The sequence below is a fragment of the Salminus brasiliensis genome, chromosome 19 (assembly GCF_030463535.1).
Source record: "Salminus brasiliensis chromosome 19, fSalBra1.hap2, whole genome shotgun sequence".
NCBI lineage: Eukaryota > Metazoa > Chordata > Actinopteri > Characiformes > Bryconidae > Salminus > Salminus brasiliensis.
In genome coordinates, this window is record NC_132896.1 from 12,550,170 (window position 1) to 12,611,398 (window position 61,229).

A 61,229-nucleotide genomic window follows, 5' to 3' on the forward strand; every position below is an offset into this window, starting at 1 on the left:
ATATTTTAGTCTGGTCGATTATATATCTGATTTTAGTCAGATCGATAATATAATTCAATTCAATACGAAAATCTACTCTGTCATTTTAACGGCTTCATATGATAACTACAACGTTTATATGATTTCATATTTAAACATGTTAATCTATCATACATTTACTTTCTGAACCGCTGTTGTAAATAAATGAAAAATATCGTTATGCTACTGAGACATTATAAAGACAATTTTGTGACAACATATACCCCAATATGTCTTACTAATTAAAAACATTGAAAATAACATAATAATAAAAAGCAGAGTATGTGAAATCGCTGTATTGCTGTAATAAAAGCGAGAAACAGTGAGTTATACTAGGACAAATAATAATAATAATAATAATAATAATAATAATCAAATAAGACCTGAATGGCAGACTAGGCTACATCATCAATGGCACGTTTCATTCTTCTCTCTTTTTCCCGCCTTCCTCCTTTCCCCAACGTCCTCTCCGCGAGCGGAATTCATATCGACAGACTGAATAAAACAATTCATTAATCCAACACTGTATCTATGATCAGTCACACCAGAGCTGTGGATGCTCCGCTCTTCACCCAGCCCCTCGCTCACCTTCCTCTCGGGCCGCGTTACACAGTGACGTAGCGGAGGTGCCGCGCGCGCGCGCCTCAGCGCTTTTCCTCCTCACCGTCTCACCGCCCGCCTGATCGGCCGAGGAGGCGCCAGCTCCTCCCGGGGGAGCGCCACAGTCAAGGACTGCAGCGCGCGCTGCACAATACAGTAATTCAATCTGCTCTGAATTCAACCTAATTACAGGAGAAAGCACAACAGGCTTGGAGGGGGGGTCTGTTGAGGGGGGGGGGCGGCTTGACAGGCTCATCAGCATTATCCACATCTTTCACTCACTCACTGACACACACACACACACACACACACACACACTGATACACACAGATGCACGCACACCAGGAGCAGGGGCCAAGCAGTTGCCTCCACAGACACAGAGAGAGGAAATGCCGGGCTAGAGAATGGGTGACATAAGAAGGACGAGAAAAGGAGCAAGACACACACTCACACACACACACACACACACACACACACACACACACACACAGCCTTTCGGACAGTTTTCTGCTCAAAACAGCAAGAACTCTGTGTGTGGAAGATTACTGAAGATGACTAGATTAATGAATTGTAAGGGCTGTTCACATCTGTTGGTAGGTCCTACATTCAATAAGACAACAGCTGGAATTAAAACAGGCCACTGACGAGTGAACTGAAAACTTTCATCTACATTTCTCTCTCTCTCTCTCTCTCTCTCGCTCTCTCTCTCTCTCTCTCTCTCTCTCTCTCTATATATATATATATATATATATATATATATATATAATAGAGTAATAATATGTTAGTAATATTATAGTATTTTTATTAGTATTATATGAGTCATTCTCATACTATTTGTAATGGTATAATAAAATTAATAGTGTTCATATTAATAATATTTAATATTAATGTTTCTACATTTTAATGTAATTTTATAAATGAATGACGTGTCATTAGTTATTAGAAATTTTTTTAATAATATGTAATGAATGCTATTTAAAAATGTATATTAAGGCTACGTTTGATTTGTTAAAAGTATGGGTAACGCTGATACTAGAAATCTTATTAAGTGTATCGCTCTTTTACTACAAATAAATATAGAAGTATTATTATTATTATTATTATTATTATTATTATATTGTGTATAGGCTAACAACTGCAGTTATCGTTCTAATTATAAGTATTATTTTACTAATAATCACTATTAATAATCTAGTTTGTTCATCCTTAATAGACATAATGAAGCCTTTTAAAATCAATAAGCCAAACATTTCAGTTTTTCTGTTTTAAATATATTCATGTCAGTGGTCTCAGCGCCGCAGCTGGGGGGGGGCTCCTTCTCATCTCCACGTGTCCACAGCAGAGTAAACTAGCAGGTGTTTCGGCTATTCCCTCTAACAGCGATGAAGGTTGTGTCTTGAGCGCTTTGCCAAGGAGATTCATTGCAGCTTTTATGCGACGTCCTAATCGACATGTGTCCGTGTCGCCTTTCCTTCAAAGACCTGCATACACCCTCTGATCCACACCGAGAAAACAATGCAGCCGCCCTTCTCAGACTGGGGGCGGAGGGCCACTGAATGACGGCAAGAAAACTGTGACAAATTCCCATTGTCTCTGCTTTGCCCACACTTTATTACACAGACGAGCCTCAGCGCCTGGAGAGAGCGATTTATCACCAGGCTCTCCACCCGCCACCAGCTCGCCAACAATCGGCCTGCGGGCGACCGGCTGAGGGCTTTTAGGGGTGACGGTGAGGGAGAGGGAGAGGTGTGTTGAAAACGTATGGGAAATAACCCAGCTAATATAGTGGGGCGTTCAGCGCTTGTGTTCATTAGGAAAGAGAACCACATAGCTGATCAAAACCCGGATTTTTTGGGGGGTAATGCGTAAGGCACGCATCGTGCAAGCATGTATTGTTAGTGATGTACAAACAGGGCAGTAATTAGTCAGATTTTAGAACAGACTGTTCGGTGCTCGTCGCCTAATGAAATGAAACAAGTTAGGTAGGCGCGAATTGTCAGTTTCAATAATGCGAGTGCTCCTTAGTATTCAAAATAATTGCAACGTAAACGAATTAGTCGATACCATTTGCCTCCCTGAGAAAAAAAAAGGATTGTGTTTAGCATCCACTGATGTCGAAAACATCTCCTGAACGTGGAGCGCACAGTTCTGCTGAAATTGAATTCAAGTCAATAACAGAGCAAGAGAGAGAGACGCGATTAAAATAGGCTCGCGCTTCTTTTCTGCATTTCATTTAGTCAGATAATAATCGTGTTAAAATGCAGCGAGCAGGAGGGAAGTGGCGGCTGAAGCAGTGTTAATAATAATTGTGAAGGGAAATTGGGTGTTCGGTTACGCACAGGCCTGCGTACAGGGGCGCAGCAGGTAAACATACAAACATGGGCCAACACTGGTGACGTGAAAGAGTCACGAGCTTGTGGATGTTTTGTAGACGTACTGGCCCTTAATTGTTAATGGTGGAAAACAGGGAGTAACTCACCCTCTGTGTGATGCAGATGACCTTCCTCTGTAGCTAGATGTTGGTTAGCTGAAGATGCTGTCAAAGTGCAGCAGATTGTTTGTGCAATTGTTTGAAGCAAGTTGGAAAATGAACATCTAGACCCCCAATAATCTAAACTTAACAGGAGAAGGCATGCGTGCAAGAGGCCTGGTCTGGTGGACACAGCGCTGCTGAGGCATAATATGGCCTGGTGATGATAAAAGCCCCCCGCCATCCCTCACCATTCTGTCTTACTGAGGATCCAACATGTTCTCCTCCTATTGAGACACACCGGAACGCTTATTATTGATACAGCCTCGAATTCACAAAATTGATTTTTATGCTTCCCCCTAGCCAGTTTGTGCTGCGGAGAAATATTTTTATTCGCGCGAAAGCTGAAATAAGTGTGTAATAAAACGATGATATATTAAATTCGTTTCCCCCGTGTTGAGCTTTTATTATGCGTCATTTTTCATTTTTATTGAATTGAAAGCGGAGGATCCTCCGCGTTGCTCGAGGCGCAGAAAGGTTAAATTATTTGTGCCAATCAGCGCGTGCATCACTGAAGGCCACTGAGGCTGCGCTGCTGCTTCAGCCCCTCGCTTTTACAGCCCATAGGCCAGTACATAGATCAGCGCAATTCACTTTCATTCGATTTAACCAGAGCTTCACATGACCGAGCTTCACATAAAGGCTTCACATATTTTACTGAACGTGGAGTATCCAAATGATTTTTACAGCAGCTTTCTGTCCCGCTGTCAAACTGAAGCGTATTGATGAAGGTTTGTGTTCGACGTTCCAGCAGGCCACGGCCTTAAATTTGACGTCAGGAAGACGTTTGACTCGAACGTCGCACAAACGCTGATTTTGTTTTTGTTTTTAAATCTAGGTTGACCTTAAAATTGATTTTATTTTCACATCTCCATCTCCAAGAAAGTCAAATCTTCATCAAACACAAACAAAGCGTTGACATCAAGCTCTAACGTTAGACAGACGTTGATTTGGGTTGGAAATCAAAGTCACATATCCGTCAAAACCATAAACATTTTGACAGCAAGCTACAAAGTTAGACAGACGTTGGATTTTGGTTACTCAACACCACCACCTACAACATATCAACGTCTAACAACGTTAGAATTTAAGCTGTGTGGACATTAACATGAGTTTAGCAGAGTTTAAGTAGATGTTGGGTTTTGATCACTACCCATCGCAGCTAAATGTTGCTATTTTACGTAAATACGGCATTGGCATAGGACGTTTGGAAGACGTTGGATTTTGGAGACTTTACATCACAACATAAAAGCAATAAAACATGGTCAACTGTCATCACTATTCTACTTAAAATCGATTGACGATTGACGTTGACATTAAACGTTGTCCTGACGTCTGTAGAAGTTGGTGGCCAGCTAAGGTTATTTTTTATAATTTTATAATAGTATATCTAGTACAAGCGGCCTCCAGCGTTTATCTGAAGCCTGTCCATTCTCATACTAGCATGTGTGTCTCAGCCCACACAGCGAAAGCGATAGCAAGCTCCTTTTTGACTCCCATATCTGAAATAAGTGACTAAAACGGCTATAAAAGACGCAAACGTTTATTTCACCACTCCATGTCGTTTCCCCGGTCCCTTCTCTCCAATTCAAGCCGCTGCTGAATGGAAAACATGCTTGAAAACGACTTTACAAAACGGTAGCGGCCCCTTTAAGAGAAGGGCGCGGGCTGCGGAGCAGTGCGGGAGCCAATGACCGAACGCGCGAGACAGTTTGGGCAGGAGGCGAGTCTCACCTGCAGAAAATCACTTCAGGAGGCGCGAGAACAGGGCAGTGCAGCTTCCCGCAATTAATACACGCGCACGAAAGGCTACAGCTAACAGTTCACTTTAGATAGCCGCGCTAATCTGGCCGTGCCGGAGGGGGCCATGCGCTCTGCTGGTGTGCTGGTGCGCAACAACGGCTCTGGTGTCCAACTTAGCAACTCATCACACGGATTTAACGGTCAGTGAAGCGTCCGGGTTTCCCCCTGCTGTATTCTTTTCTTCCAGGTGCTAACGAGGCTTTGAACCCCGCTCCAGACGACATGCATGAAGGTGGTGGATAACGCAAACTGAAAGGTTCGCCCTGGGTGTTTGTGTCCATAGACGCGCTATGGATTTGCTCTGATTGCTGCTTTTCTAATCCAGTCCAGCCCGATCCGGCAGTTTTCCCTTCAGCGAATGGCTGCGTCAGGCGTTTCGAGGCTTGCGAACATTCCCAGGAAAACTATTTGCTGAAGCTGCGCTTTATACAGAGGGGATTAACTCCAAGACTAAAGGAGAGGAATAATAAGAATTAAACGATTAAAAAAACAACAAAGCTAAACCTCGACTCCTTTGCTTGTTGGTTGTTTTTGTGCGCTGTATGGACAGAGAGCCGCGCGACAATGGAGCACACGGGCATCGAAGAGGTGAACCAAACGCACCAGCAGCACGAGCCCATCAGCTTCGGGATCGATCAGATCCTCAACAACACGGAGCAGCCGAGCAGCTGCATGGTGCCGAGCAGAGCCAGCGAGCCGGACTACCCTCTGTACGCCAACGGCTACAACGGCGTATATAGCCCGGCCTGCTCCATGGCGCCGGGCCTGCCCGGCTCCTACAACGTCAATATGAACATGAACGTGAGCATGAACATGAACGTGAACGTGAGCTCGGGAAACGCGGGGGGAGTTATCCGCGTGCCCGCGCACCGGCCTATGCCCCCTGCGCCCCATCCTCCACCCGCTGGTCACCCAGCCGGTATCGCTGCCGGACTGCCCACAGTGCCCACGGTGCCCAGCATGGGCAGCCCGTCCAGCTTCACTTTCCCTTGGATGGAGAGTAGCAGGAGATTCGCCAAGGACAGACTCACTGGTAAGAGTTCTGTTTTCCTCTCTGTTGGGCGCCCAGAGATCTGATACACGCCATAGATTCACACGTTTGGGGCCACAGACTGCAGATAAAAGTGAAGGGACTGTTTCATCATCACAAATAGGCAAAATAAAGGCATGACCTCATAACATTTTAAACAGTAATACAGTAATAACGCAAAGCGCAAAGAGTATTGTCAAAAGCTACAGCAACAACAACTACTACACTAATGATACCACTACTACTACTACTAATAATAATAATAAAACAATAATAAGATATGCAAAAATGATGCAATGATGCAAAAACACGTGTGCACGTTTTAGGACAATTACACAAAAAATAATAATAATGATAATAAAACAATGATTATGACAATAACAATGATATATATGATATATATAAATGGAAAATGAACTGACGGCAACAGCAATAATAATCAAGAAAATACAAATTACAAAAAAAAAACAATAATAATAAAATCGTGTATTTTTCATCATCATACTCCTAAATTGTAAATAATATTTCTGAACGCATTTTCTTAAAAAAAATACATTTACACAATCTCATTGCCCTCCTAGCTGTGAGCTCTGTAGAGATACAATTCACAGTTTTATATATAAGTTAACCAGTTTTATATATAAACATGTTGTTCTTTTTTATTGACCAGTAGCTTTGCTCCACCTTGGTGAAATGTTCATATAGCTCTGATGTTCATGCAACCTACTGGATCTTGGTCCAAAAAAACCCAAAAAAACAAAAACTGAGCCCCTTTTTCCTTGTCAGTTTTACCTGATTATCTGCGTCGTGGTTGATGAGCTGTAGCCTGAAGCTGTCATACCGTATTTCACTCTGTCTGAGTCAGGTCTGCTGTGCTGCAGATTATCTGCAAATTTGTTTAAATAATGTTATGCACACTGATCAAACTGACCAGCCGGTACGCTGTACGATAAAAGCTGATTGCACTGGAGACAAATAAGCTTCCCCAGCAATGTCTTTCACAGTAAGGATAAAAAATGTGAAGAAACATTAAATATTCAAAAATTCATCAGAAAGAGCCAGAACCTGTACAGTGTGACTCAGATAATATTTTAGGAGATGTTTGGTGTAATTTGGTGTAAAGGAGATGTAATTATTATTATTATTTATACTAATAATCATAATAATACGTATTATTATTATTATTATTATTATCATTATAAATCTGACCTGTCATATTAATTTACAGTTATTTTGATGAAACTAATATTTCATTACACGTCATATAGATTCCATTACAGGTCATAAATATATGATCTATATTATTAATGGATCTAAAAGTTGCGTAGCAGCGTGTTGACGAATATTTTCGTATTCATTTAAACGCGCATTAATCTGGAGCCCTGGAGCCCTCGTCGAGTCATGTAGGCAGAGAAATAACACAATAATAAACGAGATGCATTGGTTGTTTTAAATTATACAAACGAATAAATATTCGAATAAATATGAGTTCATAAAATAAGCAGGAGAATCACGCAGAGCTGAAGACAGGGCTTTAGAGCAGTAGCTTTTTATTTGGTCTCTCCATTTGGGCAGCAGGGCTTCACTACAGCAATGACGTCACCCATATGAGGAAGAACATGAAGAGCAATATGGATTTGTCCACATTAAATATTCACAAAGCCGCTCTATTCTCATCAATTATTCAAATGAGAGAATGATATGTCAACTGGAAAAGCTCTTTTGTAAATATGCTTATCAATTTTACTCATAGTCACTTTGGGCCACTCGTTTAATATGTTTTATCTTTGCCGTGTGTTTGAACGGCTCTGTAGTTGCGCAATGGCAGCTCGGTGTTTTTGTCTTCTCGACTACTGAGCAGGGTTGTGAGCATCTGTTCTCTACGTGGGTTTCCTCGAGTGATTTTATTTGGAATGCTTCATTTTAGGCGTATTTCTCATGAAAACCAACATTGCTGGTACGTTTGGGTGCATCTCGCCTAGCTTTCCTTAGAGAGTGCACAAACACTAGGCCTATCCGTTCAAAACGCAGTTACATCCACACTATATTCCCAAAAAGGGAAACTGGAAGACAGCGACTGTTTGTTTCTGCTGCAAATTGGCGATTTTATTAACGCGCCACTTGGATCAGACTGAATCTTTTCTCTCTCCCTTCCAAACAGTCTCCAATTAAACTACACCTAGAGGGTGTTTTTTCCGGACGCCTGAACTTGGTAGGACATATTTTCCCCAGCAGTGTGTTCTCCATCTGCTCCAGTCTCGCGTCTGCATTTCCCATCAGGTGTTAGGGTAAAGGCCTGCAGTGTAAGACCTCATATTCACCACAGTCCAGCCGTCTTAGCCCAGTCTACGGGGGCTGAAACGCAACACCACTCGCCTTTTTTTGTTAATTGACTCCCCGGCAGTTTGCGAGTTTATTAAGACACAGAAATGCATAAACAGATCCGTCCCTTTCCACTCAATAAACCGAGGTGGTCTCAAACGCACAGTGACCTTTATTCCTTCAGCCGTCATTTGGTAGCTACGTGTTAATAGGCTAGCTCATGAGATGAGCTCTAAACATCTTTCAAATAGAATCAGCACGAAGATGCGCATCGCCAGGGGGGCAGGCACTGCGCTTTACACGGTCGCCACCTGCCATCGCGGTTCTTCACGTATTTGACGGATGCCGTTTACATCAGCTTAAAAAAAAATGAATAAAATAAAAAATAACCACTTTTTGGTGATTTAGCGAAGTTTGCTGCTTTACAGATGACCCTCTGGCTCAGAAGGCCGCAGCTCTGGAGAATGGAGGCGATATTTGTAAGCGGATAGCGCCGGGGAGGGAGAAATGGTGTGTGGGGGGTGAAATTGTATGTGGACGGCGCTCCATCCGAAACGACAATAATCATCTTCAGCAGCCATAAATACAAATGCTGGTGAAGGGGGAGCAGGCCGTGTAGTCATGGTGACACCGTCTGTAAAAGCGGAAACGCTGTGCGCTCGCGGACGTTTTATGCCTTTTCTTTCTCTGACAATTATTTTATTTGATTCGATGTTTCAATTCCCCAGTCTGGAGGAACATTTAAAAGCGCATTCTGTTTTGCCTCACCGAGCATAAATAGCGATAAATGCCCATGTTATATTTCAATATCTTCCTCCATTGGATCCATTATATGTATATTTATTAGATTGCTACCAAGGTAATATTCGCAGCGGGGAAGGCAGCCACTGTCGTGTGAAGGTGGTATCACGTATAAATGATTTTATTGCTGTCCGCATATTCTCCGAGGCAGAGGCTGATTTTTTGATGTGCCCACGCTAAATTCTATTACAGCGACATGTGATTTAGAAATGTCCCTGCTGGCTCGGGTGGGAAGGGGTCGTGTTTTATCTTTTTTTTTTTTTTTTTTTTTTTTGATTCCTTTGTGTTTATTTGGGGGCAAGTAAGGGCTTCTCGTTGATTTATTAGCTTAAAGTTTTGATCGCTCCGGATACAATAAAAAAAAAATTAATCTAATGCGTTTTTTTTGCAAATATGAATTCGAGTTTTATATTTAAATTCAGGGATTTTTTTTTAAATATTAAGATAATGATCAGGCTACGACTTGTATTTTGAGTTGTTGCTGATCAGACTATTTTGGCTGTTTTCTGCACGGCCTATCATTTGAGTAATAAAATATAATCAAATGATGTCCTGCTTTGCGTCATAGGATTTGAACGTATATATTTATTGCTAGGAATGATTTTTAGAGTGGGAAGGCATTCACTTCCAGAGACACTTCCGTTTTTATTTTACTGTTTATCACAATATTTCTATGCCTTTTCCCTTGCTGTTATTTTCTGTTCAGTTTTAGCTTCTCTTACTCATCATTTGAGTCCTCCTGTAGTGCAATAAGACATTAGCCTCGTATCAGATTGATTATGTCATGACCTTGACAGCCTGTCACTCAAGCTCAGAGCTGTAATTAAATGCAATCAGGCGCAATTACGCACAGGAATGAAGAGACTGTGTCTTTAATCACATCACAAGCCTGTTGGCTTGTTTTTTTCACTAAGGTGGACAATGAGTTAATGAGGACACTGTAATGTCCTGATGGGAGTGAAAGCGCAGTCAAGGCGCACAGGCCTTCCAAGGAAAGCTGAGTTTAAAGAAAGAATATCGGTGCAAATATTTAATACTTTTCTTTGAATTTAGGTTGCACAATTGCAGAGCCAGACTGAAATAGTGGACGCCCGACTCAGTTTCTTCATATAAGCAAAACAGATCCAGTGTCTGCCCTCTTGTCTTTCCTATTTTGACCGGTGTGAACATGTGAAAGGTCCCCTTTGAGTTCCACAGGCCACCTAAAGCAGCTTGCACACAGAACTTGTGTTACACAGGAGCGTGTCTGAATGTAGAGGAACCATCAGTGTCTCCATGAAAAGACATTTACAGAAGTCTGACACGGTATTATTTGTACTCCGGCTTGCCAGTGGGACCAACTCAGACACTCTATCTCTGCCCACATGGACAACTCACAGTTTCAGGTCAGCTGGACTCAGATTACTAAACCTTGAGGGTTGTTTCAGGATGAAGGTCATTCTCTTGTTTTGACCTGAAGATGGCCTATTTTTTCATTTTCATGGTACATCTGGATATGTTGGTTAGACATATTAAATGGACTTGATCATTAGCTTCCTATTGCAGTCCTAGCAGGCTTTTCTGCAGATGCTTTAGTGTGTAGTTGGCTTCTGATGCCACGTTTAACACCGGATGCAAATGCTGTAAATCTGCTTTCCTTATTTAACATTTCCTTTAGCATTATGTGGGTATATAGGAAGCGATGCATTAAAAACACTCATTTGACTAATTTGAATTAATGGTAGGGGATATTTTACTTTAAATGCTGTATCATTACATTACACACTGATTTGAATTATACATTTTGTGGGAGAACATGCATTATTAGAGTAAGCACTACAGAGGCTATGACTACATATATATATATATATATATTTATGTGTGTGTGTGTGTGTGTGTGTTTATTGAGACTCATTAAAAGTGAGACTTTATCATTTAGGTTGGTATATAGTCATTCTACTGCATTCTGCTTGTGACTGTCACAGAAAAACTTTGTATTATCGTTTTACATTGACTTCTGCTGAAAGCTCAGAAGGTTTTTTCCTTCATTTGTTGGTTTGGAGTTTTTTTTTTTTTTTGCATGACAGCAATGATATACTCAAATTAAAGACCAGTAAAATGTTCTTGGCTTGGACTTATAGACTGATGTAAAATCCTTTAATTTGTATTGAAACACAAATTAAAGTGTGTGAAAGAGTGTGAAGGAATTCTTCACATTCTTCTCATTGTATAAACAGAAATGCTAAAAGAATTCACAATGGCATTATTTAATCAATGGCTTCAAAGAACCATATATTTATACTATACCAATTATACAATACAAATAATTATAATTACTTACTTGCTTTTTTCATAATTTAACATATTTAAATAAAACAAAAATGTGGCGTAATAAATTAAACAAAATTCAGGCCACAAATTCTAAATGACAATTTATTCAATTTATTATTTCCTGTCAATTTGTTCATCAACCTTCAGTTAGAAAATCCACAATGTGTCAGTTGAACAGAGATGCTCAATCATTTAAGGGTATTAAAATAGAATTTATCCTGCTTTTGCTTTTGTTGGAATTTTGCTGGAGGGGACTTCTCGTACATTTGGCATTAGGCATGATGCCAATAGGTTCATGTTTATGTAATCCATGTAAGAGTCCTGTTCTATTGGCAGTACTTCTCTACAGGGCTTCTCTGTGTGTGCATTTGCACATCTGTTTCAGCAATGAGTGCAACCTAAAGCAGCCGAGTGCATTTATTAGAAGAGGTATCCACAAACATTTAGAAATGTGTGTGTGTGTGTGTGTTTGATGTGCTATCACTTTCAAATAGGTTGACATCAAGATCAGTAAACATGGACATGGAAAAGCTAATAATGAATATCTGCTCAGAAGTAGCTAACAGTGAAGTACAGATAGCAGCCATCAAACAGCACAATGTGTTAGCAGCATTAGGATGTTCTTAACACAAGACAGGACCAGTTACACAAGCTAACGAAAGCACTATGATCCTTCTCCAAACTACTGCTTTCATTTATATATTATCCCAGTCAGTTGGTATTCGATTGCGAATGTCTGTGTAGCAAAATAGGCTTGATGAATATGTCTTAGGATAAAAAAACCAACAAAACAAAACAAAAAAAAAAAAAACTGAATTGATATAAGGGACTAATTAGCACAGAAATGAGGCGCTATTTAAAAAAAATAAAATTAGTATCTGTTCAAAAGTGAAATTTAGAATGAATAAAGTTCTGTCTGAGCAGTACATATTTATTTACTCTGAAAAACACTGATATTAGAATACATACAAATTACATTCATACAAAAAGTAGTGATTTTACATCACAGTGTTTATTATTAAACATTTCCAAAGCTCTCCTCATGGGAGTCTTATTATAAATAAGACTCCCATGAGGAGAGCTTTGGAAATGTTTAATAATAAACACTGTGATGTAAAATCACTACTTTTTGTATGAATGTAATTTGTATTATGTCTAGTATTATATAGTATATAGTATAGTTGTATAGTATTATAGTACTATTTCTAGTATTATATCGTATATAGTATAGTTATATAGTATTATATAGTATATAGTATAGTTATATAGTATTGTAGTACTATTTCTAGTATTATATAGTATATAGTATAGTTATATAGTATTATATAGTATATAGTATAGTTGTATAGTATTATAGTACTATGTCTTGTATTATATAGTATATAGTATAGTTGTATAGTATTATAGTACTATGTCTAGTATTATATAGTATATAGTATAGTTGTATAGTATTATAGTACTATTTCTAGTATTATATAGTATATAGTATAGTTATATAGTATTATAGTACAATGTCTAGTATTATATAGTATATAGTATAGTTATATAGTATTATATAGTATATAGTATAGTTATATAGTATTATATAGTATATAGTATAGTTGTATAGTATTATAGTACTATGTCTAGTATTATATAGTATATAGTATAGTTGTATAGTATTATAGTACTATTTCTAGTATTATTTATAGTTACCATCCAACACCTGGTTTGATAAATCAGCGCTTAATGATGTAATGAAGTTGGTGGGACGTCCGCTGCCTTCTCAATGAGAAATCCCTCCTGCTTTTAACTTTATTTCTGTTTACTTGCCTTTGTTCTAATGTGAAAGCAAAAGCTCTTACAGTTTTAAAAGATGCGTCAGGGTGGTTTAACAGTCCTATGAAAACCACCTTAAAGCATAAACACCTTCAACAGTAGCGCAGTAGAGCAGTAGAGCGCACCGATGCTGGTATAGTCATGCATACATTCAGTCTGAAAGAGGTCAGTGGTCACTTACAGTGTCCGTCTTGTCTTTGCAGCCGCGCTCTCTCCGTTCTCGGTCACGAGGCGGATCGGTCACCCGTACCAGAACCGCACTCCCCCCAAGCGGAAAAAGCCGCGCACCTCCTTCAGCCGCGTGCAGATCTGCGAGCTGGAGAAGCGCTTCCACCGGCAGAAGTATCTGGCGTCCGCGGAGAGAGCCACGCTCGCCAAAGCGCTGAAGATGACGGACGCGCAGGTCAAGACCTGGTTCCAGAACAGGAGGACAAAATGGAGGTTCGTTTCTCGTCGTTTTTTCAGCCCAGTGTTGTTGGGTTTTTTGTTTGTTTGTTTGTTTGTTTATTTTCTGTGAGCAGAAATCACAATAAAATAAACAGTAGGTGTAGCAGATTTCCTTATTACTGTAGATATGCTGTAGACAGTAGGCAATGGGCTGCAGACTGTATGTGTGTTTACATACATTTAAATAAAGGTACAGGTTCATTACATGAAAAAATAATTAAAACGTCTAATTAAACGTCTTTGGAAATGCTAACGCTGTAAATGTGAATAATTGTACAATCATTCCCTTATTTAGGCTCTAATGTATTTCAGGTGTGTTGTGTGTATTCATATTTATTAGACAAGTAGTGCTTTTTTGACTATAAATATTCTAAATAAACAGTTATTTTTGTATTATTATTATATATGTATATTTGGTTTAAACCATGTATCTCAGCAGTAAGAGTGTTTTGTGAGTGTTTTATCTCTTAAAATAGCAGATCACATTAGAACAGATGCAGGTAAATATAAATACAGTAAAAGGTAAGGGGAATTTCTCATGATGAAGAAAGTAGTGAACTAGTGCAAAGGTCCCAGATTATATATTAAATAAATATTATATATATATATAATATTTAAAAAAGAAAAATAAATAAATTGGCTAGATGATCTAGAAATATAAATGGCAAAACATTAATGGTTACACAGATTTGAGTTTTTTGATGAAGTCACATTGTCATAGGGTTACTGTGGACCTATGGAAAACTGTAAGGTTGGTCTCTTGGGTGATGTCATGCTCTAGCTACAGCTAGAAATGCTGAATTAAGGGTTAGAAGTTAGCATTGAGTATGAAGTAAATAAAGTACTTCTAAACAGGGATTAGTGACTGAATGCCTTTAAGCACTCCTTGTGCTTTTCGCATCATATTCCACCGATATTGTACCTCAAAGATCACTTATATTAGTAATAAGTTTATGTGACTGAACTACATCTTCACTACATTACTGAATAAGCTGTCAAACTTGTGCGAATAGAAGTGCTACAGAGTTTATGCACATTCGGACCTCTGGACATTTGGACCTCATTTGGCACCTCATTTCACTCCATAGGGCAATAACAGTGCTCTTCATGTACAGTCTTTTTATTTTTTCACAAATAGGTCGCCATTTCAGTACCGTTGGATTATATAAACAGCAATAGTGGTAGACAGTGGTAAGCAGTGGTAGGTAGTGACCACTGCATAGCAGACAAAGACACTGTAAAACACTGCCTGATGTTTTGGAGACCAGTCGTCTAGTCATCACATAGTGGCTCAGATTCTCATACTTGACCATTTCCCCTGCTTTTAACACACATCACCTTCAAGAACTGACTGTTTACTTGCTGCCCAATATATCCACCCATGGCTGATATGCCACAGATGCCACTGTACATAAAGATAATACGGTTTTCACTGGTGCTAATGTTATTGCTGATAGGTGTATAGTTCAAGGTACAGAGAGTTCTGCCATCTAAAGAAACCCTTAACATGCGCAGTGAATTAGATTCAAGTGAAACACTTTCAAAATCACCAAACTGCTTTAAAATTTTACCTGACGCATGGAAACAGGGTTGCAGGACACAAATATAGCCCCGTCATGAGAACAATAAAGGAGCAGAGCTTTTAGACTGTGGACATTTGTTAAAATTTGGGAACTATCAGATTGATCTCCTGTTGGCAGTAAACGTTTGTATTTTTGCACCCTGCCTAGTAACTCAGCTGAGAGCGAGATTCATTTAGGAGGGCGTTCTGTGCCTCCTGGTAAAACAACACTTTGGTTCTGCTTAGCTCTGCTAAAAATGTTTTCCTTCATTTTCGTTGGACACCAATTTCCTTGACCAAGCAGAAGTGCCGCAGCTTTTAAAAGCCTGTGTCGAAACTTGCTTTCTAGTGCATTATGGAGCCCATAGGTCTGAATAATTGAGTGCATGTCCATCCTTTCTCTTTAATCCAATATACCTGTTGCTGGTGGCTCTTTTAGAACAAATGAGTGCGCAATCTAATTAAGGGCAGGCTTACTTGCCTCAGTTTTTTATCAACGAGCTGCAGCGGGCAGGAGACTTGCTGCTGAAGTTGATGTATTTATAATGAAGCTGAGTCATGGCCTTTAAGGGATTTAAATTGATTACGGTCATTTTGATGTGTCAACTCAATGACATCTCCTTTTTTACATCGTTAAGCCATGATCAGGATGAGGTGCTGGCTTCTTGAAATTAGCAGGCTACATTTTTTGAATTTGAACAAAAATAATTGGTTGTTGGGTTGTTGTGAATGAATAATATCTTGTATTTATTTATTTATTTATGCATTCAAGGACTGTTAATGCATGTAAGCCACAATATGGTGCACATGGCAATATGCTGAATGAACCAGGCAAAACACTTATATCAGCATTTCTAGCTTCAGCTAGAGCATGATATCACCCAAGAGACAAACTTTCAGATTGTCTTGTTTTCCAGTCTGATCCTGGGTAACCGTATAACAATGTGACATCATCACTATGTGACACTATTTACATTTTTCTGTGTCTTTTTATATTATAAAATATAAAATATTTATATATTTTACACCATATCATACACCATAATAATAGTGTATGAAATGAATATGAATAATAGCGTGATAATAGTGGACATGTACATTATTTTAAAGCATATATATTTTAATAGTTAGGTTTCCCATTAAATGCTATTAAGATAATGACAAATACAAATACAAAGACTGTAGGTAATTCCTAATTATATTCATAGTAATTAAAGTGCAAATACATGTATATAAATGAAATAAATCACTTTTTAATTTAATTTTTATTTAATTTAAATTGAATTAAAAAAGAATTTGTATTATTTTTACTCTATTTGAATGAAAGTCTTACATTATCTTATATTATTATTATTATTACATCTGCATATTTGACAAGAGAACTACAACCGTCTATCTTCTCACCAAGAAATGGTTGGGACCTTGCGACCCAAACACACACACAAAACTGGTGAAGGTTTCCCATGATATAACAGCCATGTTCTCTTAAATCCTTGAGAACTGTGTCACATTAAGTTAAGCTATTACTGCAAGGACATTGCTAAACTACCAAGCAATACTAGTTACTACTAAGCAATTACTTTTGTTAGTTTTTGGAATATTTGCTTAGCAAAAATGGTGAGAATAATGCTTGTATTTAGGCACCGTATGGGCAACCAGCCTGCCTTCAAACGAGTAGCGTGCAATCACATTACAGTGATGCAGTTAGCTATAATGGGTGCATAATGAGCTCTGGCGTGGCATAAAAGCTAAAAAGCTGGCATGGACGTTACCGTGTGTTAGAGCAGCAAAGCCAACTGTCTCTGACCGTGACTCAAAATTTACATGACTCAAAAGACTAATTCATGACACGAATGGCGTTTTACAGCACGTCATGTTTTTCTACTGTAGCCTCTCCCAGCAGGTAGGTTCTGGGAGGAAAGTCAAGTTACCTCTGTAGTACTTTTAGCTGATCGTGATCAGCAGTGTTGGCAGCGTACTCTTGATCCTGAGCATGTTTTCAGTGGTAATTTCCTTCTGCATAGGGGGTCTGGCACAGACAAATTTCTAATGATAATGTGCCTATAAAAACAACGATATATGAATATCAGAGGGCACAGACTGTGCCTTCAGTACTTGTACAAACAGGATCTAAAACAAGCAAACAACCAAAAAAAAAAAAAAAGGATTTCATGCAACACGGTTCGTTGCAAATGCTTTCAGCGCACACCTTCCATTGACTGTTCAGTTCACTGTGGTGAAATGCAGATTGCCAAATACTCCACGCATGGCTACGCCTTTGTAAAATTGAGAAATCATTGACTAGTATATTAGTATATAAGGTTTAGTAATTTAAGTGCTTAATGTGAAATTTTAGGTGTTGATGGTCCATACTATTAATTACAGCCATTATTGCAGCAAAGGTCATTAATAAAAGCAAAGTTGCAGAAAGTCATCAAGCAGCTCATTACGTTTAGATCTTGGGTTCACTCCTAAACAAGGTATCACAAAAGGTTCGGAGTGGTGCCATAGAAGAATTTGTTAGTGTGAAGAACATCTGCATTCCAGGAAGAACGATCTACGATTAGTGTAGAACCTTCACATTCTTAAAACCTTTACCTTTCAGTCAAATCTTTCAGACACGTTCTTCTCATCTATCTCATCTTCTTTCTTCTCCAGGAGACAGACAGCTGAGGAGCGAGAGGCGGAGAGGCAGCAGGCCAACCGTTTAATGCTTCAGCTCCAGCAGGAGGCTTTCCAGAAGACGCTGAGCCAACCCCTCCAGCCGGACCCTCTCTGCCTCCACAACTCGTCCCTCTACGCCCTGCAAAACTTACAGCCCTGGGCAGAGGACAACAAGGTGACCTCCGTCACCTCTGTCGCATCCGTGGTCTGACCCACGCCTGCCATTTGTGTTTGTTAATGAGAAAGGAAAAAAAAAAGGATTTTATAATCAGGGTTTAATAGGATTATGGGACGCCATTTAGGGGAGCATTTTGGGTGGATCTCAGACACACTCATTTGGACTGGTTTCAAGAGCCTGTAATTCTAAGCCATAAGTTAAACCTATTTATTTTGCCAAGCTCTAGGAGAGATCCCACTTCACGCAGTCCTGATCTTTGTGTTTTTATATCTAAAATATTATATATGGAAAGAATTTAGTCATTTACAGGCTTTATTTTCTATGAGGGTGTGGATTCAGCTTCCTCTTTGTAATGAGATAACACTGTCTGGGAAGAATTGTGGGGGAGTGACAGATCAGTGACAGATGAGTACGTTGTGCATTTCTTCATTCCCAAATGGACTGTAATGGAAAAAAGAGGCTAAACAAAACAAACACACTACTTTTGCTGATGAATCTTGTTGTTCCCACCTGAATCCGGTCATTTGTTCCATCCCTTACCCTCCGTTTTCGCTCCTCTTCCTTCAGCTGCCTGTCTAACAGAGGGCGGGACCGCGTTGTCCCTTCCGACCCGAAACCCCGCGGAGCTGTATGATGAATTTCACCAATCAAGACGGCTGTTTGTCTACGTGCCGCGTGGCATCGACGAGACCCACGCAGCCACTGACTCGTTTGTTCTTGTTGTTTTTGCTTTGAACTCTGTACGATGTGTTTGTGATGCATGTTGACCGCGGCTCCTGCGCGTACACAGGGACTGAAGACTAGTCGGTTTTGTCCAGCTGGAGTCTTTCCTCCTCACCTGAACTTTGCAAGCAATTGCGGACGCGCTCCCTATGTATTCCTTCATGACATTTAAAGTCCTTTTATATTAAACATGATTGTGACTTCTAACAAAAGGCTGTTCTGTTGAATCCTATTTTTCAGCCCCCTGTCTAATCTGCCAAATACCAATGAAAAACACACACAATAATAACCGAAAGCAACGGCACACCTAATTCCATTTCTGTTGTCAATGTCATTGTTTGTAGTTGTAGGAGACTCTGATTGTCTGGGTGTTTTGTTTCACATCCAGACACTGAAGGCGTGTAAACAAGTGTTATCACCACTCTTAAAAAGAAAGAAAGCGAGAGAGAGAGAGAGAGAGAGAGAGAGAGAGAAAGACTTGAGTCAAAACAAAAAATGTTCTCTCTGGATGCCGCAGCACAGCACTATCGGGGTTAATCTCCAGTGCAGGGGTGTAGACGCATGGCCCTGTTCTCTGCACTAAATGAGCCTTCACACTCCTCAGTACACATGGCTGCCTCTCCCAGGAAATGCTGAAGAAGTAAACTGATTAGAGCAGTGTGTGTTGTGCAGCCCCTGGCCCCACCACAGAATCCACAGCAGCATAAATCATGGGCCGCTGTTTGAGTTGGAAAACATGCTAGTTTTAATGCGAATCTTGACAGCAACCAGCCAGTTCCCTGGTTCTCCCTCTTAATCCGAACACTACAGCCCCTTAAACTCGAGTCTTATTCTTAAGGGTTATAATACAGTACCTACTATAAAGTATTTAGTACTTAATAGTAACACTAATGAGGTCTGCACAGTTGTATGCAGCCGTTCAAACAAGATGTTCTGTAGATTTTCTGAGTAAAAATAAGCAAACATCTTTGAAAGGCTTAAATATGGAATCTTAAAGATTTTCTCTGCACATTTAAGGACATTTTTACTGTTTATTTTCTGAATGTAACATTTTGCAACAAAATAAGAGACATTGCCCAATATGACAAATGCAAAAAGGTAACAATTGTTAAAAGCAAATAAACAGAAATTGTCCATTAAAACATGTAGAAGTGTGCACACTTATTTTCACTTGGAAAATCAACTAAACATGTAATTTGACCAGTCCGGCTCAAACGTTTACACATGACAAGATTATTTATTTTTTATTTTTTTTATTTTTTTTGTTTGTTTTTTTCTTTTAGGGCAAGATGTATCACCAGAATACCATGATATACTAACTATGACTACAACTGAAGTAAATCAATCCCATAGTACATTACAAAAGCTCCAATGACAAGGGATTTGTTGCCGAATCACTTTAATGGAAGTGTCAAATAGTGTCCTTGATGATTTTGACAGCATTGGATAAAAGTGAGCTCAGCACTTTCTGTCCTACACAAAAACACAGAAGAGTGTTGAAGTGCTGTTGAGGTGCTGAAAACTGTGTTTTTTTTAATGGCTGCTTAGTGCATCAGACCCCTGTCACAACAGTGCTCCGCACTTTCACAAAGAGAAACAGGGCTCTTTGTAGAACTGCATTCGCTGTTGTTGTAAAGTTTTCTGTTACACCAGGGTTCGGTGTCAGGACGTCTAGCATGTCAAAAACAATATAAGCTCTCCTAATTCTCATTCTGAGGAAGTCTATTTCTGTACTGTGCGTGCACACAGTGATATACATGGGTTCAACTGTGAAGCTGAATGCAAAGCAGCTGTCTGTCTCACTTTAGCTCCATCCGAGCTCCAGTTTGGTTTCCTCAGATGTGACGGTGTCTCGCCTGGTTTAGATCCTGTCAGTATGGGCCGGTTGCCCCGGTGACGCCTCCTTCACCCCTATTTCCTCTGCCAGCCCTTGAACGGCTTTCATCTTGCTATCTCTGCCGCCACGTCGACGTGACTTGGCTCCTTTTTACTAAAATTCCTCTCGCCCACTGTTTTCAAAACCTGGTATTGTGTTTGGCTACAGGTGCTATGAACGTCTCCATCTCTTTTTTTTTCCTTCACAGTGTACCTGAGGGCCTCCACATTTTCCCATAAAATGTCACCACACAAGAAGCTGAAGGTTTAGAGTAAGCCTGTATCGCACTTCCTATCTCGCTTTATGTTTGCAGACAGACTTCTGCATTTATCAGCCGGTGAGAGTAAATCAGTCCAACCTGTGGCGCTCCTCCTAATGGGTTTACGTGAGGTGGCTTTTATCAGGCGTTTAACAGAACGTAGCCTTGTTGATTTCCATGATCTAGAAAGGCAAACAGACACTGGAAGAAGGTAAAGGCTCTGCGCACAGACTTAATCAGACAAGGCTGGCATGGGTCAATGAGCATGACTTAAGGTCACAGTTGTATGCAAAATATGTTCCGTCCTTTAAACAACATGCTTTGTTGATTTTAAGTAAATCAACAAAACAGAAAAAGTAAAAGTTTAACCCCTTCAACACTAAAGCTTGTTATTCATCCAATCTTCAGCTATATCTATTGTATAATATTGATTAATCGCCATATTACAGATTGCATGTTGTTGCTGTCCAATGAAATACACATATCTCCAAAATGATGACTTTACAGGAGAAGGCAAAAATGTTCATGCAAAATAAGAGTTTTTTCCAAGTAATTAGGAGCATTTCTATTAATCTATTCACCCAGATTTATTTACACAGTGTACAGAGCAGCTACAGGGTTCAAACTAAAGAGAACAAAAAACTGAAAAAGGAGATACATGTATTTCTTTGGACAGCAGCAATATGTACAGATGTATGCAAAAGTTTGAATGCCGCGGTTTTGAAAAATCATTATTCAAAAGTACATTTCCTGCACATTTTAGAGTAAAAAAAGTTATTATATTAAATATCCACTCACCAAGCACTTTATTGGGGAAACCAATTTACCTACTCCATCCTGCAATGATCTAATCAGCCAATCGCGTGGCAGTAGTGCTATGCTTAAAATAATGCAGATCCAGTCCATCAACTTCAGGTAACGTTCACATCAACCATCAGGATGAGGATCATTTTAATCTCTGTGATTTTGAGCATGAAATGATTGCCGATGCCAGATGGGCAAGCTTCAGTGTTTGTAACTGATAATCTCCTGGGATTTCCACAAACAGCAATCTATAGAGCAGTGTTTCTCAACCCTGGTCCTGAAGACACCCTGCCCTGCACATTTTAGTGCTTTCTCTGCTCCCAACACACCTGATTCAACTAATCAGCTCAGTTGCAGGTGGGGTGTTAAAGCAGGGAGTCCATTCAAATGTGCAGGGCAGGGTGCCTTCAGCACCAGAGTTGAGAAACACTGCTCTGGATGGTGCCATAAAGACGCCTTGTTGGTGAGAGAGATCAGAGGAGAATGGGCAGACTGGTTCGAGTTGATAGAAACTCGACAGTAACTACTACAATTGTTGTGTCAGGTTCCATTTCTGTCAGTCCAGAACAGAAAGCTGAGGCTGCAGTGGAAACAGGCTTATTAAAAATGGACAGGTGAAGGCTGGAGAAATGTAGCTTGGTCTAATGATTCTCAATTTCTGCAGATGGTAGGGTCCAGTCATCTCTTGAAAGACCACTCATCACTCAATCTGAAGCCAATTTGAGTACTGTTGCTGATCATGTGCATCTCTTCTTGGCCACAATTTGTCCATCTTCTAATGGCTACTTCCACCACAGTAAGACACCATCTCACAAAGCAAAGATCGTCTCAAACTGGTTTCATAAACAGAGGACCTGAATCCAATAGAACACTTTGGAATAACGTAGATTGGGAAATTTAAAGCATTAAATTGGTCTTAAAAATTCTGCGGGTTGTTTTGAGAAAACAGTTTTTCACTTTTTCTACACAATTGGATTCTGGCAGTTTCCTTGGAACAATAGAAACAGACCAATTTTTTAAAAATATTTTGGAACATATGAGAATTTTTTGTGACAGTAACACCATAAATATGCACCAATCATCCTCAAACATCAAAACCACCTGCCTAATATTGAGCGGGACTGAGTAGGTCCCGCTTGTGCCGCCACCAGTCGAGGCATGGACTCTACAAGGCCTCTGAAGGCTCCTGGTGGTATCTGACACCAAGACGTCAGCAGCAGATCCTTTAAGTCCTGTAAGTTGTGAGGTGGGGCCTGCATGGATCGCATAAATGAGCCTTAGATGCCCATATGACCTTCTCGCCAGTTCACAGATTGTCCTTTTTTTGGAACACATTTGATAGGTACTGACCACTGCATGTCAGAAACACCCTACAAGACCTGCCCTGTGTGGCACTGTAGATAATTAATGATAATCAATCAATTCTTTTTTTTTTTTTTACTTTAACTGAACTAATGTTATGGCTGATGACTATGAATGTTCAGATCATGGGCTAGAGAGATACACAGAATTCTTGAGATTACATCACTTTACATTAATTCATATTCAACCTGTTGTAGTAGCGGAGAACTGACTTCCCTATTGAATACTGTCATCTTGATTGCACCATGCGATACAGGGAGTCCAACTAAATGTATCATAAAATTAAAAATAAAAACATATTTTCCTTTCATAGCTGCACCTACAAACTTGGGTCCAAAATTATGTTTTGATGTCTGTGTCTGATCCAGTCACAGATAATCAATCTCATGTGAAGAGACGTCTGAAGAGATTTGGATCTCTATTGTGTGTGTTTTTTGTCAGACAGAGATACAACCAAATATGTGACGTGAAAGCAACAAGAGCCTGAGCAAACAGGAAGGCAAACATTTGATGTGTTATTACGGTAAATGCCACATCATCATCATCATCATCATCATCATTAATGTCATCATCACATTTCGTTTTTTTAACTGATCAAACCATATGAATAAAACGTTTAAAATTCACATTAGAAATTATATATTTAAAAAGAACACGTAAACAAAATAAATGCATTTAAATAAATTAATCTATTAAATAAATAAAAAAAAGAATTGCTCTTTATACAACAGTTAGTTTATCTGCTGGACGTGAAGGGGTTAACTGACTACCTTCATTCACTACATGGACAGGCGAGTACAAGTTCATTCACACATACAAACACAACGACACTCATTTCCATTAATTCACGCAGGGCTGTTCTGTTGTGTGTGGCGCTACACCTGCACAAACAGGTCTCAGTCCTCCAGCAGGTCATGCATGGCGAGCTCTTCGCGTGTATCACAGTTCCGACATGTCTGTGCGCTGCGGCTGATAGCGGTTACTCACCTTTGCTCTCTGGTTTGATCTCAAGGTTGGTATTTATTTTTATCACCAGCGCCAGCATGAAAACACAAGACGAACCGAGGGAAAAAAGGCACTTGCCAAAGTCTATGTTACCTGATTTCCCCCTTAAAAGCTGCACATGAACGACAGAACAGCTCCAAAAAAAAAAAAAAAAAATAAGAATAATACAAAAATGTGTGTATTTATATATATATTACTGGACACGTGTAAAATGATGCTACAGGACGACAGACAGTCCGCGCTTTTGTTATGGTGCTGATCGGGGTGGAGAATCTGACCCAGCATTCACACTTTACTTACGCCATCTAGTGGACAGACATAATACAACTCTCTCTCTCTCTCTCTCTCTCTCTCTCTCTCTCTCTCTCTCTCTCTCTCTCTCTCTCTCTCTCACACACACACACACCAATAACATATAAAATATATGGGGAAGCAAATAAATATATATGAGCAAGCTACGTTTCTGAATTGTAACTCGGGGTGCCGTTAAACATGTAAAACCTGACTTCTTGGTGATTAACATTAACGTTTTAGTAAAATTAGAACAATGCTCTCAATGCTTGAGATTTCAATTCATTTCTAATGTTATTAATGCACACCTAGGCTCACTTAGGCTTGCGTTTATCTGTTTATTTATTTTAATTAATTAAGTATTTTTCTTAATAACATAATCCAAGAAAATAGAAGAAAATGTGGGGGCAGTCCATCCTCGTCTTTCTCGAAAAAAAGCGCTATTCTATTGGACGATAGCTCATCAATAACTCTCGTCCTGCCAGCTGATTGGTTCGCGTGCCCGTCCATTACGATGTCACGACTGACGATTTCCGAGTCATCGTTTGTGGCGCAAAAATGGCAGAGGACAGCATCCCAGATCCTTGCAGACCTCAGATGTTTTTATTCGGTGAGCTCGCCACAGGAGATTTCGTGTTGCATAATCATATAAATGACCCAAAGGGTAGCTGGAGAGGAAACCCCACAGTGCAGGGCACAGGGAACTCGCTAGCAAGCTAGCTAGTTAGCTTGCAGGTAGCGATAGCTAGCTAGCTAGCTGTGTCTTTGTGTTTTAATCCAATTATTTAACATAAGCGTGCATGCACTTTCAACACGCGTGTTTCACGTCTTTACTAGCAGTGTCTAACGCTATATTACTGCAGTCAAAGTATAGCATACACATAGGTAGCTAGCTGACTTTGGTTATGTTACTCTTACTGTTATTGTGGCATTGTAACTCAGACCTGCAGCCAGGATCTCGTGACAGTGCTAATGTATACGTTTCTGTCGTATTTCCCCCTGTTTTACAGGGTGTGTGCTGAAGTCTGATAAAAAGGAACATAAAGTCGAGGTAGACGACGATGAAGCTGACCACCAGCTGTCACTAAAAGCGGTATGACCAGTGTTCAGATTGTCACAAATCTGCATGCTGCACCGAATGTTACACTACTCTGTGTTTGCAATGATTTGGGTGCAATCCAAATCCATCTGAGATCATGCAGCAGAGCTCCTGCATGTTATAAGGTCCAAGTTGTGTGTGTGACATCTTTTCTGTTGCTTACATGTTATCTCAGGTGTGCCTGGGAGCAGAAGCAGAGGATAAGTTCCATACTGTGGAGATAGAGGGAGTGACCTATGATGGCAAGACAACCAAAATCCCGCTTGCTGTACTGAAGCCTTCTATTCTACCTTCTGTAAGTGCTTTATTCTGCAATTAGTGACAAATGGATACCTATTGGATAAAACATCATAGATTTAGACTATACAGACAGTTATATAGTATTACATAGTATTGTAGATATATATAGTCTATACAAGTTAGATGTGGTCTTTTCTGCTTGTCAACAAGCATTAAGCCTTGAATACTTTATTGTTTACTGTATTTGCTAGACAGTCACTGGGCTAGTAAGTGGCCTTCTGTTGGCAGTTTAGATTATAAGGTGATTTTTTTTTTACTCTATAAATAAAAATACATTTATTGTAGTCTTACAAAAATAACTGAACAGTCGTCTTCTGGATGAGTACAGGTCATTCTATAGAATAAGTAAATATCTTATTTTTGTCATTAAGTCCAGTTTGTTTTGAAAGCTCAAAAGTAAGAACAGCCATAACAGCCTTGTATGTCTTTAAAATAATCATAATTAAAGTATAAGACAAACGTGGATTACTATTTCCGATACTTTAGGCGTGTTTTAGTGGAAAGTGGCAACCTGACTGTTTTTGTTGTGTAACAATATTTAACTCGTTAACTTATAAATGTCAGTTTTGATGCTTTATTACATTCATATTACACTGTTATGATTGCCCTTTGCAAGAAATACCATTTCTGTTATTGCATAGCCATGTCTGCTTGTTGAGATGTGTGGGGGGGTTTTATAGTTCTGGAAGAATGTGCCTCATAAAAATTCCTGCTTTGCTGAAGCTGGTCGAGTCTTGATTGACAGATTGTTTCAGGGCTGGGCCAGGACACTGTTGCATCATTGGGACAAGGAGCAAAATCTCTCCTTGACGTCATTAATCGCACCCCTATTCAACATCTATGGAAAATATGACTGATTCCATAAGTGGAAGGAATGTAATGCTCAATGGCGCTGTGCTAACAAAGCAGGCTTTACATTGCACACTTGTCTGTTTGTGCGGACGGGTGAGAGCGTCGTTAGTACACAGAGCCTTTGTGTATGGGACAGAAATTTTGTCTTTAGCTTATTGCACAAAATATGACCTTTCATGGTTTTTTTTTTCCTTCCTTGGCCTGGTTCATGCGAAGTGAGAGCATGGAACATGGACCGTCTCATGCTGTGGGCCAACACATCTCTTGGACGGGCTTTAGAAGAAGAATCAAAAGCTGAATGTAATAAACCTAAATTACAAGCTTCTGTTACTTCTGTCCAACCCTTTCTCAGGAAACAGTTAGTTCCTTTCTGTTTAAAAACAGATATGATGTGCTGATTTTGGACGACTGCACTGGGTGTCTTGCCATTTAATGTAATTACACAGCTGTCATTTAAACATTAAACAGAACATCCTCACATGCCATCAGCTGTTTACATCCGGTTGCTATGGACGCAAATACGGATACTTGAGGCTGCGGAATGTTCATTCATAATCTGGCTGCGCCTCGAAATTCCAGGATTGTGCAACAATGTTCCGAGGAGAAGTTTGTTTAGCTTTAAGCCTATCTGAGAATTACGGGTATGTAATGTTCAGAATGCACCGTGCCCAAGCGTTTTTGCTAGTGAATCCCTCAGGTATGTAAAATTGAAAACCATGAAAGCATGAAAGCAGCAGATGATTTTGGTGTTCGGTGATGTTATAAGCCTTTGCTGGACAGTTGGATTAAGTGATCTTGTCTTTGTACTAAAAACTATTTAGGGCTTATTCTGAGACACCATGTTTGTTGTAAGTTTATATAGATAAGATTCTTATGGAAGATCCTTTACGTAAACATCCTCTAAATCCACAGCTGCAAATGTACCAAAGCTGAATAACTTGTTTAAATGATCCCACATGTGTCTCAAAAAGGATTCTGTGGTATGAAGCTGATAATCCCTTAACTCTCCATCTTGGATAAGCATGTATTTATGTTCTAGTTGAATAATGATATCCCTGTTTTGTGTGTTCTCTAGTTAAGTTTAGGAGGTTTTGAAGTCACTCCTCCAGTCTCGTTCCGCTTGCAGTCCGGAGCTGGCCCAGTCTACATAAGCGGACAACATTTTGTTAGTAAGTTCTTGTCTCTCCCAAGATAACTTCCCAAGCGTGGTAAGCTGTTGTTCAAGGCATTTTGTATGAGTCCATATACACGATCAGATCTCTTTTTAATGTATGTGTTTAGGTGTGAAAGAGTCTGATGATGAGGATGAAGAGGAGGAGAACAACACATCACCAGTGAAGAGACCGTCCAGCTTGGCCCCAGGGAAAGTACCACAGGTAAGCAAATTTGAGCTAGATGTTGGGATGTTTTTGGTACCTGGACTTACCCTGGAGTTTTTGTAACTAAGCACAATATTAATATCAGTATTTGTTAAACACAGCAAAATGTTTTATAAACCTGTACACTATATAGACAATATAGTATAATATATAGTATTGAGGGACCTGCTTATTTACTGTTTCTTCTGAAATCAAGGTTATTTAAAAAAATGTTGGAAGAACTGTTTCTACTGCCCAGATCATCCCCAACTCATCCCAAAAATATTGGATGGAGCACCATCGTTCCAGAGAGCACAGTTTCGCTTCTCCACAGCTTAATGCATCTTGTAGCCCACGCCTGGCATTTGACATGGTGCCAATAGGTTCATGTTTATCTCCTCCAGACAGTCCTATTCTAATGGCATTACTTCTCTATGGGGAACAAGCTGTGTGTGTGCATTTGCACATCTGTGTCAACTGTGGGTGCAACTTAAAGTAGCTAAATGCATTCAATAGAAGGGGTATGTGGAAATAATGTATATGTATAGAAAAGCATTTTATTAGATCAGTACTCAGCATGTTCATGAATCTCAGGAGTGTCTGCTATATTTTCTGTAAACAAATCACAAGTGTTCATTCAGCCTGAATAATCAGCTTATTAAAAGACAAATGACACTGAATAAGACACACAGTGTCATTGATGTGGGTCCCCAAAACTGTTAAAGTTACTAACAGCACTCCCTTGTGGACAGTCTTGCTCAATGTGGCCAGTGTAAATGCTAGGCGTTTCGCCTCTAAAACAGTTTAATAGAGTACAGTAGCATAGAGGTATGGAAGAGAAATGAAAAACTGTGAAATTTAGATCTGGTAGTGGAGTTTTAATCTTAGGGCTTATTATTGAGTAATTACTATAAATCTACAACACTTGATTCAGTTAACTGATAGAAAAGATTCATTAACTGCTATATTTGATTCAGTATCTGCTAGAAATAATTAAGTAACTGCAAAAACGAGTCAGTGACTACTCTAAATGATTCAGTATCTACTAAAAATGATTAAGCAACACTCATTAATGATTCAGTCACTTATGTATTTTGAAGGCAAGGAATGGAATGGGCCCACAAACCGTTAGGATTTAAAAGGTGAACGATGGAATAATTACATCGGAATTAAATGTGACCTAAAGCCATCCTCTTCTTTATCATCCTCTTTCAATTATTAGCAGGAAAATAATGCATACTTTTTTGAAGGTGTTTGCTACTCTTATTTCAATGATGCAGTGTTGGTCCGACGTTGGATACTTTATTTTTTCCAGAAAAAACTCAAAATGGACTCAGATGAGGATGAAGATGATGACGACGAGGAAGATGACAGTGAAGACGATGAGGATGACGATGACGAGTGAGACTTTCTTTTTTTCTCTTAAATTGTCTGTAAGAAATGTTGAAAGACATCTTACCTGCTCAGAAAACACAAGGAATTGTAGGTAATGCAATTTTAATGCATGTATTGCTTTATGATTTACTGTATGTTTGCTGTCTTGATAGATGCTCTGTTTTGTGCGTTTTAGGGACAACGAAGATGAAAAAGCTGTTGCAGAGAGCCCAATGAAATCCCCAAAGAAAGTAAGTGTTTTAAACACTTGTCAGGAAAAGGGGGGAGGGGTACTGCTTATACTCTGCTTTACTGTGAGAAAAAGGAGTATTGTGAGTGGCCAGTAGGTGCCAGTATCTGCGTTGGACCAGAGAGAAGAAGAGAAAGTGGTTGAAAGAGAGTGTTAGAATGGAGTTTGGGGAAAAAGACTCATTCTTACCATTTCAACACGCCCATTATAAACTCATAATCGTTCCATTAACGCACTATGTTTGATCCGTACGCCCATTTGATTGCTCTCATTGCAGTGTCCAGCGTAGTAAGTCATGCCTGTCAAACTGCAGACCTTGAAACTTTTTTATTTCTTCCCCTGCCTGTTCATATAATCTATGAGATGATGAACTATGTTTAATATTTGTCTATATAAAGTTGACTTAACTTTACAGCCACTTGGACAATCTTCAGAGCTGTGTGTTTAGTGGAATGGCATACTTTTAATGCAGCCCCTGCACCCATCTGTTTTTTGAGCCATAAGTATTCTGTCTGCATAACAACTGCTGTACTCTGTAATCTGGCTAAATGCCTGCTGGCCAGCCAGACGCATGAAGCAGGTATCTGCACTTTATACTGTAAAAAAGCAAGTCGCCCAGCACGGTCTGAGACCACTCAACACCCTTTCTTGTCTTCTCTTCTCATCTCTCACGCTCTCGCTCTGTCCATTCCCTCTTCTCTGTTCATTCCTTCTTGTCACCTGGGCTCTTTCAGCACCTGGCCTTTGTGTTTAGACAATGTGTTAATGTCATGTCTAGGAGGTGGGATTGTGTGGCCTAAATATGGTCCAGACTTTGCAGAGTGCCTTTTGAAAAAGCCGCATGTTTTGTTGTTTTAAATGTATACATGTTCCTAATAGGACTGGGCGATATGGTGAAAATACGAAAATCATAATATTTAAAAACATTTTCACGATACGCAATAGTTATTACGTGTAGCGACTGATTTTTAAAAACTACTATTCAGATACTTTTCCATACTAAATAGTGTTTTTATTCAACATCCTCTGCACTTTATCCAGTTAATACAGTCTAATTACACTGTCAGTGATGAAACCTGCTGTTGAATAGTGTTTAAAAAGCACTTATATTATCCTCAGTATGCTCAGAGTAGAATATTATGTATCACGATAACAAAATTTATAACAATACGATAAAATATCGTCATATTGCCCAGCTCTAGTTTCTGTGGCTTTCTTAGCAAATTTAAGTTTGGGAAAACTTACGTTGTTGGTAGCCTCCACAATATTTCCTAAATTGACATTTTTTACACTGTAGAAACCGGAAGCTGAAAACTGAAAACTTAACTGTCTTCTTCTAGATCTTTAGACAATTGCTTAGAGGAGCCCATGGTTGCTGTGTGTTAGCACAAGGTTTGAAGAGTCTAAATTTACATGTGCTTAGGGCCTATGTGAATGTGAGACAGAAAAGGGGTTAAAGGGGGGTATGTTCTGTAAAGTTGTTGAAATTGTTTTTGTGTGTGTATGCGTGTGTGTGCAAGAAGATCAAAGGCTTGGAAGTGCATACCTGCTTTGTGAGTTTTCACTCCTGCCCTGAGGGGGGGATGACAGCTGAACACTGCTGTCACACACTCATTTAACACATTCTTTCTCTTATTTCGTTCTGATCCCTCCATCTCTAATCCGTCTTTCTCTCCACTTCTCTCTCCTCATTTCTCTCTCTTAATTTTGGCTTCTTCCTTTTACTCACTTGTTCTTGTCTGTTAAATACTCTCTCTCTCTCTCTATCTCTCTCTCTTTCACACTCTCTCTCACTTCATCGTCCTCCACAGGGCTGAGGAGTGACGGTATTGTATAGGGCCCTCCAGGCCATGACTCGACAGGCTACACACTCCACAAATTACCGAACACTTTTATCACTCCTCACTGACAACCTCCCTAAAAAGATCATAAGAGAGTGTTCAGTTACACAGATAAAGCATGAGTCAATCAGAGCCACAGGAAATTAGGGCCTCTGTCACAAGCACTGTCCGACAGGCAACAAGCAGGGCCGCTGAGGGCTTTTTTGTTTCTGGCGCAGGGGCTGCAGCTAACGATTATATGTGTAATGGATTGATCTGTTGACTGTTTGATTGTTCTCGAATCAGTTTTGCCTTCTTTAGTTTCCTCTTGTTTTGCTCTTCACAGCACTGGTATATGGTACATTGAAAAGAAGACGTATTGCCTACCGTGTTCCCTGTGGTGTATTACAGTCTGTCTGTGAAAGACCACATGGCTTATTTGAACATTACAGAGCAGGATTCTTAATTGAATACATTGTCCTTTTATCGCAATCAATGTACTGGCGACCAATCAGCTTTGTAACCCCATCTAATGCAGATTTACCTTATATAGTCCTGGAAGGTTATGATGCACTCTCTCTTTCTTCCCAGGTCACAGAGAAAACCAAGAGTGCGGATAAACAGAATGGTTCTCCAGGGAAAAAAGACAGCAAATCTGAGAAGCCTCACAGCCAGGTTGGTGAACTAAAGCCAGTCGTATATATATATATATATATATAGTAGTATATATTTGTTGGAGTATCTTTTATTTTTTATTTTATTTAACCCCCCCCCCCCTCTTTTTAACATTATACTTTACTCTCCTGCTTTATTTAACGTTAAGGAGCTGCATGAATGTTCCCAGTTTAAAGTGACAAAAGTATAGCAATTTGTAAAGTATAGTTACAAATATTTTTAGCTCCATAAACATTATTTTTAACTCATTGAATACACTAAACGTTGATTATATTTTATAGTTCTATATATCCATTATATATTATATATTTTATATTTATAATCAAGATCAGGGTTTTCTTTTAAATATACAAAAACTGCATATATAGTTATGTTTTATTATTTTCTAGATTTATTTATTTAGTTTTATTCAGTTTTGGTCTAATTTAATTTAGATTTTTCCCTTTGAAGCCCCTATTGTCACTATTGGGTGAAATCGACCAGAACAGGTCAATGTATGTAAATTAAATTAGTAATTTTCACTGTTTTCAATGTTCATTACACTAAACCCACCAAAACAGGTTTCTTGCTCCAAAAAATATTTTTCCTATATTTTTAATATTTATTATTTTCCTGTATTTCTTTTTTACTTTGAAATGGCTCTGTTCGCCCTGTGATATAACATAAAGGTTAAAATATATGTATATAAAATATGTATATATTTTTAATGATCAAACTTGTTAAGAGTTTCGAAGGTAAGCTTCTAAAATGATCCGTTTAAATAGTTAAATTACTAGAAATTATGTCTAATTTAATAGAATTAGACATGTAGAGTGATTCTGTTTTTGATTCTACATTTTGCTTTTTATCTGTGACATTAACACATTGTTTTATCTGAGTTTTTAGAATTTCATTTAAGAACATTCATGAATTTTAAAATTGGACAAGATGTCTGAGGTCTTATGCTGCACTTGTTCACCAGTGTCTGTTAATGTTTAGTCTAAAGCACCAAAAGCAGTGGCTAAATCAGACTAGCAATGGTCCCTTTGAAAATAATAATGAATACAGCAATTTAAAGCTCAAACTGATTAGCGAACATCAAGCCAAATCTTTCTTAGACACAAAGGTCCCAAATCCACAGAGCTGTTATTTATAGTCTTTTGGTGATAGCGGGTCCAAAATACCTTAGTACACTTAATCAGGAGTACTAAACAGAAACTGGCTTGACATTTTAAGCACAAAGAGCGTTCAGTGCATGGAAAAGGCTGAAGCTATCCCGTACTGTTTTCCCAGGCGAGGAAATCGCAAAGCGTTCTAAAGAGCTGCTGGTGGCTTGGATCCCAAAACATCCAATTTAAAGGGTCGTTTGCGGCCCGCTCTTAAAAACCAACTCGTCTGCAAGCCCCAGAGCTCTGGCAGAGTGACTGACTGTCTGGATCTAAAGTGTGTGTGTGTGTGTGTGTGTGTATATATATATATATATATATATATATATATATATATATATAACATGCTAGACTTCATCTTCATTTAGGTGCAGGTACGAACTGGTGTGAGACAACTTTACATCGAATTGTGATATTGCTAAGTTTTAATGGATACACAGAGCAGATGCTCACTTTAATAAAGACCCTGACATTCTTTTGGAAGCTGTGATGAGATCTGAAAAGGTGCCTTAATGACCTTCAAGCTTTTTGTGTTAAACAAGCCAAAGCTGTTAAATTACCCTGGTCACCAATGACCTGAAATGGGCAGTTAATTTGAGATGAAAAGAGAACAAACAAACGAAACAAAGACTACACATTTTTCTCAAAGATGAACAGATTTTTTTACCTGTGGAAATCACCCCCTCAGGACAGACTTGGCCTCTATTTAACTGCATTTGGACCCCCTTTACATCTTATGTGTGTACATGCGTGCACACAGCCATACATACACACCAGCCAGCTCCTCTTCCTTAACTAATCTGGCTTTGTATTGCTCTTGGTGTCAGTTCACTTGACCTAACGAAAAAAAGGCCAACTTAGCACCTTATTAGCTTAAGAGATGCTTGTCGTGAGGAGTGCTAATTACCTGGTACAGCCTGGGGCAGTCTATGTGTCTTTAAGTGTATGCACACTCATGTGTACTTACATGTTCAATGTTTGGTTAACTATATTGTAATTCTGTGTCTTGATGTAGGATAGTTTTTTTTTCTTTTTTCTTTTTTTAAACTCCAAAGATTAGAAACTTCATCCACATCTGAACCTCTGCTATGCACACACACACTTAGACACCCCCCTATTTCCGGTGGGCCACTCCTCTGCCATTAGTCCTCATTAGCGCTTGGTGTTTGATGTTGCTGCAGGCCCTAAGGAGAACGGAAACGAAGTGCTCTGTGATTATAGCGCGACAGACGACCTTTTCCCTAACACTCAACACCCTCTGCTGCACGACCTATCAGACCACTGAGCTGGATAGTTGTTTAGAGCACTGCAGGACAGCTACATGAGGTTCCACAAATAATGCAGGTGCTTTATTTAAGCATAACGTGCAGTCTCACCGGTTCGGACATGCACTTCAGTACAAGAGCCTGTGGAACACATTTGATCAAAGATCTGAAGCATCATGCTTGGTTTACAGGGCCTCTTTCCAAGTGGAACTGGGTTTGAGTTAGGAGAGAGTGATGCATAGCAGATGATGCATGATGTCTCTGTTTCTAAACAGGTGGGAGGCTTGAGAAATGCATATCATCTGCTGTCTGGTGATTGCAACACTTCTGGCTAATTTAAATCAGGAATCTCTGCAACTGGCAGGCCAGATGTGAAATGGTTTAATGGACAGCAGTCAGCACCCCTGCTAAAAAAACAAACAAAAAACAGTGCTTAGGATTAGCATGTAACCTATTAGTAATACCTTTATTAAAAACACCTGCTAAAAAAACAAACAAAAAACAGTGCTTAGGATTAGCATGTAACCTATTAGTAATACCTTTATTAAAAACAAACAACTTTGGGCTCCCTTCATCAAAGTTAAGTAGTTAAGTGAGTAAAAAATTGACCTAAAAAGGCTAATATTTTTAGCAAAATTACTTTTATTATTATAATTGCATTTTTTTATTTCTGTCTTATTCAGTTTGTCTTCTGTATGTTCAGTATCTATTAACGTGGCATGTACCACAGCTTGCAAATGCTTTACAGAGTCTAAATTCTTGTTTGGGGGGTTTTCAACTGTTCTTCCTGGCAAAAGCCTTCAATTTCTGAGGGATTCTTTGGCGGACTTGTGTGCACTGCTCTTTTAAAATCTATCTACGGATTATCAATGATGTTTAGGCTCAGAGGATTGTGAGGGCCATGGCAAAACCTGCAGCTTGTGCCTCTTTGATGTAGTTCATTGTAAATTTTGAGCTGAGTTTAGGATCATCAGCATTATTCTGCTGTAGAAGCCACCCGCTTTTTTTATTTTCAGCTTTTTCAAAGATGCTTGCAAAATTTACTGGTGTTTAATGGAATCCATTCTTTTTAATTTCCTTAATTTACTTAAAAGCTATTACTGTTAACTACTATTAACTTTTATTAAATAAAATAACTTTCAGTAGTTACTAGCGAGCTGTAAAGAATAGCTTCTCCTCCAAGGTTTTTTAAATTTATGACCTCCTGTGGCCGTGCTTGGCCCTTTAGATTTCTTCAAACATGGAGCATTGCAATATCTGCCTTGCTTGAACTAAGAAAACCTCCCTCGTTGCTGTCGTTCATTTTCTCTTGACCTCACTGTTTTTTGGATTGGCGTAAAGAGATTCCGATTGGCGAAGGAATTTCGATCACGTTGCTGCATATCGGATAGGTATTGGATTTTAGTACAAAGTATGAAATTGGCCCAAATCTTTAAAAAAAATCAACATTTCTTGCCATGCACACTTCCATACAGATAACATATCTGTGTCACATATGTTGAACAATACCAGATTTTGGTCGCTTTTACCTGCTGTGTAAACGTTGCCTAAGTTAACAACTAGCAGAGCTCAAGCTGCAGCTACTTGTATAACAGACATTCACTGGAAACATATAAGGCAGGCTTTATCAAGATGCCCTTTGGTTTAGCTTTACTAATGAAGTAAATTGTCCACTGCTCTGTAACTCTTTCCTACAATGCACACAGGCACAGAATCGTAGGGTTGGTTGAATCGGGTGATTTGGGTAGTCCGTGTTACTGATTGCTGGGTTTAAAAAATAATCATTGTTTAAGCTCTAAAGTTGTGCTTGCACAAAGTTCTGACTTCCAAAACGCCTACATAAATTGGCATCCAGCGGTGTCAAAGAGGACATACTGACGTGTCTTGGCTGTGTGTGTGTGTGTGTGTGTGTGTGTGTGTGTGTGTGTGTGTGTGTGTGCGCGCGCATCAGCACTGAGAATGGACGATTACATCAAATGGTGGCGTGCTAGTCATTAAGTGTTGTCCCGTGGCATCTGTAATCAGCGTCTGGCGCAGATTAAAAAGCTGGCTGCACTATCTGCCTATCAGCGGTCTCTGGTCCACAGCTGTCCTCTCCCAAGAAAAAAAAAAAAACACACCCAGCTTTATAATGACTACACCACACCGGGCCCATGGCCTATAGCCAGCATTGAGGGAGCATATGTCTGTCTGTCTTTGTGTGTGTGTGTGTGTGTGTGTGTGTGTGTGTGTGTGTGTGTGTGTGTGTGTGCGTGTGCGTGCGTGCGTGCGCGCACATGCATTTGTCCTTTAATTTGATACCTTTTGATCTGTGACACACACGTCAGTCTTTAAAGAGGAAAAAGAGGGCAAGACAATGATGTGGTAGACGTTCCTTCAGGTTTGAGCTTTGCTTCGAAATTGAACGTCGAAGGTTATTATGTTGGTTTAGCAAAGCAAGTGAAGACATTAGGGCTTGAGTTGCTTCCCCGTAATCGATTGTCATGCTCTTTCTCTTCCAATCCCCTCATCTCCCTGTTGGAAAAACAAGACTCTGTCCATCACCCTGCAATCAGAGTGGATTCCAGGCTGTGTAGCATGTATGGACAGGCTATCGCTTGTGTAACACACAGCACTTGTGTGTGTGTGTATGTGTGAACCTTGCCACATGCAGATTGTATGTCTGCTCATGTGCAAGCCGGGCAGTATGTTACATTTGGGATGAATTGTCACATTTTTAGAAATTCTAGCACACAAGCTTGTATTCTAGCAGAATTTAGGAGTAGCCTATAAATAACGAACGCCTTTGTGTGATTGTTTGTTCTGTTGGTCTCTTAATCTCCTTTCACAAATGCATGTTTACCCAGGAATTTTACAGTAATTTAAACAGTAAGGGGCTGTGTGTGAGTTTAATGACTTAGTACAAATCCTGAGAAATTACCGCATGGACATTATGATAAAATAGAGTGAAGTTTAGAAAATTTCTTTAACTTTTTTATTAGAGAGGAACCTAAAAAATGAAGAATGAAATAAAAAGGTTGGAATAAACTTATAAGATTCAGTCAGTTATATTAACCATTGACTACAGTGTCAAAATGTAACACTAAACAGACTGTTTGAATGCTAATAGTGTTCTACAGAAAGCTTTTTGCCAAGAAACACTTGTGCTTCCAATTTAAAAATAAGAGTACATACAATCTATGAGCACAACCCCCTTTTCTTTATTCCTCCTTTAATTAATACAGCAGATTTTTTAGATATTGTCCGACACTGATAACTTAAACAGTCATTTTTAATCATTTAACATGCATTATATACTTTTCATGCAGCTTCTTCATTTTCTGTCTTTTATTTAATTAACACACCACATCTTTGTCAGCAGTTTATTTATCAGTTTAGTTTCACTTAAGCCTTGGGTACACTACACAACTTTTTTTTTTGTAGCAGATTATAAAAAGACCCAACTGAGTTTTTCAGATTTTTATGGCGAATTTAAAAAAAAGGAAAATAGGAATCACCTAATCCACAGAGGTTGGCTTCTTATACGAAAAGTAACATTAAAATGCTAAACAGCTTAAAAATGCCACTTTTGTTTCTCAGTTTTCTGAGGCTGTTGATGGGGCCATTCTAACTAGTATACACTACTAGATTTTGCTCAGAGGTGTTTGAAAAAAATCAAATGTTTGATATGCTTTGACTGGTCCGACATGCGATCGGGAGGCCTTCACACTACTTAGTTCTCTCTCCAACTGTCAACTCTGCCTTGTAATACTGGGAAAAAGTCTCACTATTTCATTATCAATTGAGGCGGCGTTACACACACATAGCAGAACTGCTGAATTTTCAGCTTGGGGTGCACTAGCTGGGTTTGGGACAGCAAAAGTCTAATTTATCAGCATTAAGTAGCTGTTGTTGGACAAATCACTTGTTTTCGCAATATGCTACAAGACTCAGCATACACACATGAACTATTGAGATATTTAGAGTAATCAGGCATCAACTAAACTCAACTAAACCAAAGACTTGACAGCTATGCACCTTTGTTATTAATGCGGCTAGGTGAAGTTTAGTTTCCTGGGGGAAAAAAAAAGTTTTGTAAAGTAAAAGCGTATTTTGATTCTAGAACTTGTGTGTGTGTGTGTGTGTGTGTGGCCACATCTAAGCAAAAGCAATGGGGCATAGCTGGAAAAACATAATTGTGTGATGCTTTTGTTTTTACAGTCCAGTTTGGATTCAGAAAGCCTTTCATGCTGAGGATGTCACGTCCTGTTTACTGAAACTTTAATGTCAAGTTTGAAGGCGTGCATCCCAGTTAAATACCATCCGGGTGTTAAGGTCGCAAAAGCCTGAACGTTCTCTCCTGGGTTATATCTCAGTAAAATACTGTGGTTTGAGTCTGGGACTAAGACTATTTGAGTTGTTTGTAAACCTCAGTTCAAGAGCAATTCAATATTATCAGTATCATGATATACACACATGAACAGAGACACACAGAGCTGTGTTGTATTCTGATCACATCTGAGACACTGCAGTTAGTGGTTTCTCAGTAATGGTAATAGTACCTGAAGCGGAACGATGTGCCCCACTGCTGCTCTCTGTTTCTGTGCTGTTATAGTTGTGATTATATGAGTCTTGACCCCTTTCACACACTGTGGCGTTGGGAAATGAGGATGCCGACACTGGAAAAACAACCCCTTTTATTCCTTCTCTTGGCAAAGAGTCCCTTCCCCACTCTGCTGCTGAACGGTTTGGGCTTGTCCTCTCCTGCTTGGAAGCAATAAAAGGATAATTTGTACCCCGCCATATTTATCAGAAGGTGCTGTCATGTCATTAGTGGAGAATTCGGTGCCCCTTTTTTTTGCTTTAATCCGACTCCAGTTCTCTTGCTTGGGCTGACTGGGCCATTAGTTAATAGAACTGAATGGAGCACGGTGCTGTTAGGCTTAGATTGGGTTCTGTGAAGAATTCCAGGCAGCACCACTTTCCCAGTCTCTGCTAGGAGGTTTTCTCAATAGAAATCTGGAATCAGGTTGTTGTTCATGTTGAGAACAGGACAGATGACTGATCAACAATGTCACATAGAAGTTTTTCTTTTGGCAACGCTGCCTTTTGGTATGTTTTATTTTACAGACTATGCCCTACACTGTAGATTAGGATTAAGTCTTGTCCTAAACTGCACAGCTGAATGGATCCTCAGTTGTAAGCACATTGTAGACAAAGAGTAAACTTTTTAGGCATCTAGGTGATGCTGTATGCGTAAACAAGTGACCCTGCTTGTATTTTCATGAGCACTGTACTGAGATGTAACTTCTTTTTTTTTTTTTTTGCAGGTTCCAGCGAAAGGGAAAGACAAGGCTGCACCAGGGCCTTCTGGAAAATCTCCCGGCAAGCCCAGCATAAGTGAGGTCAAGAACAGACTAGAAACAGCAGCTAAAGAGGTGCGCAAATACACCCATTTATACTTTACTTCCTCTGACTCGGTACTGGCAACGCTCACCTGTAATTAAGACAAGTTAACAATGACTGTTTCCCCTGAAGCTGTTTATTTCCCCTGAAAAAAGTGCTATTCAAAGGTAACTGGTGTTTTTTGCTGATAGTAGTCATCACAAGGTTTTAGATTTAAAATGGTTTTAGTGTGTTACCCTTTTGGCATGAGGTTTTTCACCCTGTAGCTTTTTGAATTGTCAAGATCGCATACAGTTGGTTGATCAGGTTATGTAAAACCTTTTGTTGTTCAGATAGACATGAGAAGCTAAAGCCTTGCTTATTCCAGATAATTTATAACTCCTATTAAAACGTGGCCAATAAAAAAAGTGAGACACAATTCTGGCATTAGTATTAATGGACATTGGTTCTATCACAACAGACAGTGTTCTTTACTTGTGCAACCCCAGGTATGTGACATAAGGGCAGGAGGGCAGATGAGATATATGTGTAAGATGTGGTTTGGTAATTAAAATTTATTAACCACTCACATTACTCATTTCATGATTGTTTCTCTTTACTTAAAATCACTTCCTCACTACCTCAAAATCAAGAGCAGAGAGGGAAAGCACACTCCTCGTGAGTGTGTATTAGCTCGGGGCTAGCATAACTAGCTTGTAAAGCCTGCAACTGGCAGGTTATTCTAAAATATTGCACATGTTTTTTGTCATTCAAATATTTATTGCTCCATGGCTTTTCAGTTCTCATAATAATTTGCAATAAGTAAATGCTCAGTCCAGAGCATTCTTCTGAATTTAAGTGTAAGAAGAAGAATATGGGATTGTCTTAAAAAATAGAATATAGTCCACTGTACTTATCCCACTGTATCCTACCTAAGCTAATGGATTGTGTACAAACTGTATTAAAGAAATGGTTCCAAGTGTTTCCCCTGCCATCCATATGTCTCGCTCGCATGCCTTCAGTCTTTTGAGGCACAGTTATACTCTTCCAATGTCCTAAAGATGATTCTAGCAGCTGTGGTAATGCCTACGATGATGAAAGGATGCATTAGACATTTGTTAGTTTAGTCCTATCCCAACAAAGTCTTGGCGATCGTGGGATAGTACAACCAATTTAACTAAAATCTGCCCAAAACATGCTTTTTCAGGCACTTCTATGACAACTGTAAAGCCTGTCATAGAAACCATACTTCATTACAATATAGTCTGACATCACTAACATGCCCTGCCATGAAATGGGCTGATTTGGATTTGAAGTAAAAAGGTTATCTCTCTATATGTGTTAGCAAACGGAACTAATGCTTCCCATTAGCGCAGGCCAGTCTTGTGCTAATGCTATTCAAATTGCATCATTCCACTGGGCCTGCTTCGGGATTAGCCACCAGTGTGGGCCAGCCAGCTCACTTCCTCAATCAGCCCGCCACACGCTGATCAGCGCTGACCTCCATTGACCACGAAGCACACACGCAGTTGGGCGTTGATGCCCCTGGCCAAATGAGAAGATCTCCAGAGAGGATCAAAGTGATGGTGACGATGACAACTGCACATGTAGATCCTTGTAATCATGGTAATCATCCTTGCCATCACCTTGATCCTCAAGTGTGTGGCTGATTCTTTAGGCATTAGAGAATCCTGATTCTGAAGGACCGTGCTGATTTTATCTACCAGCACTGCGCTACTCTGGAGAATATCAGAACGTGAGCTGATTATTAGAAAACGTGTCCATTCCATCTGGACCTATGTGTATTTTTTTTTTTCTTCCTGTGCTGCTTTCTGTACATCATAACAGTAATAAAGAATGAAGATGTTTGGATTAGGAATACAGCATTAGATGGAATTGAGTTTATGTAAGCGTATGTAGATATAGATGTCTTAGGCTGTTTACGTCAGCAGTCATAGATAAGGGGAACTGAATTAGACCGTAGATATAGCAAGAATATCAGCTCAGTACGGGCAGTCCAGCAGCCCGCATTTGACCCTATTCATCAGCAGAGTGATGACTTGGATGTAATTCAGTGAGACCTCAAAGCTCAGCAGAGGGACAGAGGTGTTGAAAATGAAGCTTTTTTTAAATGTTTCCCCCCACCCCCTAACAGGGAAAGCCATTTCCAAAGACGGAACAGAAGTTTGAGAACTACGCCAGAAGTTCTTTCAAGATCTCAGACAAACAAGTAAGTATCTTCGTCCTCCCAGGTTCTTCTGGTTGGTCTATTCCTAAACATATGTATGCCTCTTGCAGTTTTGACGTCAACAGTTCATCATCTTGGTAAAGAGGTCTGTATTAAAGAAACGACTGAACTCACTCCACTTGAAAGGCCGCGCTGCCTTCTGCGCAAAAGTTGAGTAGGCTCTCAGACAAGAGTGCATCTTGACTTTTTTGCAGCCAGTGGGGCCACGCGCTAAAGAGCGTCTGACAGGGCCCGTTCCTCCCTCTGTCCGTTCTCTTGGTCTGTTCATTTCTCCAGAGCAGTTCAGTGCCTGCGGAGCAGTGGATGAAATATGCCTAAGGCTTCCCCTCTCACAGCACAGAGGGAAGGGAGGAGGGAGCTGCCAAGGCTAACATCTCTATTTGTGATTTAGTGGCCTCTCTCTTTCTCTCTATCTCCCTCTCTCTGTCTGTCTCTCTGTGTCTCTCTATGTTCTCTGTACTTTGTAAAGTGTTTCTTGTGCTCCCTAATGAAGGAACTGGATGGAGGTATGCTGTTGGTACCAGGCACTTCAGCAGCTTCAAGGCCTCTCCGACTTACAGCTAGATCAGAGATAATCAGTATTTGGATGGGCTTTCCCACTTCAGGGGGAAAAAAAATGAAGATGAGTTTCTTTAGTGTAGACTGCTGCACTGCACCAAGCTGGCAGCTAGACATACAGTAAAACCCTCGGAATCTTTGAATCTTGGCATCTTGGCTTTGGCATTTTGAGGGTTAGTTATTACACAAGAGCAATTATAGTTGGAGCCTATGTTTTGTTTTGTTTTCTATTTCTAAATCATTACATAACTAATATGACCCATCTGAAGTGAAGTCTGTACCCCCAACTCTTCAAAAGAGTACAGCCCAACCAATTCACAGTCCCCTGTATATTTGGGACATTAGTTTTGGGACACTTTTTGTTTGTTTCAAACTTACTCATGTACTCAACGTACATGAGATTAAAGTTAGATGTGATGAGAACTGATACTTGATACCTGATACCAAACCAATACCGAAATTCAAAAATTGTGACGGTACTGATTTTCTGTGGAACCTAAACTACCCCACCCGTCATCCATACAGAAGATGTAATTTCTCTGAAACTGTCAGGGGCAGCACAATAACCCTACATGTGTAGGGGGAATAAGTAGGAAGGTAACCATAACAACACCATGTGTGACAGTGACGCTTTTGAGTCGTGATTAGGGATCCATATGCACTCATTGATCATTATTAAGTAAAAAGGACTGGTTTCTGCTCTGTGTCAGTCTAGTACATGGCCAAAATAGTGCATTCATTCATGTGCATTTAATAGAGCCACATGGTGGGCACGCTCTAGGAGCTCTCTGATTGGTGATGCCACGCTCCGAAAACAGGTGGAGGATAAAAGAGGCCCACCTCAGACTTTCTGAATTACACCTGGGTGAACTAGTCTGCTAAATGTGAGTCGCAAAGACTCCAAAGACCATTCACTCGACTTGTACTCCCAAATATGAGGCTTTATCCTCTAAATGTGTGTGATTTGAGTCTTAGTTTGCTGGAACGTTGTCTGTACTTTTAGACGCAAGTTTTAAGCATCAGTACTTTAGTGTCAGTTAGTCAACAGCCCCTGCCTTGGGCTGTTTGATACTGTCTGTATTTGTAACCGAGCTAGCTAAGCAAAGGTTAGCTTAGCGTGTGGGCTGCAGAACCAGCACCGTGCAGCATGACATGGTTTACAAGCCACATAAACGTTGAACCATCTGCAGTACTTGCGCAGCTTCCGCTACTTGTGCTCACTTGGTTATAGTACATACCGCAGTGATATTTTGAGATGGTATGAGTATGAAAAAAGTGGATATTGCCCATCCCTACCATACATCTGTCCAAAAAATCAGAAACACTCTTCATGAACAGAAATCCAGGGGCACCTGTATCTGTAGCATGACCACGATTAAGGTTGGTGATTATTTTCTGGACATGTCATATCAGGCAGTAATGCTACTGGACTATAAGCCTTCTCTGACCCATTAAGCTCTTTAAGATCACTTTTCATTTCCATCTGACTCAAGCAAATACCAGTGTTTAAGTCAAATTAGCATGACTTGTCTCTGTTTAGATCACTGTCCGTTTCTTTTCTTTTTTTTAAATAATGCATATACTGTTGCAGGTGTCTATATGCATATGTAAGTGGTGCACAGGGTACATCTAACAGTATGTTTGTGTATGCATGCACAGGATTTGTACGTTTGTATCTGTGCGTATGCACGTGTTCAAGGAGGGGCACACACTGTGTCAGCTCCATCTATAATGAGGTTCGTGTGATGATGCATTGCGGCCTCAGTGTAACAGAGCATCCATTAGTGCAGCAGAACCATGTCATTCCAAACTCTGAGCAGAGCAGGTGTACTCTCTGATGGAGAACGGGTGGTGTGTGTGTGTGTGTGTGTGTGTGTGTGTGTGTGTGTGTGTGTGTGTGTGTGTGTGTGTGTGTGTGTGTGTGTGTGGAACCAGCTCTGGAAGCACTTTGGTCCAGGCAGCAGGCAGAGATATGAGACATGTCTGTCAGAGAGAGGCACTAGTCATACGTTCTGGTATGTACAAGTCTCGCTTGCCCGCCCTCCTCTCTCGCGCGGCCCCTGTAATCCCCCAGGCGTGCGCTAATGTGGATCTTTTTAGTCAAAACTGAGTCATGCTGCTCTAATTATTAAGCATCTTAATGAGTCGCCACATGAGAGGGACCCATTTCCAGTCCAGCTAACTCATCCTTTCTCTCCCTCTTTTTCTCTTTCTACCCCCTCCCCCCTCTTTCTCTCTCTCTCTCTCTCTCTCTCTCTCTCTCTCACTCCCCTCCTCTCCCCCTTTCTCCCTTTCCCTCTCCATTTCTCTCCTCGCAGGTGATCAAAGACCTTTGGAACTTTGTGCAAACACTGAAAAAGTAATGGCAGCATTTGCAGCTCTCCCTTCCCCTCCCTTTTCGTGTCCCCCCGTGTACCAGAAGACTAAGGATATCCAGTGACTGCCTTCAGCTGTGAATTCTGGCCTCTTCCACTGGAATGGAATCCGTCCACTCTGCTCTGCGCATAATGAGACAGTTTAGGGTAGAAAAACACAGACTAGTGACAGGGAGATCATGATCATCGTTTAACCTGATCTGCAGCAGCTGAAGATTCTCCACAGTGGTGGTCAGCGTGGTAAGACAGCTATAAAGTATTAAGGATAGTTTGAGTTGAAATGTGATACTGTAAAATGCATCGTTTAGGTAGTTCTAGTATAGGCAGTAAATTGAGACTGGCCAGTGTGATCCTGGTTAAATTTGTTTAATTTAGGGAAGAATGTCCAGGTTAGCGTTTCGCACTACAGTACCTGTTTCTGGCCAGCTTGTTTTGGTGTTTTTCTTTTTTTCCCCAGTTTTTTTCTTCTCCAGGTTATGCTCATTTCTGTAAATAGTGCTATTCATTTTAATGTGCAAACATGGCAGCTGAAAGATTGCTGAAGATTCTGTCTGGTCCTGCGCATTCCGTCTGGCTCGAAATGTTCCGTCTGACTGAGGATTCCGTCTGCCTCACAGTAGGCCTTGTAGCTCTGAGGATGCCGTCTGGCTGCGGTTCCATAGCTCCCCTGTCTTTTACACGCTGCAAATTGGAAATGACGGTGAGCTGAGCCTCTCTCATTGCCTAAGAACTGGAGTCATAAAAAAAGTGATCATTTAAAATGGTCCTGTTGCCAGAAGATGACCGTGAAAGATGGTTATTGGCTGAAGTTGCTCCTATAACGCTTTGACTCGCAGCAGTTCTAGCAGCTAATGTGCGTTTTATTTGCCCATTTTCTAGCAATTCTTGTATTTTATTAATGCAATCTGTTTTTGATATTATTGAAACATTTATTTTACTGTCATTTTTCAGCTATACCCAAATTCTTTAATTACATTAACACTACCTTCTTGTTTGTACACTCTTTGTCCATTGGATCAGCTCCGCCTCCCATATAGGAGCGCTTTGTAGTAATCACATAATAACAGACAGGTAGTCCATCTGTTTCTTTGCATACTCTGTTAGCCTCCTTTCACACTGTTCTTCAATGATCAGGGCCCCATAGAACCACTACAGAGCAGGTCTTGTCTGGGTGGTGGGTCATTCTCAGCACGGCAGTGACACTGATTGACATGATATTGGTGTGTTAGTAGTGTGTTGCGCACTGGTACGAGTGGACACAGCAGTGCTGCTAGAGTGTTTGAACACTGCATCCACTCACTGACCCCTCTATTAGATGCTCTTACCTGGTTGGTCCACCTTGTAGATGTACAGTCAGAGACAGAAGTTCTGATCTGTCATGGTGGTCATGCTCTAGTCCTTTATCAGTGGTCACAGGATGTTGCCCACAGGACGCTGTTGGTTGGATATTTATGGTTGGTGGACTGTTCTCAGTCCAGCAGCGACGCTGAGGTGTACTACCTCCAGCAGTATTTGGGAGATGAGGATTCCTACTCTGTGGCGGTCCTGACCAGTGAAGAACATGGTGAAAGGAGGCGAACAACGGACTACAGTCTGTAATTATAGAACTATAAAGCGCTACTGTATGGTACGTGGAGCTAATATAATGGATGACGAGTGTAGAAGTGAGGAGGTGGTGCTTATGTTTTGGCTGATTGGTGTAAAATTGTATTATGTTTTGCTCACCTATGATGTTTCAAAAGGATTTTGAATGTAAATGCTCTTTTGCTTTTAAGTGATTTTAAGAGTTAACAAGTGAAATAGCTTGTACTCCAGTCACGTCCTAAAAAAAGCAACACAGCTGTAGCTTTTGAATCTAACTAATGAGTCAGAGTCAGTGTTTCTAATCGTGGCACTAATAGGGTACATCATTTTTAGTACATTACCTGATGCATTGTTTTTGCTCTCCCAGGTGTGCACATGCTTGCACACAAACAGACCTTAGCATCTGGACAAAACCTTACTGACTGAGTCCAGGTGCATGTTGCCTAAGAGATGGCCTAAGCCAGTTCTGCTGATGACTGACTGCTATCTCTGCCGTGTCAGAGTGAATGCCAGGTCTATGAAACTGATCTCCGATTCATCTACAACAGCCACTCCGAGTTGTCGGTGTAAAACATACATTACGTTGAGTTTTGTGTGGTTTGTTTGGTGTAGTACTGCTTTTACAGTACTAACTACTGTATTGTGCAACAGCTGAACTTGTTCAACATATCCATGCCTGTTTTTTATTAGAAATATATTTCCCTGGAATGAAAGGAATAAAGTGAAACTGACCCAGACTCCGTGCCATACCCTGTCTTCACCATGTGGGCCTTGCACAAAGCAGGTTTTTATGGAGCAGACCCAGCCGCTGCACCACCCTCGGTTTGTCTGCACTGGCACCTGGCTCGCACCACGTGCACCCCACACCGCACAACAGAAACCCTCTTTCAGAATGACGATGATGGATCCAGATTGGGATGAAGATTACTTCCTTAATGTGCTGAAACTCGTTTTACGTACATGTGCCTAAATATACAGTTCATTACTCAAATGAAGCCATGAAAGTGCCATAAATACTGTGCTATACAGCAGCCCGCCTGAGTTATGTTATAGCCGACACATATTTTTATTAAGCAGTTTCTCATGTGCCTTCCTGGGGATTGGTAAACAACCGTGCAACTCTTGTTCATCTGTAGATGTTCTGAAGAAAATTACCTGCCACAATGAGACCATGTCATCTGCTTCCTAAAGGGGGATTCCATTCAGTTTTCAAACTTTATGTAGAATTGAAATGTTGAGATATAAACAGACACTTAACAGACCTTTTTTCCATTCAGTGGTGGTGGTAGGAACCAGTAGTTGCAATATCCACAATGAAAATATTGCCCTTTTGTAAAATGACCACTGACTTAATCTTTGTGTTCTACCTAACCTTATTGCATAGACAAAACTATTGGGACACCTGCTTTTCTCCTGAAACCAGGGGTATTAAAAAAAACAAACAAAAAAAAAACTTGGGCTTGTTGAAGGGAAGATTTTAGATTTTGGAGTTTTTAATTCAACTAAACCCAAGCGTCTCAAAGCAGCTTTTGAGAGATCCGGGTCTGAGCCTCATTTGAGCAAGCCAGAGACCACAGTGGCAAGGAAAAACTCCCCTACGCTGAAAAGTAGAAACATTAGTTTTGAGTGCATTCAGCAACAACTGCGTTAAAGAGGTCAGGATGTTGGATGATCACTACCCCACCTCATCCCCAACTCTCCAGCTCGACCCAAAAGTGTTGGATGGAGCACTGTCATGCCACAGAACACCGTTCCACGGGGGCTTTATACCCCCTCTCGCCCACACCTGGCATTAGGCATTGTGCAAATAAGTTCATGTTTATCTGCTCCAGATAGTCCTATTCTATTGGCAGTACTTCTTTACGGGGACAAGACAAGCTTGCTCCACTATTAATCACTTAAACTGTCTCATTAGGCAAGTATTAGTAATTATTTTCTAGCAGTGTAACTATATGTTACTATTTGTACTGAACCACAATGGAAAGTACGTGGTACGCACAGCCTGTGGCTATGTTGATGAAACCTTTCGAACTGTGGGTCGCAGCTTGGGGACAGTGGGATCAAAAGGTCGCTATTCTATGACTATGTATTGCTTACATTACAATCTTTTTTTTTTTTTTTTTTTGTAATAGCTTTCTGTTATGCAGCTATTAGGGGCCTTATTAAATGCTGTGGAGGTCTGATTCCCATAATTTTTTTTAAAGTGCTGCATTTCATGTCAGTGCACTCAGAGAATATCTTTTGAAAGAATCTGTGGAATTCTTCTTTTAATGAGGAAGGGAATAAGTCATTTGAACCAATGAACCTTAAGTAAGATAACTTGCCTGGCTAATTAGAAGTGCAATACCTCATCTTGGAGTCACCACATGGTGGCGGTAATAGCTTGTAAAGGTTGGTGGGATATGATTTATGCTCTCCCAATGTAGCTTAAGGACGATTAATCACCCTTTACCTGGATGTACCTTCTGCCCCTCTCTAATATGCCTAATGTCCTGTTAACAGGGCCTACACACCCATTTCCTGTATCTCAAAGTACAGGAAGTGAGCCAGGCAGGTGGTGCACTCGTGCGTGTGTGAGGACATGACTCTGTATGAGGCCGCAAGGTGTGTGGAATTTCCCCTCTTTGCTGGGATGGAGGGACTCTATAACAGAGCTCCGGGAAACATCAAAGCTGGTGTAAGTCTGACTCACCTGAAGCTGCAGGTTTGCACTGTGTGGAATGTTGTGAAGTTGTACAGTTTAATTTGACACGTCTGAAAACTGTTGACTGTTGAATGAACTGATATAAAAATATAAAAATAAAAAGTCAGTGGTACTGGCTGCCAATAACAAACGCATATCCTAGATCAGCACCAACACGACTGGCTAAAAGTATGGAAAGATTTGAGGCCCCCAGATGGCTGCTAATACTTCCGTTAGCTAGCTAGTCATATAGTGTCATAAGTCCCTCTTAACAACTTAACCCTGCAAAGTGTGAGGATTCATGCATGCTAAACGCAGTGTACACTGTGCTAATTGATGCTCATAAGCCACATTAGCCTTGGATTCCTTCTTAAACTGCCTCTTCAAATTCTCCACCAGACCACAAAGAACCATTGTCCCACTTCTCTGCTACCCTGACGAAAGAATACGAAGAAGGCTGGGTCACCAGGCTTTGACCCGCTACCTGTCCACAGGCAGTATGTGGCTGAAATGTGAGCTATGTGTAGCAATGAGAGACAGGCTTGAATTCTGGGCACAGAAATGACAAGAAAGCCTGAAAAGACTTTAGTGCATTAGATACAGTTGAGTCCCCCAGATGCTCCTTTTTGGACCCCATTATGAGCCAGTAAGTTGTGTTATTATCCTGTTATTCCATAAATCAGCACAGCCTTAGTGGAGGCTTGGGCCTGGGTTGTTTCTGATGCGCTGCACTCTGCTGATGGTGGGGTTTAGGTTTAGGGGATTTAGGCTTGTCTGGGGGAAAAATGTTCTATGGCAGTTTTTATGCAATACAAGGTGGTGGATGTAGCTGGTGTTGGTAGAATTGAATCTGGTCTTCGTTTGAGGGCAGTTTTGACACCTGCATTGTACATCATCACGCCAGAGACGGATCTCGATTATTTAGCGAAGGAAAGGAGTTGGATGGAACACACTTTAAAAAAGGGATTCCTCAAGGGTTTTTTGGTAACTGTTGTTAAAGGGGTATGAATGGTTATTTGAATACCAGGAAAACCTGTTGTGGGTGGTTCTTTAGAAAACTGGAGAGAACTGGCAACACTTATTAATGGCAGTTTTCATGCAAGACCTGCTGGTCGATGTAGAATTAGGCCTTAAACTTATGAGTATGATAGTTTTAACACCTGCGTTACTCATCAGGACAGAAATGATCTTCAGTGGTTCTGTAGTAAAGGCAACGTAACTATATAGACCCATGATAACTTAGGGAAACCCATGTAAAAGGGGTTCTTTTCCTGGATAAATGTCTCTTTAAATATAAGCTAAAGTTTTGTATAAAAGCTAAAAAAAATAATAATGATATTTTACCAAAAAGGTTTTAACACAGTGTTATGCATGTTCAGGATTGGAAATTTTCTGGGTAAAAATGTTTGATGGCAGTTTTCATGCAAAACGTGGTGGATGTAGCTTGGATGTAGAATTGAATCTTATCTTAGACATTTGTGACCTTCATTCATTTAGTGAGGAATTGAGTTTAATAAAACAGCCTTTTTTCCTACAGTTTTTTAACAGTTATTTAGTAATGGCAACTTAACTAAATTATAATCTTGAATAACTAAGAGGAGCCCTTGTCAAAAGGGTTCTTTGCCTGGATAAGTTGCTCTTGAAATGCAAGAATAATTGGTTGTAGACCTTTCTTGCTGTAGATCTAGCACCTAAAAGGGTTCCACCAAAAAGTTTTTGTTGGTGTTGTTTTACCACTGACAGTATTATCATGCACATTCACTGCACTGGCACTTTTTATATAAGCAATGACGGTGGATGTAGGTGTTAAATTAGGTCTTAAACTTATCTTTGTTTTATATCCGTTTTGACACTCGCATTGTAAGTCATCAGGGAAGAAATGGATCTTTAGTTTTTAGGAAAATAGTTTGATAGAACTCCAACAGAGTTCAATAGACCAAAGCCAACTGTAAGGAGCCATTGTTAAAAGTTTTTTTTTAAAAGCACCAAAAAGGGTTCCACTTTTTCTTGATGTAGTTTTAATGCTGACCATGTTATCATGCATGAAATGTTTGAAAATAGTCATTAATACAGCTGAATCATGTTGGAATCCCACATGGCCAGGGAATTTCTTTTGTCTACAGCACAAGCTTCTCAAATGATAATGAAAATCCCTCAGCCAGTATGATATATGCATAACAAGATAGTTGCCTAGCTACACTCAGGTGAACTTGGAAGAAAATTAATGTGAATTACTCTGGAACTAATTTTTTAGTTGTAAATGGGTTGTGAAGGGATGAACTGGTGCCACAATCTGTACGGATTCCAACTCTTTTGATTCAGAGCTTGACCCAGCTTCGCCTCTGTGCCGCTTCCAGTGCAATATGTACAGAATAATTAGTCCATCCGTCTCATTCTCGTGGCTTTCTTTTCTTTTTTCCTTTCTGCTGGCGGGGAAAGGATTATGCAATCTCCTCCTCCAGAGCCCCACGTTACCTGAGAGAGTTCACACCAGCACAGGCACAGCAGAGGACTGTGGGAAAGCCAGTACTGGCTGAACAGCTGCACAGTATTAACACGGCGTTGTAGTGATGGACCCAGCGAAGGTCCCGTTTGTTGCTTCTGGAGTAGGCCGTGCAGTATATGAGGCATAGGTAGGATACGCTTTCAGACTTTTCTTCACAGTCTGGGCAGCCAGCCTTGAAAGCACTGAAGCAAATCTTTCATGTCTGTGTGCATCCCACCCTACCGCGACCTCTCAAGAGCTAGCAGTGGACTTGGTGCTGGGGTTTTACGGTTTTACAAGGATCTTTTTTTCTCAGTGAAGTCTAAGGGACGATGCGTGAATGAAATACTTCAAATGTTCTAGATATTACCCCAAGGGAGTTGTTTATAACCCAATTGCACTACGTGGAGGTATTGCACTTGTTGGACCATGTAACAAATACAGATTTGTAATACCACTGAAGATACTGGCTTTGGTGCATTCTTAAAAAACATCGGGTTGTAACGGGCTCTTGGCTTGGCTTGGAAATCCTCCGAAACTTCAGAATGTTTATCATACTCACACCTCTCATTCACAAAAAAATTAAGGTTCTTTAGTGAACAAAAAGTGGTTCTTTTGTGGTATTTCAGCAAAAGATTTTTGAGTGTAGAGGCCTGAGATCACATTAAAAATCTGTATATAAACCTTTCAGCTAAATTAATAATTTATGAAGTTGTTCTTTGATGTATAAAGTTAGTATGTGATTTTGTTTGGGCAAAAGATTTAACAGCAGCAACAAGCCTTTTTACAAACCCTGTTATTTTGCCACAGGATAAAACACATAGATCGTCTTTTTATGGTGGGCAAGTGGAGGAAAACATTAGCTCTGCTATTACTGGTTATAACTTGATAGTGTCTTCTCTGTGTCCAGTTGGCACAGTCAAGTAGCAGAAGAGAGGATAGTAAATCCTTGTTGACTTAGCCTTTAGCAATGAATTTGTTTTGCAGGGTAAGTGTGACATCAACCACATTATTGACCACCCCTGGATTGGAATGAACTCGGACCATTATATCAGCTCTGCACATTTGTTAGCCTTCTCCAACCCTGTTCTTCAGTGGTCAGGACCCCACAGCATCACCACAGGACCACCACAGAGCAGGTGTTATTTGGGTGGTGGCTTATTCTCAGCACTGCTGTGACACTGACATGGTGGTGGTGTTGGTGCGGATTGCACTGGGTTGAGCGAATCAGACACAGCAGTGCTGCTGGTGTTCTTAAACACCTCAGCGTCACTGCTAGACTGAGAACAGTCCACCAACCAGAGATTTTTAAGCCAACAGTGTCCTGTGAGCACTGATGAAGGACTGGAGGATGACCAACACAAACAGCAGCAGATGAGCTGCCTCTGTCTCTGACTTTACATCTACATAGTGGACCCACCACGCAAATAACAGCTGCTCTTTGGTGGTCCTGTCAGGTCCTGACCATTGAAGAACAGGGTGAAAGGAGGCTAACAGAGTATGCAGACAAACAGATGGACTACTGTCTGTAATTATAGAACTACATATGTACTATATATATGGAGCTGATATAGTGGTTATAATTATATTTCGAAGGTTATTCGAAACCAGGGATGTTATAATATTACGATATTCCTGTATTTTAATATCCATGTGTTTTTATTTGTTTGGTTTCCTTAGCATTGAGGCCTGTGTTGAGACTTTTTCAGGTGTGATCTGATATACTCTGAGGCTTTTGCACAAACTTAGTGGAGTTCATCTGGCTTTTCTAAGATTTGTGTTCATTTTACTTTCAACTTTTTTTGTAGAATTTGAAAGGGATACAAAATAGGCACATTTCAGTGAACTCCACAGTAAAAACAAAAAGAGCATGTGTGTATGTATGCAGTGGTGTTTCCTTCCATAGTCTCTTTCTTCAGACTCCATGCTGTGCTCCATGTGTTTAGCTGTTAGCAGTCACAAACATCTAAAAAGACAGGTTAACACGTCGCCTAGACACAGTGCAATAAAAGAAAGCTAAGAAACATGTCAAGCATTTTGTTTAAAGCTTTCCGATTGGAAGTGGAACGATACTGCAGCCCGAGGGGGAAAGAAGTGATCATGCTGGTATGTTTATATTAGTCAGAGAGGAAGCCATCATTGTCATTGTCAAGGATTTCTTCTTTTTTTCATGGCTCGGCTGTTTGGCAGCCTGACCTGTTCTAATCTGTTAGGAAGACGCACAGGACCGTCAATCACACGGCTCAGGATTTCCTTCACATTAAATCAGCGGGGCCTAAGAAAGAAAAAAAGGAGGGGAGGGGGGGCTGATTTTAAAAGATATATTTTGAAAGATCCCCTGTCATCATGAGCTAAACATCAGTGTAGGACAGCTGTATTGCTGTGATTGCAGGTTGCGATGTGCAGTGCCCTCTCTCACACTGCTGAAACAGATAAGCACCGAGTGCTGGTACGGCACTGCTGCCTCTATTAATATGGAGAAGGTGCGCTTCCCTCGACATGTGCCAGCACGCAAGCACATTACCTCCTCGGCTGGCTATGGCAAAGATGTGTGCTGCATTCCACGACCCACAAAACTCCCTGGGCTCACTTATCAACGCCCAGCCCAACCGGAATAAGGCAGAGGTCCTGTTCTACGACTTGCGGAACAGGACAGAACATAAGTTACTGGATGCCCAGTAAACCCTCTGAACTTTCTGAACTATGTGGACAGTAACGTTTTTTTCTTCAATGGATTTGAAGGGAAGATAGCCTTCAGCTTTAATTTAAGGGGTTTAAGAAAAAATATTGCATTGACCATTTAGGAATTACAAACCTTTTTTTTTTTTACATAGTTCCACAATTTTTACAGACTCAAAAGTGTTTGGACAAACCTTGTGTGTAGCCTGTTCTCATGTTATTTCATAACAATTCAAAGAGATAAAAGTCTGGAGTTCATTTTAAGTGTTATATTTGTAATTGGTAGCCGTTCATGGGAACTCATTTACCTAAAAGAGGTGATGGTGTAAATGATGGAGGCCATCATTAGGCTGTAAAAGCAAAACATGCACTGGAAAGCTCAACAACACAGAAATCAAAACAAAACAGAAGACAACTAAAGTTAGGCACAGAATTCTTTCCTTGGTGAAGAAGAAACCTGTTTGCAATATCTAGTCAAGTCAACAACACCTTCAAAACCTTCAAGAAGGTAGGTGTCAAATCATCATCAAGTCTACAATCACAAAATGCCTGAAAGAAAATAGAGGGTTTATGTCAAAATGAAAACCACTGCAACACTTGAATAGACCAGATTAGGCTAATAGAAAACATCTAAAAAAAAAAAAAAGGCCTGTCCAGTTCTAGAACAATAATCTCTGGGTAGATAGAAGCCCAGATTAATTGGGGCACAAAGAAGGAAAGAAAAGCTTCATGGTCTGAAGCTTACCACAGCATATGTCAAACATGGTGGAGGCACTGTTGTAAGAATCCACAACAGAATTCAGCTGTTGTAAAATCTAGGCAAGGTCTGGCAAAGTATCTCAAGGGAGGAAACACATTTGTACAGACTCCAGGCATTTACTGTGAATGATTTGCATTGAGGTATCAAAAATAATCCTTATATACGTACACTAATCAGCCATAAGAGTAGTACTTAAAACACATTAATTATCTTCATCTACAGTGGCATCTGTCTAGGGGTGGGATATATTAGGCATTAAGTGAACAGTCAATTCTAAATGATGATGGTCCAGTGAACTTAAGGCACTGCCACTATAATCTGAGGATTGGAATGCCGGATCATGCTGCTTTCCATCCGCAGCCAGAGTCTGATCTGAGCTGGGAAGCTGCTTTTCTCCGACCACGCCGGCTACCTATCGATGCTGCATCAGCAACAGGTCAAAAATATGCGGTGGCTGACTTTGTGTGTTGGAGGAGACCCAAAACTCATGGACAGCTAAGGCGCATTGATGCAATCCATGGAGGCCCCACCCCACAACTTACAGGACATATAGGATCTGCTGCTGATGTCTTGGTGCCAGAAATCGCAGGACGCCTTCAGAAAATGTGCCAGCTCTGATCTGTTGTTGCAGTAGTAGTGACCTAATCAACGTTAGGCTCTAATTGGTTATGTTAGGTACTAGTATTATGGCTGATTGGTGTATATTACGTTTTCCAAACACTTCTAAACCTGTGGAAATGGAGGGACTATGTTTAGAATTGTTGAACACATCTCAATTGCTCAAGGACTTTGACTGGTGTAACATGGTGTGCCTGCTTGGCTGGGGAATGAAGGGGATGATGGTTATCCACTATGCCACACCAATATGTATATTCTAGGTTTCCAAAAACTGCCATTTCTCAATAACTTTCCAGCTTGTAGAAACTGCAAGCTGAAGATGTTTAGCTATCTTTTTATAGCCTCTGATTATGTTCGTTTTCAGATCTTTAGACATTTGCTTAGACAAGTACCTGGATAACACACGTTTTAAAGAGTTTTTCTAAAAGAATTTATAAGGCTTGAGAATTTAATTTAGCTTACAGTTTATAAACACAGTTGGTGACATGTCTCAGGCCTGCTTTGTTAAAGTCCTTTGTTAAGAGCCTTGTCCAATTACAAATGGCTGTGCATTAGTTTTGGTCTGCAAAACCTTTGCATACATTGGTAGCTTAGTGGACAACACCACTGCCTTCCATTAAGAAGACTAGCGTGCAATTCCTTGTCTGAACAAGCAATATCAATACCTGTCCTTGGACAAGACTCCTGTCTTCGCTTGTTCTGGTTGTATGTTTAGCTCTGGGTTCTTCTGTGAAGCTGTTATTTAAACTCACAATGTCACTTCAGCAACCATTGACTGGCAAAGTAGCTACATTATCATGCTAATAATCTGACTGGGTTAGTCATGGTCTTCATGAACACAGGAGAGGCGGGCAATCGACCTCTATAATGAGCAGTAATTGGGGTAGGGAAACGAGGGGAAAGCACACTCATTTACCTTCTAAAGATCTCCTTTTGTTCTCCCCCAAGTCCTCTCCCTCCTGTCTGAAGCTCTCCCTGCATTGTGGCCTCAGCTTTGGGGTCATGTTTCATACACAGACCTTTAGCTAATGTACCTCTTATGAAACGGAGAAGCTAAAAAGCACGATTTGTCACTTCTAAACATCCCCTGTGTGGAGGGGGAAAAGGGGATTTTCAAGGAGATTTTTACCCCTGAGGTTTACTGCAGTACTGCACTTCAAACACATTCTCCGGCCAGGGTTGCGTGGGGCACCTGTAGCCCTACGAGAATGATTGGGCGTGGGTCGTGATTTTTTTTCTTCTTCTTTTTCTCTGCACTCACGAGTGTGTTCTGGAGCTTCTTATCAAGATGAATTGGACCCATTTGCGGCTAAATGGTCTGTGACAAGCTGTGTGATTTACAGCCTTTTTGTGCCAATGCGATCGCCTCTGTCTATCGTCTGGCCTCGGCCAGGCTGATTCAGACTACAGATGTGTGTTTGTGCTGTTAAGTGTCCAAACTTGCAACAATATATGAGGAGCACTGGAATGAGAATCGGGCAGTACTGTCATGTTAGCAGATTGTGGCTTGGATCTACAGTTGTATGCGAAAGTTGGCCAAATGACACATTGGCCATATCTAATGAAACGCAACAAAACCCCAATATTTTCTGGACGTCTTTTAATAACAGAAAACAAAAAAATCATGACCGTGACTTGTGCAAAAGTTTGGGCACCCTTAGTGTTGCAAAGGCTCATGTTTTGCTGTCAGAACATGGACTCCCCTAAGCAACTGTCTAAAGACCTTGAAATGAAAGTAATTGCTTCACAAAAGGTAGCGGGAGGCTTTCTACAGTGGGGAATGTTATCTAGAAATGGACATTCAGGGGAACTGTGAAGGTCAAGATGGAAAGCTGCTTGTATGCTGGGCCAATCAAAACTCCCCTATAATTGCCAACAGTCAAAAGCGGTGGCACACTGTTTCACACATTCTTCATGGAGATGTCCTTCATCAGACATGTCATCACAAAACTCAATGTTAGAAGTATGCAACAGAATATCTAGACAAACCAGATGCATTTTGGAAGTATTGTGGACTGATGCCGACACAGAATACCTCATTTGCAATCAGCAAAGGTGAGATTAGAGCAAAAAGCTTAGTTTAGTGAAGCACTTTGCCAAAAGAGAAGCACAAGGATGGATCTGTCATGCTTTGAGGTTGTGTTTCTGCCAGTGGCATTGACTATATTACACGGATGGAGGGTAGAATCCACAACATACCAGGAAATCCTGGAAGAAAAGGTCAAATCATCTGATAAAAGGCTAAAGCTGAAAAGACGATGGCTTCTACCTCAAAATCCATCATGGGCTACCTGAAGAGACATAAACTAAAGTCTGGCCCTCACTGTCCTGTGACCTTAATATAATTTGTAAATAGCAAAACGTCCGCTTCCTTGTTTGGACCAGTCATATTCACTGTACATTTCACTGTACTGTTTTTGTGGATATTTGCCAAAAGAACTAACTTTGGTTTGTAAAATTTACAGTCTCACTGCTGGAACTGCCCTTGATTGAAGCATCTTGATATTCATAGTAGATCATAGTAGTAGTTGGTGGCAGGTGCAGTAATGAATGTGCTGAGCACCAGTCAGGAACAGGGTCAAAAATTACAGGTTTCAGAGCTTGAAGTTTGAGCATTTTTCTCTTATAAGCAGGACAGTTTGTGATATGAAGGTTGGGAAGCTTGCTTTTAGTAGTGGCTGGTTGATATGGCAGAGGTACAACAAGGCATTTGCTGAGGGTCAACGAGGACAAGGGAATGGTTCCATCATGTGGATGGGTCATTCAGACATAATTTTTAGCTCAGATGAAGCCATCAACCTCAAGATGTTAAAGACACAATGTCTAATGAGACCAGAACAGTAGCAGTACCTAAATCTGAACTGTATAATAGAATTTGTCACAGTTTTGGAGGCTTTCAAGGAAGACTGAGCCAGGTTCCTCATCAAAGTACAAGGTTTGGAACCTTGCGAGTTGCACAAGTGGCGGTGCCAGCGTCTCATCCTTTGATATTTGAATTTTACAGCTGGTATGGGCACTTTTCGTCTTTCTCTTTCAAATAACATCTGCAGCTAGAAGCCAGACAGGTAGTTAAGGTGGATTGGTCATGGCTGAATCTCTCTCTCTCTCGCTCATTCTCTCGCTCTCTCCCTCACTCTCCTTCCAGAAGGCCCAGAGGCTAGTATTTCACTGATTACAGAGTGGCCATGTGAATGGAAGTTTGTGTATTGTCAGAACAAAGGAAGCGCTGGCTCTAAGGAGGTGTTAGACAGGGGAATGGATTGGACCGACCCATTAGGTGTTGGAGAGGGGGAATGGATTAGCCCACTGGGCCGGAGTTGGCCAACAAGTTGGGACTAGCTGGAGGGACGCATTTAACACCACGACCACACTCCACCTGCAAGAAAGGCTGCTTCCCTGTGTGTGTGTGTGTGTGTGTGTGTGTGTGTGTGTGTGTGTGTGTGTGTGTGTTTAGGTGAGTGAGTGAGTGAGTGAGAGAGGGCAAGAGAGAAAGCATATCAAATTCAACTGGCGAACCAGGACCCATTCAATGCTGACTAGAGTGATTTCTGTAGGAACAAAGCTTGTCTGTTAGACTGCAGAATATGACTTGAGCTGAACCGTGATAGGCTCTGATGTTTTGGCAGTGTTGTGTTTACTGTTATTTGAGAATATGGTCTTTGTACCATGGGACATTTTTAAAATGCTTAGTTTTAGTTTTCACACTGCCTTCTCTCTCTTTCTCCGTTTTCTTCTTGTTCTTTGTATACATAGATTAGGTGTCAAGGGCAGATGAAGTCTTCAAACCCATTGAAGAATCACTTTGCGTTCCATAAAGAACATATTTTTTAAAAGATATATATATTTTAAAAGTTTAACCTCTTATGCTCCGTGTCTTTTTTTACACCCTTACTCTGTAACTACATACCAAGCAATGCAAACTGGTTGAGTTGCAGGTTCTAAGTTCTAGGTTAAATAAGTGAGTGTAAAGGTTCTTTACTAATTTAAAGGTTCTTTATACTCACAGCTCCTTTGCAAAAATGTCTCTTCATCAGAACTAGAAGTGGTTCATCTATGTCAGTGGTTTCTAGCCCTGGCCCTGGAAGACCCCCTGCCCTGCACATTTTAGAGGTTTTCTGCTGTAACACACCTGCTTCGACTTGGAAAGAGCTTGTTAATTGGCCGATTAGCTGGATCAGGTGTGTTGGGAGCCAGGTAACCACTAAAACATTTTTAAAAAAAGAAACGTAAAAAAGTTGTCCACCAGGACCAGGATTTTATGGCATTAGTCAAAAAAACCCTTTGTAACACTCTTATTTATAAGAGTGTTACAAAGAGTGTAGAAGTACTTAGTGCCATCAAACATCTCAGAGGCTCTCACCTATCCTACTTAAGGTCCCCAATTAAAGCAATGATAAATTTTCAGGGGGTGAATTAAATGCAGCAGTGTTTCATAAGACATTGATACGAGTCTTACATCACTCATGTTAACCCCTGACCCCCTGCCAGATCCACCCACTTCTGAATTATAACGCAGACCTCATCTTTCAGCAGCAGGCCTGATGAGATGAACGAGTGTGGTGCATGATTAGTCGCTGCTGCCCAAGCTCTTTGGCCCTGGTTCGTCACACTGGCCAAACTCAGCAGAAAAGCAACCTTTCCCCAACTAATTACTCGCCCTCGATTTCAAGCTTGTCCACTATTGTGACAGGCTCCGACAGCCAGGCTCTTTAAAATCTATTAACCTCCACAGCAAAAACGCTCTCCCCGAACGGCTGCAGAATAATTAAGGAACGAGAGGTGCGGCGAGGCGTGCAAATTGATGCCGGCCCGAAAATAAAAACACATGTTAACGGTGAGTGGCGAGGGAGCCGTAGTGAGTGTTTATGATGTTGGACGCCGTTCGGAGAGCAGGAGGGGAAATATCATCATTAGCAGCATGCTGCGCTCCCCGCTCAGTGCGGCCCTGCTAATGCATTCTATACGGACGCCAGTATTTGCACTGGACTGACAGGACAATTATCAAAGTCAGCTGCCAAAGCAGTCTCGGAACAGCACCCCCACCTTCGCCCCCTTAAGCACACACACGCACATACACACTCATATTGGTAGAGCAGGATCGCTGGCAACCCCATTTTTGCTCACATTTTCAGCCCGTCACACACTCACTTCCACCTACTCCAGGCAAACACTTCAGACCTACCCGCACCTACTTACTCCTTCACACACACTTAAACCCCACACTATTCCCACACACACACACATACACCCACCAAACATCACACTTCAATGTAGCACTAAATGGTTCCATGCAGGTGACATTTGACAGGGACAAATTAGGCCTGTGCTCTTAAAA

The 61,229-nt window shown here is 40.4% G+C and overlaps 2 protein-coding genes across 3 annotated transcripts; both read left to right on the forward strand.

The window, feature by feature from the left end:
* The first annotated feature begins 5,515 nt into the window (after positions 1 to 5,515).
* Positions 5,516 to 18,115, forward strand: tlx2 (T cell leukemia homeobox 2). The gene is made up of 3 exons (XM_072663656.1): positions 5,516 to 5,984; positions 13,436 to 13,673; positions 17,899 to 18,115. Exons 1-3 carry the CDS (start codon positions 5,516 to 5,518, stop codon positions 18,113 to 18,115), a joined length of 924 nt encoding a protein of 307 aa, XP_072519757.1.
* Positions 18,116 to 24,933: 6,818 nt separating this feature from the next.
* Positions 24,934 to 47,406, forward strand: npm1b (nucleophosmin 1b). Of its 2 annotated transcripts, XR_011977923.1 has the most exons (12): positions 24,934 to 25,012; positions 25,413 to 25,495; positions 25,677 to 25,796; positions 27,729 to 27,822; positions 27,935 to 28,029; positions 29,327 to 29,412; positions 29,582 to 29,636; positions 32,047 to 32,130; positions 39,850 to 39,957; positions 42,060 to 42,134; positions 45,029 to 45,785; positions 47,037 to 47,406. XR_011977923.1 is itself a non-coding variant. In XM_072664019.1 (11 exons), exons 1-11 carry the CDS (start codon positions 24,961 to 24,963, stop codon positions 45,071 to 45,073), a joined length of 897 nt encoding a protein of 298 aa, XP_072520120.1. In that variant the 5' UTR covers positions 24,934 to 24,960; the 3' UTR covers positions 45,074 to 47,406. The 2 variants fall into 2 exon arrangements, 1 of the variants encoding a protein (XP_072520120.1); XM_072664019.1 differs by having other exon boundaries at positions 45,029 to 47,406.
* Positions 47,407 to 61,229: the final 13,823 nt, after the last annotated feature.

Excerpts from the sequence above, each read along its gene's own strand:
- tlx2 (XM_072663656.1), top strand. The coding sequence starts at position 5,516 with ATGGAGCACACGGGCATCGAAGAGGTGAACCAAACGCACCAGCAGCAC. Across the intron at positions 5,985-13,435 it reads CGCCAAGGACAGACTCACTG|CCGCGCTCTCTCCGTTCTCG; the intron begins GTAAGAGTTCTG and ends TTGTCTTTGCAG. Across the intron at positions 13,674-17,898 it reads AACAGGAGGACAAAATGGAG|GAGACAGACAGCTGAGGAGC; the intron begins GTTCGTTTCTCG and ends TTTCTTCTCCAG.
- npm1b (XM_072664019.1), top strand. The coding sequence starts at position 24,961 with ATGGCAGAGGACAGCATCCCAGATCCTTGCAGACCTCAGATGTTTTTA. Across the intron at positions 28,030-29,326 it reads CCCCAGGGAAAGTACCACAG|AAAAAACTCAAAATGGACTC; the intron begins GTAAGCAAATTT and ends TATTTTTTCCAG. Across the intron at positions 42,135-45,028 it reads TCAAGATCTCAGACAAACAA|GTGATCAAAGACCTTTGGAA; the intron begins GTAAGTATCTTC and ends CTCTCCTCGCAG.